Raw genomic sequence first — 72,089 nt, 5'->3', positions numbered from 1 at the left:
ATCCTCCCGTCATCCAGTGCGTACCACAGTTAGTAGTTCTGCAATTTGATATGAGTTCCTTCAGAACTCTTCGGAGAACACCATCTGGTCCTGATGACTTATTGCTGTTTATCAATTTGTTCCAAAACCTCCTCTAATGGCACCTCAATCTGGGCTGGTTCCTCAGATTTGTCACCTAAAAAGAATGGCTCAGTTTGGGGAAACTCCCTCACATCCTCAGCTCTAAAGACTGATGCAAAGAATTCCGTTAGTTTTTGCCACTCCCTGTAGGAGTGGCTTTCTCTTCTCCTCTCCACACTTTCTGGTTATCCCTCTGTACGTTTGCAACATTTTGGGGTAAATTCTGCTCTCAGAATGAATTTGGAGTAACTTCTGTAGAATGCATCCCTGATAGAGCATCCCTGCTCATCCCAGATCAGCTGGTAGCTTGAACGCTGTCCATGCAGTTCAGCAGTGATTGTTCGATGCTAGAGGATGCTCCAGTATCTTTAAGAAGGGGGTGGGAGAATGTCGCAGCAGGGAGTGGGGGTGGGATGAGATGAGGGGTGGGGCTGAAAGCCATGTTGGGAGGCGTCTCGCTGACCTCATAGTTAGAACTGCGAGATTTTGGCATTTTTTCACCATCCTGCTAGGCTGTGGGATCCTGAACTGGAATAAATCTGTGGAGCATTGCTGACTTTAATTGAGCTACATCATTTTCCCCCAGCTGAGGATCTGGCCCACACTGTTAGGACCTGTCAATGATTTGATATTTCCACTGGATGATACAAATGGGTATGGGTGAGATTTTAAATTGCTAAACTGATTGTTCTCCCCAGAGAGAAGTTGGACATGTCTTTTTTTTAATAATGGCTGCCTAGAGGAATAATCTCCAAATATAGCTTTAACTGATAAATTAATTCACTTGTGTAGACAAAACAGGGGAGGAAGAAAAGCACTATCAGGTACAATATATCCTAATTACATATCATAGTGCTGAAATCCTATTATTGATCCTACAAATGTGTCCTTGATGATCCCCATGTCCCACTTGTGTTTTCTTTGTTGTTTCTGTGAGCTCCCGTGCTCTCTGTATGTGTGGATCAAGCTTAGTTGAGGTTTTGGGGTTGCTTATTTCTCTGAAGTAAAGGTGTAACATCCATATTCTTATGTTCTATACATCATATTAACAAACATGCTTAGTCTATAGAGGACCATTGCACCCGCCAGAGTAACCATGGTTGATGATGTCAGACCAGGCATCAAATAATGAAGTTCCCAGATCTGTCTCAATCCTGTGAATCTATGAAACCCTGTGGTGGCCTCCAGGTGACCTCAGCTAGGGTTCGGGCATACTTCCCTTTGTGCATTGATGCCGAGGACAAGAGTATGGTGTGCTGGCGTGTTTTTGTCCATCCTGGTGACAAAGCCAAAGAGGACGCAGTGCTGCTTTTGAATATAATGAGTGATTGAAGGAAGGCCAGATCTCTGAGATTTAGACATTTTGCACAAAGTCAAACCACTTTATGCTCAAGATTTGGTACTTACTGTACATATGGAATACCTCATCCGCTCCGAGTCTGCCTATAGGAGGGTCTAAGTTTCTGACCTATATAGCAATAAAGAAAATACTCAGGTTTGATCCTGAATTTTGTCTCAGTGCAAAGATGGTTTTGTGTCTGTAAGCGAGACATGGACTCTTTGCAGGAGGCGGCAAGACCTGTTAGTCAAAGAATGTCTGGTTTGCTGCAATCATTTGTGCTCTGCTTACAACCTAAACCGATGAACTTGTCAATGCTTTCCATGGTAATCGACACCACCTGCACTGGGGCTTCTGGTGGCCCAGTGCCAAGGTTCTGGACCTTTGTCTTCTGCCATAAGTCATTCAACCGTATAGTGCAGGTGGCATCTTGGAGACTCTGGAAGGTGGTATAGAAATTCTCTAAATTCTCCACAAGCACGGCAGCAGCAGCAACAAGTCTGGACCAACATTGACTCCAATGTGACGATCTCACACCAGATTTAACAAAACATCTTAAATGCCAGCTCCTTTCAGTGAGAGCCAAAGTGCTGACCTATGCACCGAATCAAAAGCTGCTTTGATGTTGATATGTGCCAGGTCAAGTTAACACTTGGTGCAGCTCAGCAAGAAACTGGAGGGTAAGGGCAGTGTCTGCTGTTCACCAACAGCGAAACCTGATTGCTGTGGACAGCGATGTCTGTTACAGTGGCTGCTTCTTACCAGGCAGAATGTGAGCAAAGACCTTTGCAGAGACTAATAACAATGCGACTGGCCTGCAGTTGCCTCACACAGGGCTACACTCAGTATAGGAACACTATGGTGTCATCTTTCCATTCTGCTTTACTTGTCTGATGCCCACACTTTTAAGAACACTTGATGCAAGCTGATGCTCATTGGTTCCAAGGCAACTTTGAGTAGCTCGGGTGGAATACCAGCAGCACATCATTGCGTAGCTTTTGGATGGCCGTTCATACTTCCTCGAATGATGGCAGATCAGTGTTCGTCTCTGGGTCTGCAGCCATACAATATGACAAATCATGTAGTTCTGGGCAGCAGTTGGCAGGTGCATGGCTCAGCACTCTTTCACAATGTGTCTTCCATCTGTCCAGGACTTCATCCGTCCTTGAGCAGGGAGAGCTGTCTGATTTTGTGATGGTGATGTTAGAAGGCTGTTTATGGCTGCCAGCCTGGTGCATGTTGGCTGTATAGGCAGGATGCAAATTGTTGTGTTTTAGGTCATTCTTTCTCTGCTTTGTCAGCCAGGGAGCTGATGGAAATCTCATGATTACCTTTTGTTATGGCCTAGAAATTGCCTTTCATCAATTTACCTTCTTGGATTATTTTTTGCCTTTTTCTCTAATATCTCAAATGCCTCTTCAGAAAGCCAAGGTTACTTGCACTGCCATCTGAAGCCAATGGTTTCAGCTGTAGTGTGTGATATAGCATTATGAATACCACCCTCGGTGATCTCTACATGGTCAGAAAGGGTACTGAGGTTTTGTGTGTGATCCTTGATGGCTTGTGTGTATTTCACAGATCCCACAGGATCCTTGGAGAGATGCTGGGCTTTGTACTGTTGGTGAACATCTGGCTTTCAAGAAGATGGAAAATGCGGGGAGAACTGAGTGATAACTAGCGTATGGTCTGAATTTGCTGGTGTTCATGCGCCATGGAAGATCTGGTGAGATTTCACTGTGGAGTAATTTCTGAGGAAGAGGTGGTCCGTTTCCTTCATGTTTCATTGTTTCAAATCCAGGTCAAGTGACGATTGTTAAGGTGCCTAAATCAAGAGCCCACGACAGACAAGCCTTCAGTGGCACAGATTGTGAAAACCCAAGCGGTGGTGTCACTTGGAGAACCCAAGCCAAAGGGACGTATCATAAATCCATACGGAGTTTGATCAGAGCCACACGTGGCATTAAAATCTCAAGTACTAGCACCTTGTCATGGGGCACAGCTGACTGGCTGCTAGCTAGTGGTTAAATTCATCCTTTTCCACGGCTGGTGCAGCTCAGATCCCTCCTAAAGACGTGTCAGTACATTGACCATCACCATCCTAGACCAGATTTATTAAAGGTCAGATCCTGCTCCCATGACCATCTCTGGCCAGACCCTTGCTGGCTGCAGTGAGAGCAGCAGTGGTCCCTAATTGCAAACGGGGAAGTGACGGCACTGGGGTCAGACTTTCACCCTCCATGTTGACAAAAGACAGGGAATTCAGAGTTAACTTTGTCACAGTGACCCTAATTATCCTTCCTGGGGTTCGTGCATTTTAGCTAGGGTTTCCATTGTGAGCCAGATAGTGCTCCCTTAAAAACACAGAGCCACACGCTGAGAGATTTGTGACTTGCTCTTTGTGAATATCACCATTTTCTACAACATGAACCTGGCAGAAATAAGGAAATTTCACCTTGTGCTCTGAGCCTGGTCAACTCCCATTGGAAGCAATTAAAAGGCTCCTAGGATTTCAAGCATCTCATTGAAGAAACCCCTTTTATAAACTGCCTGAACCTCTTGAATTTGGCACGTGTGTCCTGCTGCTTTTGCTCAGCGGCTTTTAAGACAGACGGCATCTGCTTAGTAAAAATGCTGTCTCAGACAGTGGAGTATGTAGAAGATGGTTCATGAGCACAAATGTGCGACATTGTGGAAAAGCAGGCTTGTACGTGCTTCAGCCCTTACAAGTATTCCACAGCCATAGTTCAATTTAAAGGCCATCTTTACTCTTTAGGACACTTTTCTATTGGCTTTCCAGGCACGTGCCAAGTTTTCACTATCAACCTTTCAGGTGTTGACAATGTTTGCGGGTATGGTTCATGCTTTTGACAGGAGCATGGAAATGTGGTAACAACAGACATTTTAAAGTTATAGTGGGAAGCGCATTCCATGCCCTAGCACATGCCAAGAGAGGTACACTAGAACCTCAGAGTTACAAACCCCTCGGGAATGGAGGTTGTTCGTAACTCTGAACAAAACGTTCGGGTGGTTCTTTCAAAAGCTTACAACCGACCGTTGACTCAATACAGCTTTGAAACTTTACTGTGCAGGAGAAGAATGCTGCTTTCCCATTATGGTTTTAGCAGTTTACATTTAACACAGCACTGCACTGAATTTGCTTTGGGGTTTGTTTTTTTTTGTCTCGGCGGCTGCCTGATTGTGCACTTCCGGTTCCAAATGAGGTATTTGGTTGACAGATCAGTTTGTAACTCAGCTGTTCGTAACTCTGAGGTTCTACTGTAAGTGTTTAAAAGCAACTGGAAAAGAAAAGAATGGATCTCTGGTATCAGTGGTTTCTTTTGAAACATTTTTTTCAGACCAATAGTCAAGATTTGCTTGCTTGATACCTGAACTGAGTCTAAGGTCACACTGTTAGTTTTCCTGTGTTTAACAAAAGTTTATTTAACTAATAAATCCTGCATCTTTCTGAATGTCCCTTTTCATGATTTTAGGGTCATCGTTTCTGAGACATGTTGTGCTGTGGAGCCAATTTTAATGTTTTCTTGCCTTTTCTGGTTCCAGTCTTTGGAAATACTTTGTCTGTCTGCCTTAATACTCAATATGAAAAGAATAATTACAAAAGTGATGTTCTGCTGCTATAGCAACCAAAGTTCTTACACTTTCCAGATAGAATCCCAAAATGAAGCACAAAACTGAACATTTTATGTTTTACAAGAGATAATGTGTATCGTGTGAAGATTGTGCATTTGTGCACGGTGTAGAGCAGCTGATACTTCCATGCCTGGGATAAGGATAGAGCTTTACCAGGGTTTCCGGTGACAGTATAATCCACGGAAACATCAGTTGTCACAAGAGCCCCTTAATAAAAACACAGTAGTGCCACCATGCCAGTGAGAAGAAATAAGAACTTACTCTCTTGTATCTATCTTACATAATTACATGTGCCCCTTTACTGCAGTATCTGAGCATCTCACATTCCTGAATTCATTGACCCTCACACACACCTCTGTGAGGCAGGGCTGTTATTCCCATTCTACAGATGGAAACTTGAGGCACAGAGAGACTAAGGCCTGATCTACACAAATGCTTTGTAAGTCAATGTACGTTACAGAAGTTAAGCTACGTAAATATCATAACTTAACTCAACGTACTTAGATCGACTTACAGCGGTGTCCACACTACGCTGTGTCAATAGGAGACGTGCTCCTGGTGACACAGCCTCCGCCTCTCGCTGAGGTGGATGTCGATTGGAGAGTGCTCTGCCATCGACTTAGCCTGTCTTCACCAGACCCACTAAATTGACGCTGCTGCATTAATTGCACTGATGCCGACTTTGCCGTGTAGTGTAGGCAAGGATCTTGTTACTTGCCCAAGGTAGACAGGGAATATGCAGAGGAGGAGGGACTTGAAGCTGGGTGTTCTGAACCCTAGGCTGGCATGCCAACCATCGGACCACCCTTCCTCTCCTCCAGTGGTGCAAGGATTTTTTAAAATAAGTGAATAAAGTAACCTTTCTAGTGTTCCAGCCTGGGCTGGGGCATGGACTAGAGGTGTGCATAGACACCCTTATATTGAGTGGGGTTCAGCTAGGAGGATCATTATTTAATCATTTTGATAGTTTTGTAAATAGCACAAACTAAATTAAACTCTCTGTGGCACACAAAATGGACAGGTTGTAATCTGAGTACACTGGACAACCCACCTAAAAATCATCTACCTGAAACACAGTGCCAACAATAATTAAACCAATGTCCTATCCAAATAGTTGTTATCCAGAACACTCCGCATGGGCACAGAACACACAGATGTTGTCATCGGAGGACTCTGAAGGGTGGGCCTTGCACCATCTAGATATAATGGCATTGGCAGAATGGTGATTTTGCAGCCAAGTCTGGTTCAGCCATGTGAACAGCTGTGGGCATATTGAACGTAATCTCTTTGACACACTAGAGTTTCTGCCTAGATAGACACTGGACCCCTCAGATACAAACGAAACTGAGTTTTCTTGAAGATAAATGTCAGTGAATCCAGCATTCCACAAACGTGCAAGGAGTGCTGAGACAGCACCCTCAACTCTCTCTCCTCAAGTCCAACAATGTCAAGGAAAGTGAATCTAGGACTTTCACCTGCCACAGATGCTTTGAGATAAACAATCAAGGTAGCTGCTGAGAATACTGGATTCATCAACAGGTACAGCCAGCACTGATGAAGAAGATGTAAGACTCTTGAGCATGTTCTTCTGTATCTTCTTTGCAATGTTATTCGCAATACCTGTTCCCCTGTGTCATGAATGCACATTTCTTTCCATGCTTACTCCATTGAGTTCTTGTAAATCAGTCAGATTTTCATGGTCACTAAAAGGGCAATTTTTCTGGGCAAGGTAATATGCAGTTCTAACTACAACCTCACTTGCCTGATTTATAGCTACTGAAATTGCTTCAATAGTTTTTCCTAACACCTTTGCCTGCCTCTGAGCTTGGATTTTATGCACTATCTCAGGATATTCCACATGCCTCTTAATTTTAATTTTGAGGGATGCCAACTTAATGTTTCTACTTTCATTATCAGATGCTTCAGTACAGTCGTTGCACCACTCATTAACAACAGATATGCCTTGTCCTTTAAAAAACTCCAGTTGTCTTGGCAGCACTGCAGTCTAGCTGATCTGTAAGACAAATGAGATCATTTTAGAAAAGTTTTAAATAAAAAATCCCAGTACAGCAATAACACTCCAGCCATGTAGCTTATTGCTAACATTACAACAGCCAAATCGAAAAGACTCGAGCACACTGCAGGTCATCGGATGAACCATTATGCACCGCTTTTATAATATACTCCACACACAGAAAATCAAAACATTTTGCATTAGGAGTTAGAAAATGTTAAACCACTTTTTGTATTAATAATAATTAAAAATAAATAATATATGAAGACAAGCTCCAAAGTGCACAGAACACTCATTGTTTAGAGATTCGTAGATTGCCTGGCCAGATAAAGGGCTGGTACAGTGGAACACTTTGAAAGGAGCCAGGGACTGGGGTGCACCTATTGCTAACCTGCAAGGCAAAGTAGGGGCTGGAATAGCCCAGGGGAAAGTCGGGTGGTGTCAGAGAGCTAACACCCAGTGAAGCACAAGCAAGTTTCACTCACACTGGAGGCAGGAGGGGTAAAAAGCTTTTCAGAGATTCCAAGGCCAAAAGGGACCAGTGTGATCATCTAGTCTGACCTCCTGTATAACATGAGTCAGAGAACTGCCCCACAATAATTCCTAGAGCAGAGCTTTTAGAAAAACAGCCAATCTTGATTTTAAAATGGTCAGTGATGGAGAAACCACCAGAACCCTTGGTAAATTGTTCCAATGGTTAATTACTCTCACTGTCAAAAATGTATGCTTTAATTCCATTCGGAATTTATCTCGCTTCAACTTCCAGCCAGTGGATTGTGTTAGACCTTTCTCTGCTACACCGAAGAGTCCTTTAATAAATGTTTGTTCCCCATATAGGTACTTATAGACTGTCATCAAGTCGCTTAACTTTATTTTGATTGTCAAGGAGCTCAATCTATTTAGCTTATCACCAAGTCATGTTTTCTAATTCTTTAATCATTCCCATGGTTCTTTGCAGAACCCTCCCCAATGAATTAGCATCCTTCTTGAATTGTGGGCACCAGAACAGGACACAGGATTCCAGCAGCAGTCACACCAGTGCCACACACTGAGGCAAAATTACCTCTCTGCTCCTCCTCGAGATTCCCCTGTTTACGCATCCCAGGATCACATTAGCTCTTTTGGCCACTGCACCACACTGGGAGCTCACGTTCATCTCACTATCCACCATGACCCTGAAATCTTTTTCAGAGTTACTGCTTCCCCAGATAGGGTTCCCCAGACTGTAAGAATGGCCTGCACTGTTTGTTACCAGATGTCTACATTCCTATTTAGCCGTATCAAAACACATATCATTTGCTTGTGCCTTCCTTACCAAGCAGTTGAGATTGGTCTCTGAGTGACCGTTAATTACCACTCCCCCAATTTGTGTGTCACCCGCAAATTTTATGTTTTTGTCCAAATAATTAACAGAAATATTAAATAGTGTAGGGCCAAGAACCAGTCCCATCAGGACCACTCTACAAACATATGTTCTGTGATGATTCCCTGCTTACAGTTGCATTTTTGGACCTCTCAGTTAGCCAGCTTTTAAATCCATTTAATGTGTGCCATGGTAATTTTATATCTGTCTAGATTTTCAATCAGAACGTCTTACAGTACCAGCTGGAATGCCTTACAGAAGTCTAAGTCTATTACACCAGTATTATTACCTTTATCACCCAAATTTGTCATCTCATCCAAGAGTTAGTTTGACAGGATCTATTTCCATAAACCATGTGTGACACCCTGGGGTTCACCCAGACCAGTGAGGGGTTGTGTCACCACCTGCCCTGCAGCTCTGGGTGCCTTCAACCCTACGGTGCTGTGGCCCATAGCCTGGACATCAGCAGCCAGCCTACAGGCATGCAGGTCACACCCTGGCTGCCACCATGCACTTACCATTAGCAGAGTGACCCCAACACCCGCCCAGTCCTGATTTTTCTCTGAAACTGTCTGCCATCGTGGCAATCTGCTGAGGTTCCCAGAACTGTGATTTCCGGTGTTCCCCCTCTCAGCCTCAGCAAGTGAGAGGTTTGCTACTGCCAAGCTGTGTGACCATCCCTGACACAACAGCTTATCTGCTGGGACAGCAAACTCTTCAGGGCTCTGCTCGTCCACACCTTGCCTTCTGGGTAACAAACCGTGAACCCCAACTCCTGAGTTCCCCAGAGATGCTCCCAGTGCCCAGCCCTCTCCTGGAACACTCACAGAAGTTAGTGAGTTTGTTTCTCCTTTAAAGAGACAACACACTGCAGCTCATTAATTCACAGGGGTTTGACAAACACTCTTATTTCAATCACAGCACTGAAATGGATTATAGCTAAAGCAAAATGAGCTTATTAGACAAAGTCATGAAGTGACACCAACAATAAGGGATAAAGATAGACAATGTTACAAGCAAACAAGAGTGAAAATATCTTTCTAATACTAAAACTTAATTTTAGCAAGTTACAATCTCTACCTAAGCAGGTTTCTCGCCTAAACTCAGTTCCCAGAGTCTTCAACTCTGTAGACTGAAGAAGCTGATGTTTGGTGTTCCCCCAAGTGAACGACAACTCAAATGTCTTTTGGCCCCCTTATATCACCCCAGATGTCATTGCCTCTGTTTCAAGAGGCAGGAAGGTTTCCTGCTGTTCTTCCATGCCTGTGGACTTCCCATCCCACTGCTGTAAATGGGGCTTCCATTGTTTTGATTCCATAATGCTTAATTTACATTGGAGACAGGTGAATAGGAGGGAAGGAAGCTGTCTTGGAGAAAACCTGTTTCTCCCTGTGTTTGGTTACACGCTTTGAGGGATAATATCAGTTATTATCCATAATTCCTCAGCTAGTGTTAATATAGACATTTCACAATGAAATTAATCACCAATGTGTCACCTGCTTTCATAAAAAGTACTTAACCATTTATAATACAGTAATAATGTATAAAATCAGTTGACTCAATTTCTTATCATTTGAGGTTCCAACCTCTACATAAAAGGATAAATGGACACAAATCAGACATTAGGACTGGTAACAGAAAGTCCAGGGAGACTGCACTTCAGTCTCCCTGGATATTCAATAACAGATTTAAAAGTAGCCATCCTTCAACAACAGCAAAAACTTCAAAAACAAACTTCAAAGAGAAACTGCAGAGCTACAATTGATTTGCAAACTTAACACCATTAATTTGGGCTTTAATAGGGACTGGAAGTAGCTGGCTCACTACAAAAGCAATTTTCTCTCTCTTGTTATTGACATCTCCTCATCGATTATTGGGAGTGGACCATATCCACCCTGACTGAACTGGCCTTCAGCATTGGTTCTCCACTTGTAAGGTAACTCCCTTCTCTTCATGTGTCAGTATATTTATGCCTGTATCTGTAATTTTCATTCCACGCATCTGAAGAAGTGGGTTTTTTATCCATGAAAGCTTATGCCCAAATAAATCTGTTAGTCCTTAAGGTGCCATCAGACTCCTCATTATTCCTTGAAAAGGAAGCCCATTCCAAGCTTCTCTGTCTCTCTCTGAGGTGTAGAGGTCATGCTGTTTTTGTCCTGGCTTCTTAGCTTGATAGTTTTGTTTACCTTATATGTAAATATACTTTCATTGTCTCTGCCTGATGAGCAGGCTGCTCAGACAAGCAAATACACATTCCTTATCTAAGGCAGACTGTGCTTACACATTATTTGCCAAACACATTTTAAGAACAAAATTCTAGCATATATTTTTATCTCTTTGTTCACCCTCTGTAAATACACCACACAAGAACATTTGTGATCAGGGAGTTATGAGTTTTCCAATGATATATTACATGCTACCTTTTGGGTATGTATCATGACAACAATGTGTTATATTGTGGTGAATATGACAGGCTTGATGAGTTGCTGACACAGAGTAGTGAACCACCAGTGGGCTTCTGTCTCACACCATGTTGATTGGCATTAATTATTTATCCCTCCTTTAATTCTTTATTAATCAAGTCCCATATAAGCCATTCCATTATCTTGCCTGTGGTCAATGTCAGACTGACAGGCCTATAATTTCCTAGATATCCCATTTGCCCTTTTTAAATATTGGCACATAATTAGCTTGCTTCCATTATTTTGGAACTTCCTGAGTGTTCCAAATCTTATTAAAAAACAAAAATAATGATTTAGGAGCTCCTCAGCCAGCTCTTTAAAAACTCTTTAAAAGTACACATATATAATTTAGTATAACAAATACTTTAAGGTTAAGTTAGGGTTAATAAATGTACTCAACTCTGTCTCATGAGTTCACAATATTAATGCATACTCACTAAGCTTTCTGTCCTTGCAGCCGAGTCAGAGGTACTCCTTACATTGGTTGTAAATATCGGGCCAAAAGTTTAGATCTCAGGTCAATGTCCCAGGTATGTGAAATTCCTGGTAACTTCCAGTGGTACCAGTCGAGTAATGACTGCTTTCAGAATTTTCTATAGCTGGGAACTGCTGTGTTTCAGGAACCAAACTTGAATCTGTTGAGGAAACATTTTGTTTCTTTAAAAAAAAATTTCATGGCTGATTCTTCATTTTGTACAAAATAAAAGTAAATTTCAAAAAGTTGTAAAAAATACATGTTGTATACTTTTAATGATTGACAAATGTCTGACGTTGCACTGCATATGTTTATGGAAATATGTTTATAAGTGTGAATATGATGTAACTGGAATATGCTTCATGCAAAACGTCTCTTGTAAGGTATCATTACAAATCTTATAATCTCCTGAGTGTGGTCATCCCATTTGTTTGCATGTATTATTTCTATGTCTGGAGTCAGGAGAATAAGATATAAACTTGTATTACTGATGTAAACATTAAGTGGAAGCTATTAAGGGTGCTTCAGAATCAATGACCAGTGAATGGGTTTGTTTACCTGCAAGCATGCCTGTGTACATGTCTTCCAGCTACTAGGTAATGAAGAAGGTCTTATAGTGACATGTAATCAAGTCACCTGAACTGGAATCCATCTTAAACCTGGTGCTTTTCCATTTAGAAGGAGGGTGGGGAATCCAGAGAGACAAAAGATTCCCACCTTGTGCCAAAGCTATTAAAGGGGGTGGAACAGAACAAAGGAGGCTGACAGTCATGAGAAATCCCCTAGTTACCACCTGAGCTGGAACTGACAAGGACTGTACCAGGGGAAAGGATTGGGCCCAGACTAAGAAGAAGTCTAGTCTGTGAAAGAAGCTTATTGGAACATCTGAGGGTGAGATTTACCTGTATTCAGGTTCTCTAATGTATTAGGCTTTGACTTGTGTGTTTTAGAATCACTGAATCATTGTTTTATTTTGCTTGGTAACTTACTTTGTTCTGTCTGTTATTACTTGGAACCACTTATATCCTACTTTTTATTCTTTAATAAAATCACTTTTATTTATTATTGAACGCAGAGTAAGTGATTAATACCTGGGGGAGCAAACAGCTGTGCATATCTCTCTATCAGTGATAAAGAGGGCAGACAAGTCATTAGTTTACCCTGTATAAGCTTTATACAGAGTCAAACAGATTTATTTGCAGTTTGGATCCCATTGGGAACTGGGTGTCTGGGTCCTGGAGACAGGTAACCTGCTGAGTGATTTTCAGTTAAAGCCTGAAGCTTGTGGGGGTGTGATTCAGACTCTGGGTCTGTGTTGCCGCAGGCTGGCATGTCTGGCTCAACAAGGCAGGGTTCTGGAGTCCCAAGCCATCAGGGAAAATGGGCTCAGAGGTAATTTCAGCATAGCAGGTGACAGTTCCAAGGGGGTCTTTGTGACCGAACCCATCACAAAACGTATTCCGTCAATCCACACATGCAGTAGCACTTGATGGCTCATTGCAGATTTGTACAGGTCACAATTTCCACAGTTAATGTGCTGCTGAGTGTAACCAGCCAGTGGATCCCACGTAGATCAGTTGTGGAGGTCATGCAAAAGCAGAATTGTGGGTTAAAGGTTATAGGGTTTTCAAAAACGTAGTTCTACACGATGATCACTGTGAATTGGACCCCAAGTGCTCTCAAGTACCTGCTGGACACATTTCAAGGACTTGCAGCACTAAGACTTTGAAAGACAAATACGTGTCATATTAAACCCTCAAGAAATATACACGTTGCTGCAAGAGGTTTTTAAAGTTTTTTAAAATGAGTGACATTCCTCTTGTAACATTTGATCTTTTTGGAGCCATGACAATGGACAAGAGACAGAAGAACAAGCGGAAAAAACTGCTGTTGAAAAAAGTTAAAAAAGAAAAAAGACAGAGCTCTAACAAGTAAACAACTTAATAATAAAACAGAAGAAAATAGAAATGAAGCACACGCGCGCACACACACACACACACACACGAAAACAAGTGCGTGGGCAGCTGGTGTTTTTATTGATTAGGTGAAAGAAAAGGAAAAGATAATCAACTTAGAAACGGTTTCTCTTGAAAATGTAAACATTCTGTTCCCAGAATTCATGCCTCTGAAAAGATCAAATGTTACACAAGGAATGTCACTCATTTGAGAAACAAGTTGGAAACCTCTCACCTGTTTCACTAATTCATCACATTTCCCATTTTCAATGGAACATTTTACAATAGATAGAAATGTTGAACGTCTCCACTTTAATGTTAATAACAAAGAAAACCTTTTGAGTGCCTTTTTTTTCTCCAAAGCGGAAGATAACACCTCAGGGTGTTGTCATAAAATTTTTAGTTTGTTTGAAGAATAAATAACTTGTTTGTTTTTATAGTATCCATTTGATAAGCAGGATAACACACTCCAGGGCTTGTATGTTGTGTTGCAATAACAACATATGGCTTTTCTGGCAGAAGGCACTCGGGTTCGCTTCATACCTCCTATGTGATTACAACACAATACATGCCCTGTCCTGTGTTATCCCTTACCTATGCCTTGAATTTAACCCTCAGTGTAGCCAGGATTTGCTTATCACAGGAGAGTAGAAGTGCGTTAACACCATATTCCCCAAAGGAGACGTGAGTAAATGCCACATTCCCTGGATGGAAAGTGTGTAATTTCTCTTCACTCACGTTTACCAGTGACTACACTTCTGCTCTCTCCCTCTGACATTTATCATTTAGTTCCAATAGTGTCCTGCTTGTAGAAAGGAATTCTGCCTCTCATAACTTAGTGCAAGTTCCCATACTTCCCAGGAACTGCACTGCTAAATGAACCTGTTAGAACACTTAGAGCTGTTTGGTTACTGCATTATTACCTATTAAATCTACTGCTTTCCTCAGGAGACTTTTATGGAAGAGTGGCCTGACCTTGGCTTACTCAAGAAATGGAGTTATCTGGGTTGTTACACAGGCTAATAGCAGGAGGGGCATTACAAAGTCACTATTGAAGCCTCCATAAATGAAGGTTTGTATTAATAATCAAGATTCCACTGGTTCCTGTGTTTACTGACTAAAAATCTAAGCAGTATTCATTCACATTGCCCATTTATTCCAGCCTTTTTACTCTGATGTCCCTTAAACTTTACTGGTCCTTCCTAATAGGATGTGATTGGTTGAACAGGTGCTAAATAAATGGCATATGCCTTTGTTCAGTAAATTACTTCTGAATTCCCTTTTTCGAATCCTTATGCCACCCTGTCCAATCAAACACACACTCTACGATGATTTTAATGGAGGAAAGGGATCATAGAATCCTAGAATATCAGGGTGGGAAGGGACCTCAGGAGGTCATCTAGTCCAACCCCCGCTCAAAGCAGGACCAATCCCCAACTAAATCATCCCAGCCAGGGCTTTGTCAAGCCTGACCTTAAAAACTTCCAAGGAAGGAGATTCTACCACCTCCCTAGGTAACGCATTCCAGTGTTTCACCACCCTCCTAGTGAAATAGTGTTTCCTAATATCCAACCTAAACCTCCCCCACTGCAACTTGAGACCATTACTCCTCGTTCTGTCATCTGCTACCACTGAGAACAGTCTAGGTCCATCCTCTTTGGAACCCCCTTTCAGGTAGTTGAAAGCAGCTATCAAATCCCCCCTAATTCTTCTCTTCTGCAGACTAAACAATCCCAGTTCCCTCAGCCTCTCCTCATAAGTCATGTGTTCCAGACCCCTAATCATTTTTGTTGCCCTCCGCTGGACGTTTTCCAATTTTTCCACATCCTTCTTGTAGAGTGGGGCCCAAAACTGGAAACAGTACTCCAGATGAGGCCTCACCAATGTCGAATAGAGGGGAACGATCACGTCCCTCGATCTGCTGGCTATGCCCCTACTTATACACCCCAAAATGCCATTGGCCTTCTTGGCAACAAGGGCACACTGTTGACTCATATCCAGCTTCTCATCCACTGTAATCCCCAGGTCCTTTTCTGCAGAACTGCTGCCGAGCCATTCGGTCCCTAATCTGTAGCAGTGCATGGGATTCTTTGGTCCTAAGCGCAGGACTCTGCACTTGTCCTTGTTGAACCTCATCAGATTTCTTTTGGCCCAATCCTCCAATTTGTCTAGGTCCCTCTGTATCCTATCCCTACCCTCCAGAGTATCTACCACTCCTCCCAGCTTAGTGTCATCTGCAAACTTGCTGAGGGTGCAATCCACACCATCCTCAAGATCATTAATGAAGATAATGAACAAAACCAGCCCCAGGACTGACCTTTGCGTCACTCCACTTGATACTGGCTGACAGCTAGACATGGAGCCATTGATCACTACCCATTGAGCCCGACAATCTAGCCAGCTTTCTATCCACCTTATAGTCCATTCATCCAGCCCATACTTCTTTAACTTGCTGGCAAGAATACTGTGGGAGACCGTGTCAAAAGCTTTGCTAAAGTCAAGGAACAACACATACACTGCTTTCCCCTCATCCACAGAGCCAGTTATCTCATCATAGAAGGCAGTTAGGTTAGTCAGGCATGACTTGCCCTTGGTGAATCCATGCTGACTGTTCCTGATCACTTTCCTCTCCTCTAAGTGCTTCAGAATTGATTCCTTGAGGACCTGCTCCATGATTTTTCCAGGGACTGAGGTGAGGCTGACTGGCCTGTAGTTCCCCTGATACTCCTTCTTCCCTTTTTTAAAGATGGGCACTGCATTAGCCTTTTTCCAATTGTCCAGGACCTCCCCCAGTCGCCATGAGTTTTCAAAGATAATGGCCAATGGCTCTGCAATCACATCCGCCAACTCCTTTAGCACTCTCGGATGCAGCGCATCCGGCCCCATGGACTTGTGCTCGTCCAGCTTTTCTAAATAGTCCCGAACCACTTCTTTCTCCACAGAGGGCTGGTCACCTCCTCCCCATGCTGTGCTGCCCAGTGCAGTAGTCTGGGAGCTGACCTTGTTCGTGAAGACAGAGGCAAAAAAAGCATTGAGTATATTAGCTTATTCCACATCCTCTGTCACTAGGTTGCCTCCCTCATTCAGTAAGGGGCCCACACTTTTCTTGACTTTCTTCTTCTTGCTAACATACCTGAAGAAACCCTTCATGTTACTCTTAACATCTTGAGCTAGCTGCAACTCCAGGTGTCATTTGGCCCTCCTGATTTCACTCCTGCATGCCCGAGCAATATTTTTATACTCTTCCCTGGTCATTTGTCCATTCTAAGACAAGTGTCTGATCGTGACCTAAGTCTGTTGACTTGATGCTACATATCTTGGATAATTCCTTATCTGTGTGGCAGTGGCTCAGTAATTCAACAGTTATCACTGAAATTAATGGAACAAAGTAGATTTCAGTGCAAATGTTGCACACTCTTATGTGGTCCGGAACAGTGCAATTACTGACTGTAATAAATTCTGCCGAGTGTAACGCTGTGTTAGAGCCATACATGTATGACCATTGTGCACAATTGCCCTCAGCTTGTGAAATAAATATTCTCCTGTAATTCCATGCAACTTCCCTGAAGTTTGAATTCATACTCTCCTAATGGCACCTTAAAGACTAACAGATTTATCTGGGCATAAGCTTTTGTGGGTAAAAAAAATCCACTTCTTCAGATGCATGGAGTGAAAATTACAGATACAAGCATAAATACACTGACACATGAAGAGAAGGGAGTTACCTTACAAGTGGAGAATCAGTGATTACAAGACCAATTCAATCAGGGTGGATGTGGTTCACCCCCATTAATCGATGAGAAGGTGTCAATAACAAGAGAGGGAAAATTGCTTTTGTAGTGAGGCAGCCACTTCCAGTCCCTATTAAAGCCCAAATTAATGGTGTTAAGTTTGCAAATTAATTGTAGCTCTGCAGTTTCTCTTTGAAGTCTGTTTTTGAAGTTTTTGTTGTTGAAGGATGGCTACTTTTAAATCTGTTATTGAATGTCCAGGGAGATTGAAGTGTTCTCCTACTGGCTTTTGTATGTTACCATTCCTGATGTCTGATTTGTGTCTGTTTATTCTTTTACATAGAGACTCTCTGGTTTGGCCAATGGCATAGTTTTCTTCCCTGGGTTTTCTAAAGGCAGTGATTTGAGACATCTGAGTTTTTGTGACTCTGAAGCTCTTTATTCTAGTTAGTGACTTTGGTCCTCTTCCTGTTTGTATCCTTTTTTTCCCCCAGATGTCTTTTCCTGTACAATCCCCCAAAGGACAAGACTGGTGCATTTTTACAAAATTGATAAAACCATATAAAATATAAAACAAATATAATTACAGCTCCTTGTCGTCCCATTCAGAGGGGTAGGTCTGAAAGCCACCTGGCATGTTGGGCACGGGCTTCTCAGGGCTCAGAGTGAGCAATGTGAAACAGTGAAATAGGCAGGATGTGAGGTGTTATTTATAGTGAGACCCAGTGAAAAGAGGGAAGTGGAATTACAGAATTAAACCAAATGAAACCAGCATGCAGGAAACAGAGCAGTACTCTGATGTTATGTCCTCAGATAATTGTCCACAGGAATGCATGCACATTGCCAACCAAACCCACAACAAATTGAGTGGGGGAAAAACTTAAATGAAACAGTAGAAAAGCCCAACCCTAAGCAGTAAGGGGAATACTCTTTATCTGAGCGCTCTCACTGTTGTGCTCCTCCTTGCGATAGGAGCCATTGGCTGCAGGTCCAGACAGCTGCTGTCCCAAGCAGCAGCAAGCCCTGGAATTGCTCGGCTAAGCCGGAGAGGCTTCAGCATCGTCGGCCATTCTGCCCAATGTGTGCGCCACACACAGAAGTTGTGGTTACTAGTGGTTAATATTGCTAGGGCTGCTCGAGTATTTTCTGTTGTCATTTTCTGACAGAAAATTGGGTTTCCAACTAACTGTTTTTTTTTTGTGGTAAGCATGTGTCCACATTTCCTCACAATAATTTACAAACAAACCAAAAAAAAACCCAACAAAAAAAAATCCAAAACCTGTAAATTTTCGCATGAAAACTATTTTTTTTTTCAGTTTGCCGCAGTTTGCATCCAAAAGTCTTTGGTTTTTAGTTTTTAGGATTTTTTTGGGGGGAATAAAGAGACTTATTTGGGTGTTGATTCTCCTCTCCTACAATCAGCTCTAAATATTAGTATTGAGGTTGCACTTGGCAGCCCCGATCATGTGTCAAGCCCCCTTGTGCTAGGTGCTGTACAATCACAGACAAACAAATGGTCCCTGTGCCAAAGAGGTTACAATAGGTTTATGAGACAAGAGACAACAGACAGACTCAAACAGACTGCCAGGGCATTAAAGGAAATAGTGAGACTCTATTTGTCAAGATGACAGGTGTGGTCTCTGCTAAGGAGAGTTTTAAATATTTTTGGAATAACTGCATCTATTTCCTCCTCCCTCCCCCCAGCCCAGTGATCCATGCCAGAAATTCCCAGACAGGTGTCAGGTCTCCAACCAGCACCTATCTCTGGGGGCAGAGACCCTTGTCCCACTCTTTTCTGACCGGGGTGTTAAGGCTTCACAGCTCCCTGCCTCACACTGGGGTATCCCCCGCAAGGCAGTCGGCCTAAAGGTGAGTGCGTGTGCTTTACTTTCTCTCTGACAGTTACTACACAGATCCTGTGTAAAACACACTTATTCTTAAGGCAAACACATTCCAGAGAAAACATATACAAACAAGAGATGTTCCTATGCACATGCTAAACTCTTACCAAATGTCACCCATCGATCCTATGGGGTTGTACTGGGCCAATGTCTTTCCAAGCCTTCTGGAAGCACTGGGGCCCCCTTGGTCCTGTCCCTTTGCTGGATCAGAGGGAAGGCCCTGTGTCAGTGATGGGCGACCTGCACCCTACACCGCTTCCCCCAGTCCCCATTGGCCGGGAATGGTGAATCCCAGCCACTGGGAGCTGCGGGAGGCTGTGCCTGCGGACGGTCAATGTTAACAAACTGTCTCGCGACCGGCCAGTGAATTACCCTGATGGGCCGCAGGTTGCCCACCACTACCCTGTGTCAATGCAAGCGCAAACCTTTGTAGGCAAAGCCATTTCTTCATCTCCAGAAAACCCAGCTTGAACCAGTCTCTGAAAACCCCTCCAGAGGGTGATGCCAGGAGTTGTTTAGTCACCATGACTCGCCTTAATCAGCCCCACTACTTTTAATTCATGGAGGAGCTAAGCTAACCCTCCCCCATGGAGGAGAACACAGTCCTACATAAACCATTCATAAATTTAATCCAGTGGCCTCCAAACATACCATGTCCATCTGTCACATCTGCATCTTGTTTCCAGCCTGAGTTTGACCAGAAAATTGTGCTTCTTCTTAAATTCCAACAGCGCTCTGCCCAAGAGGGGCAGAGAGCGTCCAGGTCTTAGCAGTCATCTGGTGTCAGCCTTTACACCAAATTATGTTCTTGTTGCTTTGACAGTCGCAACCCTGACGTTCTCCCAAACAAGCAAGAACTGTCACCAGGGCCTGAGCTCAGTCTCTCCTTCTCTGCCACCATTTCATGAGCAGAGCGAATAATCTTCTCACTGCCACAGGGAGGTCGGCAGCAGACAATTTTTGGCTGTCACTGGTTTCTTACTCCGTTCCCTTTTCTCTTTCGCCGTGCTGCTGTTTCATCTCCGGCTGCTGCACCTGCAGAGCTGTCTTCTCCTTTCCCATGCCTCCGAGTTCTAGGGGGATTTTCACCTTAATTCTTAACCTCGGCCCAAACCATCCCGTCATGACAAGTGCTGTGGGGGGAGACGTGGGAGGAAAATTTCCCCCCAAATTATTTCTTTCTCAGCACAGAGGAATTAGACGTAGTTCCACCCACTGGAGCCCTGAGATCCCCAGAGACCCAAGTAAGTCGGTGAACCCTGCTCCATGGCAGGGCAGGTCCAGCCTATTATTGTTCACAGCTGCCTTCTCGTCCCCTCTAAACCATGTCATTCTTTAACCCAATTCAACCTCCTGCCTTTACTGTGGCTGTTGGGGTGTCCAGGGAATGTCCGGACAGGATTCCCAATCACCATTCACATTAGGCATAATCACATGTAGCTCAGCTCCCATGCACGTGTAGTTCTGTGATCTGTTCCTCTTTAGAAAATTGCCACCTACAATGTTTAGAAATTGCAAGGATGTTTTAGTACGAGCAGCATGAGACCTCCCGCATGTGTCACTCAGACTGAACTCCTGCATGATCACACCGTCTTTGTTCTGACACATTGTAGATAGGTGCATAAAGGGGCAGTCATCCTGTACCCTACTGTGACTTGGTGGTCCGTAGTAGACACCAAGTGAAACCCCATCTTGTGCTTTATCTGTTAGGCCATCGAGCAATAAGCATTCAGGATCAAGGTCAGCAGTCAATGACAGTGACTTCCTTTGTAAAGTGCTTTGAGCTCTACAAATGAAAATTGCTCTACAATGATCATTTATGGCCCTGAAGCCAGTTTATGCAGAGGGTGACTTGGGTGTAGTGGGATCCCATGGTAGCACAGATCCAGTATTGCAGATCCTAATCCAGCAGCCTCCCTGCTGCTGGCCTTGGGTCTGTGGTTTGGAAAAAGGGGGCATGGCAGGATTTCCCTAACCCCACTGATCCTTAGCTGCCCTGGGGGCTGTTAGGAGCTCAGCCAGACCCAGGCCTGGCCCAGCACACCCCAGACTCAGGATCCTGCTTTCCATCCCCTCCTCTCATGAGCTGTGCAGTGCAGTCCTCAGCTATAGCCAAACATCCAAACCACTTAGTACACGAGAGAGGTTTCAGCACAGCCAATTAGCCTACCGCCCTGTAATAGTCTAGATTGCCCGTTCGCCATTTACTTTGGGAGTCAGGTAGAGAGAAGACACTTAAGGGAATCCTTGACCTTCGGGGTGATTTTATAAATCATTAACCCAGCTGATGGATGTGAAGATGAGAGAGCCTGTAACAGGGCAGTGCAGTGGCTGTATAAAAGGCACTCCTGTCTGGATGCTGTATAATTACACACTCTAATAGATCTGGTGTTATACTTGATCCTTTCTACCATTAAAACATTGTTCCATTTGCCGGACAGATAGCAAAGGTCAGCCTTTCCCCTATAGCTCTAGCTTGACCACCCCCTTCCATTATGTTCTCACAAAATATACATAATATGTGCATCATTTAGGGCAAAATCCTGCCTTTATCTCCAGAAGCCCATGCAAGCAGATTTGTCATAGTGCTGGCTCATGTAAGGAAAATATCTTTGCAGTAATGCCTAAATAAAGGAAATCATCAAAGTCAGGGCAGAGCTTTACAGCCGTAATTAAATATGTGTTTTGAATAAGATGTAAAACCTTTCTGTAATGCCCAGGTCTGTAACCCTCATTAATCACCCTCCCTTGCATCTGTTCCTGTCTTCTCAGAGGGGCAAGCACAGTGACTCAGGGGAGATGACTCCAAGGTTTATAATTGCATCACGATGGGAACTGTCCTGATTGTTGAAAACATTTCTGTCATTTTTCTCCTGCAGAGAACAGTTTTCTTTCCTCATGAGCTCTCGGTGCAGAAAAGGGCTAATTACAGACACTGATTATGTGGTTTGTCTTCAGCTATTCTGCCAGAAGACAAGCATGAAGGACAGGAGGGATATCACCAAATATTGAATGAGTGGGCAAGGAACAACAGTATCAGTTTTGGAGATGTAGAGATTATTGGTGTTTTCGTTTTGCTCTCAAGGTCACCACTTCAGCCAAGTAGTTAAGCACTTTCTCAGTGGGACCGGCTTAAGTGCTTTGTTAACCAGGGATGGGTGGCTGAATGGTGGCCAGGCTCCAATAGACGGAAAGATAGGATTGGAGTCTGATAATTGTTAAGGGCTCAATCCAGCTTCCACTGAAGTCAGTCCCGATGGGAGCAACAGCCGGAACAGGGGCATGTCTCAACAGAGACCAATATCCCAAGCCAACCACTCAGAGGAGACATTGTCTTCTATTCAAACTGTGCTTCCAAAGTGCTGCTCCCAGGTAGCACACCATGAGCTGTCTGCTCTTGAAGTTCATCAGTGGTATCTCTGTAAGAAGAACTTTGCTCTGAGCACTGTCAGAAATGCATCATTCATACATACATATATACTGCAGCATTCTGTCCATAAAAAGAACAGGAGTACTTGTGGCACCTTAGAGACTAACCAATTTATTTGAGCATGAGCTTTCGTGAGCTACAGCTCACTTCATCAGATGCTTGCAGTGGAAAATACAGTGGGAAGATTTTATATACACAGAGAACAGGAAACAATGGGTGTCACCATACAGACTGTAACAATGGTAACACCCATTGTTTCCTGTTCTCTGTGTCTACAAAATCTCCCCACTGTATTTTCCACTGCATGCATCCGATGAAGTGAGCTGTAGCTCACGAAAGCTCATGCTCAAATAAATTTGTTCGTCTCTAAGGTGCCACAAGTACTCCTGTTCTTTTTACGGATACAGACTAACACGGCTGCTACTCTGAACTCCGTCCATAGCTCACAATGGCATAATCAGTGTTGTATGCTGACACTCGAGTGAGGCTGATAAGTGGAGTTGAAATGTTGCTGACATGTCTTCAGTAGGCTCACAGGCAGAGGAAACTGGATTCTCCTGGAATATTAATAAAGTTTTTTTTACGGTGCAGTCACTGTACAATGGAACCAATTTCATGGTTATGTTCTTGGACACAGTTTGTGAAAGCAAATCTCACGAAAGCACAAACTACTATACCTGTTGACAAACACAAGGCAAATGTGTGAAAAGGGATGCTCATTTTTCTTTGCAAATAGTTTATTTTCAAAGGTTCCCCACTTCACTTTCTTTTTCAACAGGCAAATTAAATGGCCCAGATTAATCCACATTACCTTCTCCCGTACAGAAATGAAATATTCAAGATAATCTCTGCTATAATGTAAACACATCTGATTACAGGTGTTTAATTGCCTCTTCATTCATTTCTTCTTTTGATTAGGTTTTTTTTAATGAAATATAGCTCTTCAATCAAGAGTACCCTTGGTGCTTTAGATGAAAAAGATATAGGTAACAAAACTAATCAGAACAAGAAATGAATGAAAAGGTTATAATTTGCTTAATGGAATATAGGGGACAGAAATACCTGTAATCAGATGCGTTTACATTACAGCAGAGTTTCTCTTGAATATTTTGTTTGTATATTGGACATGGAAATGTTGCTTAATTTGGGGCATGTAATTTGCCTTTTGAAGTAATGTATGTTAACATTTTACTGTAACTAACTTTGCCTTGATAAAAAGTTTCAAAATTCAAAAACAAAACAAACAAACAAACAAACAAAAAAGAGAAGAAGACAATGTGAAGAGTATGGGAAGTGTGTGGAATATGTATAGATCACCTAATTTCAAAGCAATAATGTAATAAATAAATAAATAAAATGACACCACCACCAAAATACGGTTACAAAAGGATTCCCAATGAGGCTGCACATTTACAAGTCTACGGAAGGAAGGACACAAGCTCTCAGTTTGAATATTGTGCCAGCTTACAGCCTGAGTGTGGCCACTGCTGAAATATTGTCTCCTCTCTGGTGTCCACACCTTAGAAGAGGTTGTTGAAAAGCTCCCGAGCAGAGCTACAAAAATGGTCCAGAGTCGGGAAATGAGAATCCTCACAGTGAGAGACTTAAGGAGCACAATCTATGTAGTTAGAAATGAGAAGAGTAAGAGGCATTTTTTCTCCTTTTAATAAGTATCTACGTGTGGAAAAGAAATGTGGCGGGGGGGAGGGGAGGGTAATTTAGCCAACCAAGGCAAAATAATTTCCAGTGGCTGGAGGATCAAGTTAGAAAAAATCAAAAGAGGAAATAAGGTGAAATATTTTAATGGTGCGGCTAATAGCCACTGGAACAGCTCCCCAAAAGAAGTAGAAAATTCACTGTCACGTGAAGTCTTACATTGAGCCTGGATGTCTTTCTAAAGGAAACACAATGTAACAAGTTGTTTTTCTCACATGTCTTCATTCCCTTATTCATTCCGATATGATTCCATCCACTGTAGGAAATACTAGGTGACACAATTTGTCCTGGGCTATGCAGGAAGTCAGACTAGATGATCAGAATGGTTCCTTCCAGCCTGAAAATCTATGAAAGCAAAATAAAAATGAATTACAATAGTATGGTGGTAACACCTTAGTCCCCAGCCAGGGAGTGGGGCATCACTGTGCTTGGTATTGTATGAGAATTTATTGAAAAGCCAATCCCAGCTCCAACGATCTTGCCATCTGGAACTTTGCCAACCAACAGGTGACCAACCTAAACCAAGGGGCAAGAGCCTGAGAGGTGGGCGTGAAAGTTGAGGTGATTATAAGTTAATCATATTTTAGCACAGTGACCATTTTTGACAGTTTGCCATCTGCCTAGTTATTGTCATACAATCATAGGGGTAGAAGGGACCGCAAGGGTCATCTAGTCTAACCCCCTGCCAACGTGCAGGATTTGTTGTGTCTAAACCATCCCAGACAGGTGGCCCCAGACCCCTTTTGAAAACCTCCGGTGAAGGAGCTTCCACGACCTCCCTAGGCGTCTGTTCCATTGTCCTACTGGAGTGGTCCCATGGAAGTCCATTACATTGTTTATATAGTTAGGTACCACTAAAGGTAAATATGGTGACACAATCTGAATTGTCCTTAGTATTCAGAGTCTTGATGAGGAAAAGCTAAATGGCATAGTATTTACCATGGCGCTAATGATTAGATACGCTGAACCCTTATCTCTCTGTGCTGTAGGCATAGCATCTCCGATATCAGACGAAATTACATTGTACAGATATACTCAGTGATTTCTGAGTGACAGTACTGCAGGATGTATGCTTAATTACAAATATGGTTAAGTAACATAAGAGTAGAGTAAACTAAAAGACTGGTCCAGAATGATACAAAATGCAAATTCTACTGTGGTAAAACTAAAACTAAACTGGAAAGGGAGAGCCAAAACAGGGGAAATCTTTAATGTAGTTTTAAAAATAATTCTGGGCTCTGTAAATTTGAACTCCAGACACTAGGAGGCATCTGACAGGCAGGCCAGGGTAAATACTATGCCATTTAGCTTCTTCTCATCAAGACTAAAAACAAACTACACAAATACAAAATACACTCCCCCACCTCAATTACAATGATACTCTTGTAATTCAGCAAACAGGCACTCTGATTATGCTTACCCTCAGATTTCTTTTCCCAATTTCCCATTCCCCTTCTAAGGGGGGATATGATGAAGGTCTATCCAAGCATGACTGGTGTGGAGAAAGCAAATAAGGAAGTACTATTTACTCCTTCTCATAACACAAGAACCAGGGGTTGCCCAATGAAATTAATAGGCAGTGGCTTTAAAACAAATAAAAGGAAGTATTTTTCCACACAATGCACAGTCAACCTGTGGGACTCCTTGACAGAGGATGTTGTGAAGGCCAGATGTATAACTGGGTTAAAAAAAGAATGAGATCAGGTCATGGAAGACAGGTCCATCAGTGGCTATTAGCCAAGATTTTCAAGTATGCACCATATGCTCTGGGTGTCCCTAAACCTCCGACTGCCAGAAGCTGGGACTGGATGACAGGGGATGGATCAATCAATAAACTTTGATGTTCTGTTGATTCCATCTGAAGCATCTGGAACTGGCCACCGGCACAAGACAGAGTACTGCAGGGCAAGATAGACCCATGGCCTGACCCAGTATGGCCATTCTTATGTTTTGTCACTCACTGTGTTTCTTCTGAACCTCAGGTGAAATTCTGGGTCCACTGCAGTCGGTGGCAAAAGTACTATTGACTCCACTAGAGCCAGGGTTTTACCCCTAGTTCAGGAGCTACTCAGCATAGGAACCACGTTTTATTTCCTGTTTGTAACCGATTATGCACATTTCTGGAGCTTAATGTCAAAAGCTGCTACTCATAAATTGAACACATCTGAGTAAATGACAGAAGATTTTCTTCAAACTAGGAGAGCTACAAGAATAGAAAGAGTGGGTGTAACAACAACACTTTTTATAGGGAAAAAATCAACCAAGCCCTATAATAACTATCTTCACTGTGGCTTGGTCTACTATTATGGCAAGTTAGCAGTCAATATGCTGTCAGAGACAATGGAAGCACATCCAGATTGAAATACTATGCTGCTATAATTGTTCTTATAGCCCTGTCTGGGGAGTTTTGCACAGTCTGGAGATTTTGGAAGCTAATTGAAAGGCCAGTCTGCAATGCGTCACAGTAGTGGAAGACGGAGGCATAATTGCATCCTTCTTAGCCAGGAGAGCTTGAATCCAAGAGAGTGATGCTGGAAAAAGGTAATTATGGCTGTGGACTCTGACATGTTTATGGAATGACAAATCTGATCCAGCTGCAGAGGTAGAAGACGCAGAATCTGAGCCAATGGTAAGGCATCACAAGTGGAGAAATAGAAAAAGCCCATATGGGTCATTAACAGTCAGCTCCATTTTTAAAAACATGCTTATCAAAGCCACAGCCATGCGCAGCTCCCGAAAGCACGGTCCTTCTGAGATGTGCAGGGCCATCCCAGAGCAAGGACTCGCCCAGTCTGTGGGCTGACAAGGCTTCCACTGAGTTTGCAGTGAGTGAGAAGTGAGGGCCTCATCTCCATCTCCCATGCTAAAACCTGTTGGAGTGGAAACCTCCCGGGGCCCCTCACTGACAGGGCTTCCTGCCAAACTGTGTGGCGTATCTCGTGGGGTCCCACTGGTGTCTGTCCTGGGTCCGCTACTCATCAATATTTTCATTAATGACTTGAATAATGGGGAGGAGAGTATGATTATAAAATTTGCAGATGACACAAGCTGGGAAGTGTAACTCTCTTTTTCTTTTCTTTTCTTTTCTTTTCTTTTCTTTTCTTTTCTTTTCTTTTCTTTTCTTGTGCTCAGCCCAATGCCTTACTGCTGTAATTACAGCTGCTGTTTCTACTTGCTCTGAGCTGATAGGGAACCATTCGCGGGCAAGGTGGCAGGGTAGAGGAGTGACTGCAAACAAGCAGTTGCTATTTCAGCACGCGGGAGGGAAGGCAGGGATCTGTTAACCAGGCTCAGCAGCTGTTCGAAGCTGGTGTGGAAGTTTCCATTAAGGGCAGACATCCCGGCATGTGCACACGTACCCCTTGGTGAGAAGCTGGAAGCTCCTGCCCAATCAGTAGGGAGGTCTATGAGGGGTCAGAGCCGTAACTAGGCAATTTAGTGCCCAGGGTGAGCAAGCGTATTTACACCCTGTAGAGGTGATGTGTGAGGGGACACACAGCCTCCCCGCCCCCCCGATTTCTGCCTTCCATTTAGCACAGAGGTGTTTAAGCTGCGGGGCATGCCCCCGAGTTTGAAAACCAGTGCCTCCTGCCAGCAGCCGGCAGATCAGAAGCTGGTGGGTGCCGTGCAGTCCACCTGGGCCCCTGGCTCTCTGCACTCTGAGAGCCGGGGGAAGTGGCTGGCTGCCCGGCAGCTCTCCCAGCCCTGCTCCCCTAGCTGCACTGCCTCTGCATGGCCGGGCGCTCCCCAGGCAGGGTGGGGGGCACAGCTCCACGCTGCGCCCTGACGCGCTCTTGCCTCGCCTCTGAAGGAGCCCGGCACTGGCCAGCAACGACCCTGGAGCCAGCCCTTGCCTGGGGAGCCTGATGCCATGAGATGCTCCCCGATGCAAGTTTAGTCTTGAGAAAAGAAGAATGAGGGGGGACCTGAGAACAATCTTCAAGTATCTGAAGGGCTGTTCTAAAGGGGGCTGTGATCAGTTGTTCTCCACGGCCACTGAAGGCCAGCCAAGAAGTAATGGGCTTAATCTGCAGCAAGGGCTATTTAGGTTAATTAGGAAACGCTTCCTAACTCTAAGGGTAGTTCTGCCCTGGAACAGGCTTCCAAGGAAGGTTGTTTAATCCCATCACCGGAGGTCAGGGATGACCCAGGTTTACTTGGTCCTGCCTCACCACAGGAGGCTGGACTTGATCCCATTTTGATTTGCATTTTTGTATTGTGTGAAAGGGTAAATAATGCTTCTCTGTTCACTTTTTCCACAGCATTCATGATGTTATGCACCCCTATCATCTCCCCCTTTAGTCGTCTCTCTGCTAAGACAAACAACATCTTTTTAGTCTCTCCTGATATGGAAGCAATTCCATATTCTTGTATACCTTTGTTACCCTTCTCTAAGCCTTTTCCAGTTCTACCATATCCTTTTTGAGATGAGGCAACCAGAATTGGACCCAGCATTCAAGGTGTGGGCAGACCATGGATTGACATAGTGGCTTTATGATATTTTCTGTCTTATTTTCTATCCCTTTCCTAATAGTTCATAAAATACTGTTAGCCTTTTTGGCATATGCTGTGCATTGAACACAGGTTTTCAGAGAACCACCCAGGGTGACTCCAAGATCTCTTTCTTGAGTGGTAATAGCTAATTTATCATATCATATTGCATATGTAGAGTTGGGACTATTTTTTCCAATATGCATTACTTTGCATTTATCAACACTGAATTTCATCCGCCATTGTGTTGCCCAGTCACCCAGTTTTGTGAGATCCCTTTGGAACTTTTCACAGTCTACTTTGGACTTAACTATGGTGAATAATTTTGTGTCACCTGCAGACTTTGCCAATTCATTGTTCACCCCCTTTTCCAGATCATTACTGAATATGCTGAACAGCACAGGCCCTTGTACAGATCCTTGGGGGACCCTGCTGTTTACCTCTCTCCATTGTGTTTTATTTGTGCAATCATCTGCTCATAAATCCAATTTATAAAAAAAGCTATCATGGGGGGCAGTAAATTCATTCTGAATCCCATAGTAATTAGTGTCTAATTCAGATGAAGACCTACTCAAGACAGCACTTTGGTTTCCTGTGCTGATGCTAGACACAACACTTGAGAGTTACCCCAGGGGAATAAAATCCCAGGGGAGCCAAAAAGAAAAAAATCCAACTTAAAAACAACAGCAATTGGGAAGCTAAAATGTAAAGTGAAAATACACATTAACTGTTGGCAACAACTCAGAGGAAACTAGGACCACGTCTAGGAATATTAATAGATAATTATTCAGGATTTCCTTAGCTCTGTGTTTGAAGTGTCATTATCTCTGCGTAGAACCCAGCGCTAGAAAGGGTAAAAAATGATGTAGGCTGGTAGTGTATTAGATTTATCGGTTTTCAGCCTGGCTCAGTCAGGTAGGTTGTGTTAGACGACGCACAGGCCAAGGTAAGAGGAGCTGCAATTATTATCGTGATAAACCAAGACGAACAGCTGCGCATAGCAGAAGTGCAAGAGACTGATGAGGTTGTTCATGGCTGGGAATGACAGACCCAAATTCCCCAGATGTTCTGAAGTTTTTTGCTTCTTGGAAAAGGTTCCAAATATGCATGTTTAGCCTGAGGAGGGAACTTTAGAATTGTTGCATCATTAAACTACCAGTGAGTTCTGGGAGACCTTGTCTCAGATTTTCAGTCTCCGAGGAGAGTTAGGAGACAGCAACCCCCAATAAAACTGGTAGGAATTGGACATCTGGTGCCCCCCAGTGCTTAGGGAAGCTCAGCCTTTGAGTTTTAATCCTGTGATTCCTGACGCTCCTCTGCCATGATTGCCCCAGGAAGGAGGCTGAGGGGAGGGTCAGAGCACCACCCTCAGTGTGGGACTGCGTATAACAGGTATCACAGTGTCCTAAATGGGAGGGGACTGTTTTCCAGCACAAGATCAAAAAACAAAGAAATCCAACACCATACACAGCAACAACAACACAACAAAAATGTGCAATGCCCTGGTTAAAATAAGTTGTGAGAGTTCATGCAATCATGGCAATGTTGTGACTGAATTATTCAATGCAAAGCTGAGGTGAGATTCTGTGAAACCACAGACCGTTCTTGTCATTTCTATTGCAAAGAGCCAAAACTCATGGGCAAGAAAAGCACACACCTGCCGGGCTTTTCATGCAGGACCCAATGACTCCACTGCCTTGGCATTGTGAAATAATGTTGTTTGCTCACCATGTAATTAACTGCAAGACGTGCTCCTGTCTTAAATCTCAGCCAGAGCCTACCGAGGAAATTTCAGAAGAATCCATGTTGATGTGCAGCCTTATGACCTGGGGAGAAAGATGTGGCCAGCATAGAGAAGGGTGGAGCCCCCAGCAGATGATTCTTTCCCAAAGTTAATTCTATAAGAAGTGCATAGGAGTAAGAAGCATTGTGGGGTTTGTTTGTACTAATCCACTTGTGTCTACTTGCTCACTGATGATGTGGTTATAAGTTCCCTTTACTAGCTCCACGAGCATGCCTGAAGCTGTTTTAACTCCCTCTCTTTGTGGAGCAGAAGTGCATGCGTGGAGCTGGTTGTAGAAAAAAAACAACAAATTGTTGAAAAATGTCATTTTTAATCAAAATGAGAAAAAAAATTACCATCTGTAATTGTGAGTGCTGATCCTCTTCTGCATATGCTCTGTGTAATTGGCTGCATTACCATCATTTCTGAGGCCAGAAAAGACCATTTTGTCACCTAGTGTGCTCTCCTGCATAACAAGGGCCAGAGAATAATCATCTCGTGTCTCGGTCATTTGTGATGAACCATTAAATAGCACAGACTGAGCGACTAGATAACACTGGCCTCAGATGAGGACCCATTCAGATACAGGTGTCCTTGTTGTTCTCTGCCATTTCAGTACAGATTCAGTTAGTTAGTGAACACGATCTCAGGGCAGGTTTTAACTATTCCATGCATATTCGGAGTCCCTTCTCAGGGCTGCTGTAATGGCGGCCTCTTTTAAAATTCTTCTCCTGACACGCTACCAGCTGTCTCTTGCGGCCTCTTCATCCTGGCAGTTGTCAAAATGTTTAAAATACCCAGGGTAACACAGAAAGTGTGCAGTGAATATTCCCTGTGTAGCTCTGGAAGGGAACTAAACAGTAGGTCCTGAATCTGAGAGGGGCTCAGCCCCTGCAGCTACTAATGAAGTTAATCAATCAGCTGATCAGCTCGTTTGAGAGTCCCTAGGCAGAACTGAACCATGGCTTTTCTTTTCGGCACTGGCTTCCCCAATAGCCCAGGCCTGTTAAGTTGTTAAAGGATTGGCTCCCCTAAGGCCTGATTCAATAGCTCCATCTCTTAGCCCCTTTTCCCACCTTCTTCAGGTGACCTTGCAAGAAGTGCAGTGTGGATGGCCCCGTGACAAGGAATCCAGGGGAAGGACCACTCCTGCCATCTCCCTATCTGCTTTGTTGCACATCCATGTAGAGGTCCCTAGAGGGTTAAAGGCAAGGTGATCTTTGTTACTTGACTCCCGTTACAAAATCCTAAGAGGAAAATGTTTGTCGGAATGAAGGGATCCTCCTTCAGCCAAAGCAACAACAATGCATAATCTCACGAATGCTCTGGTGTGATGCTTTGTGGTAGAGGCAATAAGTGTCATCAATATGTTTTAATGGAAGGTTTTGGGGGGAGATTTACAGCACTTAGATACAATTTAGATAAAATATACGTAAAGTATAAGTTTAGTTGATTTTAATATGTAGCCCATAACCCTTCCTGGGTTTGCTGATTTTGTTTAAAGTTTCACATTGTGAGCTCAGTTTAATGCCAGAAGGCACCAAAATTGGGTGGAATTTGCCCTTCTGTGGAAGGCCGACTGAGAGCTTAGGCAATATTTAAACCCACTTAAAGGGAGTCCTTTCCCCTGTCTTAACTCTGTATTTTAAGTTCAGTGACCATTGAATCAGGGCCTTGTAGACCAATAGCCCTTAATTTCTGCTGCTCCAAGCCCAAACTCAAGACCTGGACCACCAAACGCTGAGGACGTTCAGATTCATATAAAAACTTTGAGCTTGAGATTCATCTCCAGTGTCTGAGCCGGGCTGACAGGAAATGCAACATGGTATTGTTCTCAGAGATCAGAATGTGGTTGTCCATTTATTTTTCACCCAGGCTAGTAGACCCCAGAATTAGGTACATATCTTCTGAAATCTCCCCTTACTAATCCAGATCATTTGCTCTTTTCTCATGACACAACTGAATATTCAAATTGTAAATGAGCCAAAGAAATGCTTACACTGAATGCATAGTCATACTTTACACTGAAATATATTAGGAATAAGAAATATTAAGGATTAATTAATTAATTTAAAATATTAAGAAAATAATAAGTAATGAATTTGAATTGTTTAAGAAAAAAATTTTGCATAATTTTTCAAATTTGAGTATTCAAGGAAACAAAAGTTTTCAGGGAAAGTGTGTGCTTTGTACAGAAAATTTTGATTTAAATATAGATTTGTAAATGCCACCACAATGCCTCACGAGGATTGTGGTTTGAGTCCCCAATGCCTCTAGTCTCTTCCACGGGCCTGTCTCCTGGTCTGGACTACACCTTCCACAATCCAGGAGGGCTGTCTTTCTGAAAAGAGATCTTCTAGTCAAGCAGAGTGTGGAGCTTGATTGCAGGACTTTCTGGATGCCGATCTCTCGCCCACGTGACACAGGAGGTCAGACTACATGATCATAACAGTCCTTTCTGTGGTTAAAATCTAGGGATCTATAAAATCAGAACTACTACCAACCTAATCACATTGAGAGCTCAGTGTAACCCCCTGCCTCTCACCCCAGGGTAGCCACAACCGCACCCTCATTCTTATACTATCAACCCTTTAAAATAACAGAAGAGAACCCCAGAGCCTGCCTGTCGGTGTCCGGAAAGTTAGGAAGAAATCACTGTGTTTATAATGTCGGGAGGAACTCGGAGTCAGACACCATGGTGATGGCCCCCTGGACAAGAATCTAGCTAGTCAGATTATACTTTGGAGAGGGACTGTGCTCCCTGAGCTGATAGGCAGCCACACAACTTTCCACAGCCTCAGAAACAACTCTGACATCATAATCAAAAAGGCTGACAGAGGAGGTGCCGTTGTCATCATGAATAGGTCGGAATATGAACAAGAGGCTGCTAGGCAGCTCTCCAACACCACTTTCTACAAGCCATCACCCTCTGATCCCACTGAGAGTTACTAAAAGAAACTACAGCATTTGCTCAAAAAACTCCCTGAAAAAGCACAAGATCAAATCCGCACAGACACACCCCAGGAACCCCGACCTGGGATATTCTATCTACTACCCAAGATCCATAAACCTGGAAATCCTGGGCGCCCCATCATCTCAGGCATTGGCACCCTGACAGCAGGGTATGAGATTGTCTGGCTATGTAGACTCCCTCCTCAGGCCCTACGCTACCAGCACTCCCAGCTACCTTCGAGACACCACTGACTTCCTGAGGAAACCACAATCCATCGGTGATCTTCCTGATAACACCATCCTGGCCACTATGGATGTAGAAGCCCTCTACACCAACATTCCACACAAAGATGGACTACAAGCCGTCAAGAACACTATCCCCGATAATGTCACGGCTAACCTGGTGTCTGAACTTTGTGACTTTGTCCTTACCCATAACTATTTCACATTTGGGGACAATGTATACCTTCAGATCAGTGGCACTGCTATGGGTACCCGCATGGCCCCACAGTATGCCAACATTTTTATGGCTGACTTAGAACAATGCTTCCTCAGCTCTCGTCCCCTAACGCCTCTACTCTACTTGCGCTATATTGATGACATCTTCATCATCTGGACCCATGGAAAAGAAGCCCTTGAGGAATTCCACCATGATTTCAACAATTTCCATCCCACCATCAACCTCAGCCTAGTCCAGTCCACACAAGAGATCCACTTCCTGGACACTACAGTGCTAATAAACAATGGTCACATAAACACCACCCTATACCGGAAACCTACTGACCGCTATTCCTACCTACATGCCTCCAGCTTTCACCCTGACCACACTGCATGATCCATCGTCTACAGCCAAGCTGTGCGAAACAACCGCATTTGCTCCAACCCCTCAGACAGAGACAAACACCTACAAGATCTCTATCAAGCATTCTTACAACTACAATACCCACCTGCGGAAGTGAAGAAACAGATTGATAGAGCCAGAAGAGTTCCCAGAAGTCACCTACTACAGGACAGGCCTAACAAAGAAAATAACAGAACGCCACTAGCCGTCACCTTCAGCCCCCAACTAAAACCCCTCCAACGCATTATTAAGGATCTACAACCTATCCTGAAGGATGACCCATCACTCTCACAGATCTTGGGAGACAGGCCAGTCCTTGCCTACAGACAGCCCCCCAACCTGAAGCAAATACTCACCAGCAACCACATACCACACAACAGAACCACTAACCCAGGAACCTATCCTTGCAACAAAGCCCGTTGCCAACTGTGCCCATATATCTATTCAGGGGACACCATCACAGGGCCTAATAACATCAGCCACACTATCAGAGGCTCGTTCACCTGCACATCCACCAATGTGATATATGCCATCATGTGCCAGCAATGCCCCTCTGCCATGTACATTGGTCAAACTGGACAGTCTCTACGTAAAAGAATAAATGGACACAAATCAGATGTCAAGAATTATAACATTCATAAACCAGTAGGAGAACACTTCAATCTCTCTGGTCACGCGATTACAGACATGAAAGTTGCAATATTACAACAGAAAAACTTCAAAACCAGACTCCAGCGAGAGACTGTTGAATTGGAATTCATTTGCAAATTGGATACAATTAACTTAGGTTACCTTGCGTAATGACTTAGCCACTCCCAGTCTCTATTCAAGCCTATTTCCCCTTGTTTTTTCTACTCCCCCTCCCCCCAAGACGTTCTTGTTAAACCCTGGATTTGTGCTGGAAATGGCCCACCTTGATTATCATACACATTGTAAGGAGAGTGATCACTTTAGATAAGCTATTACCAGCAGGAGAGTGGGGTGGGGGGAGAGAAAACCTTTTGTAGTGGTAAACACCCATTTTTTCATGCTTTGTGTGTATAAAAAGATCTTCTATACTTTCCACAGTATGCATCCGATGAAGTGAGCTGTAGCTCACGAAAGCTCATGCTCAAATAAATTGGTTAGTCTCTAAGGTGCCACAAGTACTCTTTTTCTTTTTGCGAATACAGACTAACACGGCTGTTACTCTGAAACCTGTCAGGAACACCCAGCGAACAGTCCCAGAGCACTCCCTCCTGGAGCCATGCAAGGCTCTGTCACCGTATGGCCACAGATACATAAACGCAGCTTGCAAGGTCCCGTGCCACAGTGGGACTTGCTCAGCACAGTGCAGGCTGGGGCTGCTGAATTTAGATGTGAGGATACCATCCATAACAGAGACAAGAAATACTTTGTGCAGCTGTCTATGGCATTATTTAGGTCAGACTTCTCTGAACAGGAGCTGAAGCTTGACAAACTCAGGCAGGAAATAAGATATACATTTATAACAGTGAGAGTAATTAACTATTAGAACAACTTACCAAGGGTGGTGGTGGATTTTCCATCACTGGTAATTTTTAAATCAAGATGGGATGTTTTTCTAAAAGCTCTGCTCTAGGAATTATGTAGGGCAGGTCTCTGGCCTGTGTTATCCAGGGGCCAGACTAGATGATCACAGTGGTCCCTTCTGGACTTGGAACCTATTACTCTAGGATCTAACGCTCCCTGCCATGTCATTCCCTTTCGAATCTCACAGACTTTGACCCAATGCTTTCACTGATTATTGTAAGTGCCCAGCTGCTTCTTGCTATTGGATCCATCGTTGTTCCTGGTGTCACAAGATAACATTCATGGCTTCAAGTATCAGAGGGGTAGCCGTGTTTGGATCTGTAAAAGCGGCAAAGAGTCCCGTGGCACCTTATAGACTAACAGACGTATTGGAGCATAAGCTTTCGCGGGTGAATACTCACTTCGTCAGATGCATGTGGTGGAAATTTCCAGAGGCAGGTATAAATCTGCCAGCAGGCAGATTCATGGCTTGTGGCATCTTTTGCCATCTATGGTTTGCCTGAAGAGTACAGCCATTCCTCTCTAAGGCAGGTTTTGCAACCTCTGTGCCAGTTTAATATAATGCACTCTCCTGACCATTCCTCCTGCACTCCACCTGAAAGCTTCTGCTGATGCAGAGGACAATTTTAGACACAACAAATCCTGCATCTCGGCGGAGGGTTAGACTAGGTGACCTTTGCAGTCCCTTCTAGCCTTACGGTTCTATGATGTTAATGTCCCATCAGCCCGCCTGCCTCTGGAGCAGTGCACACCAGCCTGTGCTCCGTTTCCGTGCTGACTTGCAGTTTGCTTCTGGCTGCAATTAAAGGTGTCATTGATACTAGTTAAACCTGGAAAGGTTTGGGACCGGTGTGTGTGAGGAGTTTGCTTTTTGCCTCTCAGCAGTTCTGACAGAAAATCCTCCTCAGCTGGTGTTAAGTTAAAACTCTCCTGTTGAGATGCTGATCTCAGTCACACCAGAGTCAACCCCAGAGCAGCTCTTTGACTACAGTGAAGCTACGCTGGTATGCATCGGGCGTCACAGAGAGCAGAGTCTGGTCCTCCATCTCTGCTAGCAGCTCTTTCTCAGTTTTGAAATCGTCTCCTCCTTTTGGCAAGATGCATTTATTTTATTCAGCTTTTAATTAACCCAGTTGTTGTTTTCTCATGTTTCTGTTTTAATATTTGTTTTAAAGCATCAGGCAGCCTCAGCAAGATGCTCTGTACGATTTGCTGCCTAGAAATAATCAGTGGATGAAAACGTAGTTGTGGTGGATTTTTGGAACAGTGTATCATTTCATGGTGCACTTGTGGTTGCGTTATAGACATATGCACTCAAAGTATGTTCGTACTAGTCATTCCAAAGAGGGGAAGGAATTTGCTCACCCAGGTCAGTTTAAGGGAGGGGTGACCGTACTGGACAGCCAGCGGGGCGGAGCTATGCAAATACTCGGTATTGGTGCAAGAGAAGTTACAGTAAAGTTTACTGAGAATAAAACATTTCAGCACACCTGAGGTGGTGTGTAGAGATGGGTGGAGTAATAGAGTGTGGCTACGGTAAAATTCTGAGCAAGCCACATTTGCCATGGTCATATGGAGGTTATTAAAAATATCTCTACAATTGTTCTAAAAAGCCTCTGGTCTGACTGCCTCTTAACAGCCCTCAACCTGAGAGCAGGGATTTATGTCCTATTTGATTACTGAGAAATAGCAGGAGTTGTGTGTCTGTATCGCTGCAATACCTCTGTACTCCGACTAACTCCATTAATTCAGATTTAGTGTCAGAAGGTTTCCATAAAAGAATGCATAGGATTTTTATATTTTGATCTATCCAAGATAAAAGAACAGGGCATTTGGATCAATAGAAAATGTGAACATTATGGCATTTTATTTATTTTTTACTGAAGTTTCTAGCATATTTCAGTCTTTATTACATAGCTTTTTACAAATCTGCCCTTGGTGAAGAATATTTTCTTTCAAGCAGAGCATTCTGAATGCACTGTAATTCTCCATCACCCTCTCTATGAACGGCATCCTACTACAAGAGTGTCCGAACATATTGACAGACCTGAGAAGCAGCACATGCCCCCCATAACGGGGGTGTTCATGTCATACATTCTGGGAGATTTCACACAATTTGGTGCTGGGTTTATAACTTTGTTTTTCTTTTCAGTAACCATTTCTGTGATGTTTTTCATTGTAGTATTTGAGCATGCTCAAGCACTAGTGAATTAAGCCTCATCCCACCTGGGAGAGGTAAGAAAGCTCCATTTGAAGAGTTCTGCTGTTAAATCCTCATGAACATTAGAGGACGTTGGTGAAATGTTGGTCTCGAAAGACAGAAATCTATCTAAAACCTACAGTGTCGTACAGCCTAGAAAACAGAGAGCAGAATGTGTTGCTAGAGAAATTCTCCAGCCTCCATTTTTGTCTGCCTGATCTCTATCCTGAACAAGCCGGAGCTACTCCCCTCCAAGGCAGAAGCTGCCAATCTTAGCATGCTCAGTACTGAGATAGGGTGCAGAGTTCAGTCAACTGGCAGAAAGCCCAGAAAGGCGAGGATGGCGACTTGGCAGAAGGCCCCGTGTGTGCGGCGGGGTCGGGGGAATCGGAGCTCCGAGGCAAACAGCCGTGAGCACGTGCAACGGTAAGAGCCAGTGAGCATGTGCTGTACGGGGTGAGAGAGAGGTCAGCTGGCTGATTGGCTGGTGGGTCACCACCCGCTCAGACCGGTTACAACTTGTCCCAGAGGTCACAGCTGTCAGTCACAGCTCTAAGGGAATGGTACTGAGCACGTGCGAAAGAGGTAATCGCTTCTGAGACGAGGAAGGCATGTTAGCAGAGAGCCAGAGGGCAGCATAAAAGGCCAGCCGCCAGCAGGCAGATTGGGATTTGGAGAGCGCGAGAGAGCAATAGGGAAAGGACGGAGAAGGGGAACTGCTGCAGAGAGAAATAAAGAAGAAGCCTGGAGCGGAGGAATGGTGGCTGCTGAGAGAGACTGATCGGATGTGGGGAGCAGCAGCAGTCGGGAACGGCACTTTAAAGGGATGCCAATGGGTTTATAAAGTCAGCCTGCTATTTTTAATTACAATATAGCATCAGTATAGCGTAGGATCGTATACAGGGTTAGTGAGTGTGTGTGTGTGTGTGCGCGCACGCGCTTATACGAATGCATAAAATTCCGTTTTTAATTGCAATTTACCTATGTAAACTTCAAAGCAATTTAAGAGCTGTTGACGATTTGTTACAAACTGGTCATTTGTAACGAAACACTTCCCGCAGAATAATTTAAACTATATGCTAATGTAGCTTGAATGCTCCTTAAACTTGCAATAAGGGACTTGTGTAAGGGATTCTGTGCCTTGTTTAGGATTTTTAGAATATACTCTATTAGGGATTACTAACGACCTTAATGAAAAGAGACTCTGTTTTGGAAAATAATATTGTCTGAGTCAATTAATTTATCCAAAGGTTATAACCAGGTCCTGTAGTGTTTTCCTCAACATCTCTGAAAATTTATACCTCAGGAAGGACAGATTAAAGGGGCAATAGGCAGGTCATTCTAGGAATGCCCAAAATCCATGTTTCGGGATACCAAATGCAGTATACAGCAGTAAGATAAACATCCATTTCAGCCCAGTTTTGAATGAATTGATGTGGTCATGTTTGCAATTCTGGGTCAGCGTGTCTTTGCATTTTGTTTTTCAGTTAGTACGTCCTGTCCAGAGAATCAATGGAAATCATCAGTACTTTGTCAGAGATTGATCAATGACTTTATGCTGCGGAACTGCCACTAATCCTCATGCTGCCCTTGTATGTGGGGTCAGCGCAATTACTCTAACTTCTGATATCTCAGTGTCAGACTCTTCTACAGTAAATAATCTGTGTGCTTCTTAAAAAAATCCAGGTAACTAGGGCAGAACCGGTAAAAGACATTTGCAGTAAAAGATACATTACTCCAGTGTAATCATAGATTCAGGTTTTCTCATAAATCACAACAATGACAACATGTGAAATATGCAATACCAGCAGCACCATCCCATTTAACAAGCTTCCCTTCCTTTCCTAGGTTAGGCTGGTTTACTAAGTGCTAGATTGAACCCATACTTTATTCAGCTACACTGGGGACCATGGGGAAGTACCCTTCTCTCCCACAGGGCCAAGTAAGATCTGCCTGGCTCCTGGGTTCGTGTCTGGTGAGATGTAGAATCCCTGTGCTCCAAATACTCCAGCCCCTGTGGGTGAGTGAGAAAGGCTGTAGGAGAAATCATGGTGGTAAAGCCCACATGTTCCAGCAAGTACATGCCATCAGGTTTGAGAGGGGAGAGATCAGCACATCTAAAAGGAACATATAGTCTCCCCAGGAGTAGGAAGGGAGCAGCCACAGGGCTGAATCTTATAGCTCAATCTAGCCCTAAAATATCTGTGCTGTGGTTGTCCTAGATTCATAGAGTCCAAGGTCAGAAGGGACCATTGGGATCATCTGGTCTGATCATAGAACATCCCCAGAATAATTCCTAGAAAAGTAGCCATGTGACTAAATCCTCAGGGTTAACAAGATAGACAACCCTCTGATCACCTAGGCACCACTTAGTTCTCCTGGAGAAGTCTGATTGCCAAATACTCGGCTAATCAGCTGATCAGCTGAGGGCTATATAAGAAGACGTGGGAAGGAAGTGAAGGGCAGAGGACTGGGTTAGCTGAGCCCAGTATGTGCTGAGATCCCAAGGGAGGGAGAGATCTGGTTCTGTTGAAAAGGACAAGAAACCACTGCAAATATTTGGCTGCTCAAGACTGTATTGGTATTGGAAGTGGGACTATAAATAAATAATGTGCAGGTCCCACTCGCTGCAGAGTCTGAGCGGTTTCTGGACATCAGCGGATGGGGATGCAGAGTGGCCCATTACCATCCAAACTTGATATAAAAATTGTCAGTGATGGAGAATCCACCACAACCCTTGATAATTGCTAATTACTTGGTAGGGCTAATTACTCTCACCATTAACAAATTGTAGTTTATTTCCCATCTGAATTTGTCTAGCATCAACTTCCAGTTATTGAACCATATCATAATTTTCTCTGCTAGATTGTAGAGCCCATTATTAAATATTTAGTCGTCATGCAGACACTTACATATTGTAATAATGTCACCCCTGAACCTTCTCATGATTAAGTTAAATAGATTAAGTCTATCTAACTATAAAGTCTTGAGTCTATCACTATAAGGCATGTTTTCTAATCTTTTAATCATTTTTGTGGATCTTCTCCAAACCCTCTTCAGTGTATCAGCATCCTTCTTGAATTGTCAGCAGCAGAACTGGACGCAGAATTCCAACAGCTAAATACAGATGTAAAATAGCCTCTCTCCTCATAGCTGAGATTCGCCCATTTATGCATCCCAGGATCACATTAGCTCTTTTGGCCACAGCATCACACCGGGACCTCGTGTTCAGCTGATTATCCACCATAACTCCCAAGTCTTTTTTGGAGTCACTGCTTCCTAGAATCGTCCCCCATCCTATAAGTACGGCCAACATTCTTTATCCCTAGATGTACACATTTAGCTAGATTAAATTGCATATTGTTTCCTGGCTTCCACTTTGCCAAGAGATCCAGATTGCTCTGAATCAGTGACCTGTTCTCTTTGCTATTTATCATGCCTCCAATATTTGTGTTATCTGCAAATTTTATCAGTGTTAATAATATTAAATAGCCTACAGCCCAGAACTTACAATTACATTTTGAGATGTATCAGTTAGTCAGTTTTTAATCCATTTAATGTGTGCCCTGATAATTTTATGGGTTTCAGAATAGCAGCCGTGTTAGTCTGTATTCGCAAAAAGAAAAGGAGGACTAGTGGCACCTTAGAGACTAACCAATTTATTTGAGCATAAGCATCCGATGAAGTGAGCTGTAGCTCACGAAAGCTTATGCTCAAATAAATGTGTTAGTCTCTAAGGTGCCACTAGTACTCCTGTTTTTTTTTCTGATAATTTTATGTTTATGTTTATAAATTTATGCCTTATTGTTGTCGCTGTGTCGGTCCCAGGATATCAGAGAGACAAGATGGGTGAGGTAATATCTTTTATTGGACCAACTTCTGCTAGAGAGCTGGTCTCTCACCAACAGAATTTGGTCCAGTAACAGATATTTCCTCATGGTAATTTTATCATTCTAATTTTTACTGAAACTGTTGTCCAGTACCAAGTCAAATGCCTGACAGAAGTCTACATTTTCTTTATCAACTCTATTACCTTTATCAGCGAACTTGTAATCTCATCAAAAAGAGATCAGCTTCGTTTGACAGGATCTTTTCCCATAAACCCATGTTGATTGGCATTAATTACATTACCTTTGTTAATCAAATACCATGTCAGCCACTCCATTATCTTGCCTGGGATCAAGGTCAGGCTAACAGGCCTATAATTACCTGGGTCAACCTACTTAGCCTTTGTAAAAAAAAATGGCACATTCATTTCCTTCCAGTCTTCTGGAACTTCCCCAGAGCTCCAAGACTTATTGAAAAATGTTAAACTAAAAAGAGGGTCAACTGTCTGCAAACAAATCAAAACATTTCTATTGTCCTGCATCCTGCAGTCCTGCCTCCCACTCTACAAGCATTCTCAGTTTGGAACTTGGGGAATGGAAACTCATTCACCTGAGAAAACAAGTCCAAGCACAAATACTGCTCTGTTTGGTTTCCCCTTAACGAATCAGCCCCATAGCGCTAAGTCATTGTATGCCAGTTTTTTTTAATAGGGTTTAATAGGCAGTATCTAGGGCCTAAGTGAAATAAGTGACTATAAAGCTGTTAAACCTGAAAGAGTGAAGTGTGACAACATAATAAGACTTGTAAAAATGCAAAACTTAATGTGATTAAAATCATAATTCCCTTTCTGTGACCAAAGGAAAATGTATTGACTATAATGTGGCCTGCGCTATCCCACAGCAAAACAATCATTGCATTTTCCAGTACTGTAAACACTGAGACACCTCTTTTGTTCTGTTTTTCTTGCATAATTTTTAGTAATAATTGTCCACCCTCCAAAGAGATAGATGGATGGAAATGAAATAAAGATCAGAAAAGGCAGAAGAGGGAGGGTATAAAACACTGAGTACAGGAGTTAATGATTCTCCTGGCATTGACTGGGTAAGTGGGTGACCAAGACGTAAGTTTTTCTGCTAAATTCTATTCATTTTGATACCTCATCTTGTTTGTTTGTGTTTTCCATGTGTTGTGTCTTATCTGGCATCTGGGTTGTGAACTGTCTGGGGCAGGAACAGTTATCTTCCATACTTTGCACTTATTTTCTACTAGGATTTCTACACCCTACTGTAATACTGTCAAGGTTCCTCCCCCACCCTGAACTCTAGGGTACAGATGTGGGGACCTGCATGAAAACCTCCTAAGCTTACTTTCACCAGCTTAGGTTAAAACTTCGCCAAAGTACAAATTAATTTTATCCTTTGTCCCTGGATCTCCACTGCCACCACCAAACTCTAACTGGGTTTACTGGGAAACGTAGTTTGGACACATCTTTCCCCCCAAAATCCTCCCAACCCTTGCACACCACTTCCTGGGGAAGGTTTAGTAAAAATCCTCACCAATTTGCATAGGTGACCACAGATCCAAACCCTTGGATCTGAGAACAATGAAAAAGCATTCAGTTTTCTTACAAGAAGACTTTTAATAGAAGTAAAGAAATCACCTCTGTAAAATCAGGATGGTAGATACCTTACAGGGTAATTAGATTCAAAACATAGAGAATCCCTCTAGGCAAAACCTTAAGTTACAAAAAAGACACACAGACAGGAATAGTCATTCTATTCAGCACAGTTCTTTTCTCATCCATTTAAAGTAATCATATCTAGATTACTTACTAAAGTTCTAAGACTCCATTCCTGGTCTATCCCCGGCAAAAGCATCATACAGACAGACACAGACCCTTTGTTTCTCTCCCTCCTCCCAGCTTTTGAAAGTATCTTGTCTCCTCATTGGTCATTTTGGTCAGGTGCCAGCAAAGTTACCTTTAGCTTCTTAACCCTTTACAGGTGAGAGGATTTTTCCTCTGGCCAGGAGGGATTTTAAAGGGGTTTACCCTTCCCTTTATATTTATGACAAATACAAATGTAATAACAGGAGGAAAAATGGTTTAAATGGCTAGTGAATGAGTTTCCAAGGATTTCCCAATATATATAAATATTGAAAGGGCATTAGCAAAGTACTTTTGAGCTAGAGAGAGAGAGAAGTATTGGAGAGAAGTGCACATTTAGGGTCAGGGTATGTTTTGAATGGTCTGTAACTGAACAACTGTTTGTCACATTTTCTTCATTCTTTACACAAACTTTAGCTTGGAAACTTGGTTGGGCTATACGTGGACACCTTTATTCTGAAGGCCAAAGCAAACAAAGTTTTAAGAGGCTACAATGGCAGCTTGTTGCAAATTTAAGTATAAAATACAGAAGGAAGGCCCGTTTCCACCGGGGCTGTCCTAGAAAGGCCACCAACTATTGAACAGAAACTCTACTTGCCTACCCGGCCTCAGATGTCCAAAATGACCTGACTCTGCTATCAGTTACACCAGTATGGCTCCATTCACTTCAGTGGAGTTACCCCTCACTAGAGCTGGTTGAAAACTTACTAATGAAACATTTTTTTCTCCAAAAACGACGTTTTGTCAAAATTGAAACTTTTGGGGGAACATGTCGAGGTCAACTAAATTTTGTTCAGAAAAAATCTAAATAAAGCATTTAGATAACGTAAATCCATGCTAATATTTTCAGAACTGAACATATCAATTATTTTTCTTTTCTGAAAATGACTTTTTGTTTCTAAATTTATATTTTTAAAAAAGTTAAAATTGAAACTGAACCTGAATGTTTTGATTTTGTTGAAAGAAAATGTTTCAATTGACCCAAAACAACATTCTTTTTAAAAATTTCATTTCATTGACATTTTCCAAAATTCAATGTTGCACTCCAATTCAGAACAAAAAAGAAATGTGAAAGTCATGGAATTTCCCATGAAGTGTTTGGTTCCCACACCGCTCTACTGATTAATACCACTATAAGATCAGGATCAAGCCCCAAGTAAGTAAGACAGGATTGAGGGTGTGCAAGAAGGAGCAGGCTCGGTAAAGAGAGATTTATCTCTATTTTCTTTGGGACTAGGCTTGTTGCAGTATCTCTGCCAGGTGTGAAGATGAAATACAGTTTTCACCTGCAAACTCCTGCCTTTGCTTACAGTAGAAAATGCAGCATTTGCTTTCTTTTCTTTTCTTTTCTTTTCTTTTCTTTTTTTTGCTGTCTGTAAACCCCATGAAGACATGAGTTTTCAGACCTTCCGTTTCCTGGCTTTGTCAATGACATGAATGCTTGTTTCACACAGCCACGCTGTCTGGAATGTCAGCTTAGTTTGGCAACTTTGAATTGCTTGATCTTTGAAGTGATCATTTAGATTCCAGATCACATATACAATTAATCTAATACAAAGAATCAATTCATCTTTTTCAATTGTTTCTATATGTTAATTACTTTTGAAAACAAAGATAACAAGCTTTCTAGCAGGAGCAGTTTCTTCCTGAAGAAATGTTGTCATAAATCTTAATTTTTCCTGTCATTTTACCTGCTGTTTTATTAGATTTCATCAGGTGATTCAGAATGAAAGACATATCACCCTGCTTTCAAAGTCTGAAGTGTAAACTGAAAGATGTGTTAGGAATGACTATTTAAACATGACTTAAGAACTACAAAACAAAATATTATTTCCTCTCTAACATAGTGGTATTTTTACCCAGCATGTAGCTAATCTGAGTATTTCAAAGTTAATGCAAATGGTTGCAGAATTGACAGATGGAAGCATGCTGAAATGTAAAATAATGACAATGGAGACTAGTGAGGTTGAGATGCAAGCCTGAGAAATCCACGTACAACGAATCTCTGCTCGTTCCCTAGATCTAACGCTGTATAGGCATCTCAAAGAAGAGGCCTTGCATCATTCAAACCCAGCCAAAGTAAGTGGGCTGGATGAATGCACTATAAGGTGGGTAGAAAGCTGGCTAGATTGTCGGGCTCAACGGGTAGTGATCAATGGCTCCATGTCTAGTTGGCAGCCGGTGTCAAGTGGAGTGCCCCAGGGGTCGGTCCTGGGGCCGGTTTTGTTCAATATCTTCATAAATGATCTGGAGGATGGTGTGGATTGCACTCTCAGCAAATTTGCGGATGATACTAAACTGGGAGGCATGGTAGATACGCTGGAGGGGAGGGATAGGATACAGAAGGACCTAGACAGATTGGAGGATTGGGCCAAAAGAAATCTGATGAGGTTCAATAAGGATAAGTGCAGGGTCCTACACTTAGGACAGAAGAATCCAATGCACCGCTACAGACTAGGGACCGAATGGCTAGGCAGCAGTTCTGCGGAAAAAGACCTAGGGGTGACAGTGGACGAGAAGCTGGATATGAGTCAGCAGTGTGCCCTTGTTGCCAAGAAGGCCAATGGCATTTTGGGATGTATAAGTAGGGGCATAGCGAGCAGATCGAGGGATGTGATCGTTCCCCTCTATTCGACACTGGTGAGGCCTCATCTGGAGTACTGTGTCCAGTTTTGGGCCCCACACTACAAGAAGGATGTGGATAAATTGGAGAGAGTCCAGCGAAGGGCAACAAAAATGATTAGGGGTCTAGAGCACATGACTTATGAGGAGAGGCTGAGGGAGCTGGGATTGTTTAGTCTGCAGAAGAGAAGAATGAGGGGGGATTTGATAGCTGCTTTCAACTACCTGAAAGGGGGTTCCAAAGAGGATGGCTCTAGACTGTTCTCAATGGTAGCAGATGACAGAACGAGGAGTAATGGTCTCAAGTTGCAATGGGGGAGGTTTAGATTGGATATTAGGAAAAACTTTTTCACTAAGAGGGTGGTGAAACACTGGAATGCGTTACCTAGGGAGGTGGTAGAATCTCCTTCCTTAGAGGTTTTTAAGGTCAGGCTTGACAAAGCCCTGGCTGGGATGATTTAAGTGGGAATTGGTCCTGCTTCGAGCAGGGGGTTGGACTAGATGAACTTCTGGGGTCCCTTCCAACCCTGATATTCTATGATTCTATGATTCTATGATTCATGGAGAGGGAAGGGGACAAAGACATCTCAGCTCAGTGAACTGGGGCAGAAGATGAGCCAGGTCAGTCTGCCTGTGTGCCCACGTCTCCAAACTGTCTTTGCATTCTGTGTTCTTATCATGATCAATAGCCTCCAGCATGCCTCCTACTGCGGAGCAAGGCGTTCTGTGCAAGGATGGCTGCACTCACATTCCCTTACCCTTCCTATCAGCTTTCCTGAGCTAGCGGCCACATGGCTTTGGGAGGGGGCATCAGTGTGGCTGGGGAGGGAGGAGGGTGTCAATCGGTGACCTTTCTTCGACTAACCAGCCAATCTGGGGCTGTAGAAATGAGCCTTAGATGTGGTCCCAGGGGACTCTGCCTTGTTAGCTGGCAGCAGCAGAGTCATCGGCTTTGCACTGTGGCTCTAGCTAGACAAAGTGTTCTGTCCGCACGGGAGGAGACTCACCCAGACCTGTGTATCCCCATCCCCACGCCCAGCAATACAAGGCTGCTTTTGCGCTCCGAGCAGTGTTATCACAGGGTGATACAAAGAATGGGACTGAGATGGCTCCTGGTGTCTTCCCCGGCTGACTAAGTTCTCATGCTGAGTGCGTGTTGCCTGGGGCCTGGACTACATGAGAAAGTTGCACCGATTTCACTAAATCATTTTAGAATGTGAAAGTTTAACATATGATACATTTCTCGTGGACACAAGGCCTGAAATGAACCAGCTGGACAGGGAGAGCTGACATGCTGGAAGAATGAGAGAGCCTGGCATGCTGGCCTGCCACAGACATCATCCTTCCATTGCCACACCCTCAGATCAGTGCGGTTTGCTTCAACCTTGGCACACCACTGCTCATTACTGAGGGGTTTGCCGGTCATGCATTGTGGCCCGGCGTGGATTTTGGCAAACACTGGCTCTGTATCTTTTGAGGGCTTATCTGCAGAGAGGGAGGCAGACACAACTTATGACTTCCTCATATTCTTCCTATTTTTGTCATGCGACACAGGGAGGAGGGTCCCATTCCTCACCAGTACTCTCTGATTCTCGAATGTGCATAGTTTTACTTTCTCTAGTGTGCCTAAAATTGCTACAGATCAGCTAAGAATTGGGCATGCGCCTAGTTGCTGTTAAATCATCCTGTTAATTTTATTAACTATGTCCCCCCCTCCAGCCTCAACGCTTGTTTGTCTCATCCTCCCGCTATGTCTTGTCTGCTGGAACGTGAACTCACTGGGGCAAGGGCTGCCTTCACTGGATGCTCGTACAGCACCTAGCACAATAGGCTCCAAGCTGACTGAGGCCTTCAGGGACTACGGCAATATAATTCTTAAATAATAAACAGAACAGAAATTTCTGAAAATCCTTCGATCTCTTGAAATATTGGCTGGAATAAACTGGAACAGGAAAATGCCAGCCTCTGCCGTGTACTGGTTCCAGTCCAGAATCCAAAGCAATGGAGTGCATTGGGTCTGAATCCGTTAAACAGAACCGGGCAGAGGCAGCTGGTTCAAATCCCATCTCATGTCTATTATCCTATCACTGCTGGCTCATGGTGGAAATGGGAGGGAATAAAATGGACCCTCAGCTCGGCAGCTTTATTCTGAAAATTGCTACAGGTGGAGAATAGGGAAGCAGTGGGGTTCTTGCGTCATTTACCCAGTTTGTCCATCCCCTGTGGGGGGGTGGGGGGGGCTGTACATGTTTTCCTGCTCCTTGGGCATCAACAGTGTCCCTGAGTCTTTTGTCTTGAGACTTTTTTCAAGCAGACTCGAATGCTGAAAATGCCTGCTCCAGTCAGAAACAGCACAACAAATGGAAATTATGGGCAGCATTTCACTGAGGTCTGTACGCCAGAGAAGTGTACCCCTATTGTTTATTGTGTTACAAATCTTTCTGTGAGAGGCTATTGTGACAAAGTTCCTGCTCTACCTTGGTGGGTCTTGCGCTTATTGGCGGATTTGCTCGCCTTGGAGCTTCACGGCAGCCCTCAGCTTGGCCGTTTTTCTGAATTCACAGTCCAGGTCGACGACTCCTGTTTCTGACCAGGAGTTGGGAGGTTTGGGGGGAACCCGGGCCCGCCCTCTACTCCGGGTTCCAGCCCAGGGCCCTGTGGGATGCAGCTGTCTAGAGTGCCTCCTGGAACAGCTGTGCGACAGCTACAACTCCCTGGGCTACTTCCCCATGGTCTCCTCCCAACACCTTCTTTATCCTCACCATAGGACCTTCCTCCTGGTGTCCGATAATGCTTGTACTCCTCCGTCCTCCAACAGTCCGTGTTCTCACTCTTAGCTCCTAGTGCCTCTTGCTCCCAGCTCCTCACACGCGCACCACAAAATGAAGTGAGCTCCTTTTTAAAACCCAGGTGCCCTGATTAGCCTGCCTTAATTGATTCTAGCAGCTTCTTGATTGGCTTCAGGTGTTCTAAACATCCTGTCTTAATTGTCTCCAGAAGGTTCCTGATTGTTCTGGAACCTTCCCTGTTACCTTACCCAGGGGAAAGGGACCTACTTAGCCTGGGGCTAATATATCTGCCTTCTGTTACTCTCCTATAGCCATCTGGCCAGACCCTGTCACACTATGGATAAAGACGAAAGTAGTTCTAAAGGAAATATGACTCACAGAGATTAGATAAATAAGGCAACTGTAAAAAAGCATTTTAAAAGCACTTTTTCGGCATGCAGGGCTGATAAATTGTTTCGTGGTTTATAACTCCATAATGAAAATATGAAGCTATTTCAGAAACAAAGATTTTGGTAATAAGCATGTATTTGAATATTGGTTAAGAAAATAAAATGTCCTAAAGATGCTTATTCTTGAAGTACTTTGTGAGTGTGCACGTTTATTTTTAAACCTGCCATTAGTATTGTTTGACTACTAAATAAATGAGACCATATTATAAATGTATATATTCAAAGGACGATATCTTCCCGAAGACAGACTATAGAAGTGCAGAGAACAATTAAAGTGGGTGGTCCTGCCTTCCATGTGCATGGTTAAATGGTCCAATATGCAATTGATAAATAGAGCAATCAATTTTCCTCTATAAAATACATTTTACCAAACATGTGGCCTCAAAAACTACACTTTAGTAGACACAAATACATCAGCTCTTGGAATCAGACGCTGAAGATGACTGATCCTTTGGGAAATTACACAAACAATTTGTTCTATAGTTTTATTATTGAATCTTTGTCCAAAAACGTTGTTAGTTCTCTGATTAGGAAATGCTTGTGTTAGCCTACTAATTGTTTTGTCAGTAATTGAAAAGTTTTAATCCAAATTATAAGAATTAAAGGACATCTTGAGAGAGTATATGGTTATGACATCATAAATGGAAAGTACTCTCAAAGTGACTGTCTGTATTCAGAAAACTGTGGATCAGATTTATTTGATATGTAACGGTACATAAGAATTTTTTACCTTGTACCTGAAAGAAAATATTAAGGCCCCAATTCAGCAGAGTCCTTCCCTAGTCAGCAAAACAGTTAAGCGCTGACTTAAATAGTTCGAGCTTGGGCCCAAATGAGATTACCACTTTGCCATAGGGCCACAGCTAATTTCAAGATCCTGGACAGGTAGGAGGCACATCACTCACAGATAATGCTGTATTGCAGCTGGTGTCTAAATGAAGGGGTGGAGAGAGAGGGAAACAAAAACCACCCAGATCATGTCTACTAGGAGAGCAATTCCAGAAGGCATCAGAATTTTAAGCTGGCTATATAATTAACAGGACGACAAATGGTTAACGATTAGTGGCTATTACTCAGCTGCTATATAAACAGCTTACTTGTCCATGCAGCAGCTTGAGGTCTGATAGGCAGGTTACCAGCTTGTGCTTTTTCATAGGTGACCTCTCTTCCTGAGCCTTCTGAATTTAATTATTAGAAGACCAAAACCTGTGCTGGTTGGTGTAATTCACAGAGGAAGATCAGTTGAGTTGGAAAACAGCTGTGCCAGTTCAAGGTCTTTTATAGTTCCAGGAGCAGGGGGAACTTATGTCTGTGCTCTGTGTTTTCTGGGAGGTTGGGGAGGGCCTGGGGGGAAAGATATAACTGGAGTTTAGGAACCCCGAACAATTTATTCTGAATAAAATTAAAATATCTCATCTCTCCTCTTCCGCTTCTCCCTAGCTTTCTTTTCAATTAGCTCTGAAATATACTCACCCTAGTGGAACTGTTACATTCCTCTAAGCTGCCAAGAAAAAATATGAAAACTTGAAAGCACACAAAGGACAAATGTCAACTATTCACAGGCAGTAGGTTGTACATATAAGTTATTATATTGATTCAACCTTCTAAAGCTCTTGGATTTAAATACCAGGTGACAGATGATCTGCCTTGCAGGCCACCAACTTTATCGCCCCAGTGTCTGTTACCATGTACAGTGGAATGAGTGTCAGACTGCTCAGTGTGCAAAGGTACTAAGAAAATTTGTGACAGATTTGGGCCAGGATCCACAGTCCCCAAATGGAAATACAGTAAATCCTTAATGTTTTCCTCCTTCTAAACTAAACACATGACTCATGGCAGGTGGCTTTGCATAATTACCAGAACTTGTCTTAGCATTTTAAAAATATTTGCCCTTCTTATAGCTTAAACTGCATTAAAAAAATGGAGTTGTTTTTTCTTGTAGACTAAGGTACAATCTTTTTTTATCCTGAGTTATGAATTAAAAAGTACAAATTAATCCCTTGCGTGCCCTCTTGACGTTGAATGCATGATGCATGTCAGTTACCTGGAGCCCATACCCTGTGGTGGAAGGTCACGGAACAACTTAGAATCATAGAATCATAGAATATCAGGGTTGGAAGGGACCTCAGGAGGTCATCTAGTCCAACCCCCTGCTCAAAGCAAGACCAATCCCCAACTAAAACTTGTAAAATAAGGGAGGTGTTTTGAAACAAACAGTTTCACTGGTGAAGTTCTGCGTCATCGAGCACTTTCTGCCATTCTAGTGACATCTTGCTGCAGCCAGTCAGAAATCAGCTGGCATAAAAATTTGCTTAAGTGCGACAAAGGGGCAGTGATGGGATTTGGTCTTTTTAGCCCGTTTCCCTGATCATTGTAACTTGCTGGGGAAAACAAAATCCAATCAGGCAATAATGTGCAGCTACACTGGAGCCCTCTCCTTCTCCTTCCTCAATTACTTTGAGTTTAAAGTGGCTAAAATGGCCTCAGACTTTTCATTTATGAAACTCATTTAAAAGATGAATGTGGTCCTGTCAAGTTTCCTTGCCCTCTCTGAACTCTAGGGTACAGATGTGGGGACCTGCATGAAAAACCCCCTAAGCTTATTTTTACCAGCTTAGGTTAAAACTTCCCCAAGGTACAAACTATTTTACCTTTTGTCCCTGGACCTTATTGCTGCCACCACCAAGCGTCTAACAAAATATAACCGGGAAAGAGCCCACTTGGAAACGTCTTTTCCCCCCAAAATCCCCCCAAGCCCTACACCCCCTTTCCTGGGGAAGGCTTGATAAAAATCCTCACCAATTTGCATAGGCGAACACAGACCCAAACCCTTGGATCTCAAGAACAAGGAAAAAGCAATCAGGTTCTTAAAAGAAGAATTTTAATTAAAGAAAAAGTAAAAGAATCACCTCTGTAAAATCAGGATGGTAAATACCTTACAGGGTAATCAGATTCAAAACATAGAGAATCCCTCTAGGCAAAACCTTAAGTTACAAAAAGACACAAAAACAGGAATATACATTCCATTCACCACAGCTTATTTTATCAGCCATTTAAACAAAACAGAATCTAACGCATATCTAACTAGATTGCTTATTAACCCTTTACAGGAGTTCTGACCTGCATTCCTGCTCTGGTCCCGGCAAAAGAAAAAACACACAGACAGAGAGAACCCTTTGTTTCTCCTCGCCCCGCAGCTTTGAAAGTATCTTGTCTCCTCATTGGTCATTTTGGTCAGGTGTCAGCAAGGTTATCTTTAGCTTCTTAACCCTTTACAGGTGAAAGGGTTTTTTCCTCTGGCCAGAAGGGATTTAAAGGTGGTTAGCCTTCCCTTTATATTTATGACATGGCCCAATCTTGAGCCCATCCTGGCCTGGGGCAAGGGGGCTGGACTGACAAACAGATGGATCTCCTCAGCTGGAGATTCCCCCTTTGTACTCAGGTCCTGCGCTACCACCCCGCAGTCGCTGGCATCATGGGATTTGCAGAGGTATTTCACGAGGAGAAGCCAGAGTGCTGGTCAGTGGTCAAGCTAGTGGATGGATCCCTGGAGCGCTAACGGCCTCTGTTAGGCTCAGGAGCTACAAACAGCTCTTCTACCCTCTCAGCTATGACCAGCTGGGAACACTGGGCCCCTCTGTGGAATGAAGCCTGATTACCTGAGAGAGAAAATACAGGCATCGTTCGTAGTTAGTATAGCAGTTCTACTATGGTAGAATTAAGTCCCTTCCATAGTGTCTAAAAGGAAGAATTCTGATTGCAGAGCTAAGGGAGGAGGAAGAACAGGTTAATTCTCTCTGTACAAGAGGGAAATACCTGCATGTGTAACCCACACACCTTCTGGATGTGGTGTTCTGTCCCATCTAGTGGCACCTGTGACATTGAAAACTTGTGGCGAACGGGGGAAGTCCCAGATGACTGGAAAAAGGCTAATGTAGTGCCAATCTTTAAAAAAGGGAAGAAGGAGGATCCTGGGAACTACAGGCCAGTCAGCCTCACCTCAGTCCCTGGAAAAATCATGGAGCAGGTCCTCAAGGAATCAATCCTGAAGCACTTACACGAGAGGAAAGTGATCAGGAACAGTCAGCATGGATTCACCAAGGGAAGGTCATGCCTGACTAATCTAATCACCTTCTATGATGAGATTACTGGTTCTGTGGATGAAGGGAAAGCAGTGGATGTATTGTTTCTTGACTTTAGCAAAGCTTTTGACACGGTCTCCCACAGTATTCTTGTCAGCAAGTTAAAGAAGTATGGGCTGGATGAATGTACTATAAGGTGGGTAGAAAGTTGGCTAGATTGTCGGGCTCAAAGGGTAGTGATCAATGGCTCCATGTCTAGTTGGCAGCCGGTGTCAAGTGGAGTGCCCCAGGGGTCGGTCCTGGGGCCGGTTTTGTTCAATATCTTCATAAATGATCTGGAGGATGGTGTGGATTGCACTCTCAGCAAATTTGTGGATGATACTAAACTGGGAGGAGTGGTAGATACGCTGGAGGGCAGAGATAGGATACAGAGGGACCTAGACAAATTGGAGGATTGGGCCAAAAGAAACCTGATGAGGTTCAATAAGGATAAGTGCAGGGTCCTGCACTTAGGACGGAAGAACCCAATGCACAGCTACAGACTAGGGACCGAATGGCTAGGCAGCAGTTCTGCGGAAAAGGACCTAGGGGTTACAGTGGATGAGAAGCTGGATATGAGTCAGCAGTGTGCCCTTGTTGCCAAGAAGGCCTATGGCATTTTGGGATGTATAAGTAGGGGCATAGCGAGCAGATCGAGGGACGTGATCGTTCCCCTCTATTCGATATTGGTGAGGCCTCATCTGGAGTACTGTGTCCAGTTTTGGGCCCCATACTACAAGAAGGATGTGGATAAATTGGAGAGATTCCAGCGAAGGTCAACAAAAACGATTAGGGGTCTGGAACACATGACTTATGAGGAGAGGCTGAGGGAACTGGGATTGTTTAGTCTGCAGAAGAGAAGAATGAGGGGGGATTTGATAGCTGCTTTCAACTACCTGAGAGGTGGTTCCAGAGAGGATGGTTCTAGACTATTCTCAGTGGTAGAAGAGGACAGGACAAGGAGTAATGGTCTCAAGTTGCAGTGGGGGAGGTTTAGGTTGGATATTAGGAAAAACTTTTTCACTCAGAGGGTGGTGAAACACTGGAATGCATTACCTAGGGAGGTGGTAGAATCTCCTTCCTTGGAAGTTTTTAAGGTCAGGCTTGATGATTTGATTGGGGATTGGTCCTGCTTTGAGCAGGGGATTGGACTAGATGACTAGATGACCTCCTGAGGTCCCTTCCAACCCTGATATTCTATGATTCTATGATTGCTCCCCATAAGGCTTTATGGAAGTATGCTTATGAATGTATATATGACATAACTGGAATACGTTTTATGCTACATATGCCATGTAACATATCTCTGTAAAGGTTATGATCTTCTGAATATATTCATCCTATTTGTATGCATGTGTCATTTGTGTATTCGAAGTTAGGAATATTGGCTATGTACTTTTTAAATTTTAAGTAGTCTCAGTGAAGCAGTTGGTCAGCTTCCTGAGAAAATACTATTCTCAGTAAGTGCCCAATCAAGAAACACTTAAGATAGCAATGAACTTGGAGATGCCAATCCACATCTGAGCTTTCCTGGGAATGTGGCCTGGCTGGTAAGGAACTGAGTAATGCATGGACATGTGACTTGCCCAATACTTCATCTTGGAGCTGGATTCTAGATAGGAAAGAGGAGGGGGTCTCCACCCACAAGAGAAAGTCTATTTAAGCCCTTGGGAGACCCCTCCATTTTGTCTTCAGCTGGCTAAGGAGATAGCCTCTCCACCCCAAAGGATACCTGAAAGATACTGGAACAAAGGACAGTAACCACAGGGGTGTGAGTGATTGCTGGACCCAGACTAGAAGGAGGCTAATCTGTAAAAGAAATTTATTAGAACATCTCTGAGGGTGAGATTTTATCTGTAATCACTTTCTTACTGTATTAGGCATAGACTTGAGTGTTTTATTTTATTTTGTTTGGTAATTTACTTTGTTCTGTCTGTTATTACTTGGAACCACTTAAATCCTATTTTTTGTATTTAATAAAATTACTTTTTACTTATTAATTAACCCAGAGTACGTATTAATACCAGGGGAGGGAGGGGGCAAACAGCTGTGCATATCTCTCTGTCAGTGTTACGGAGGACAAACAATTTAAGAGTTTATCCTGTATAAGCTTTATACAGGGTAAACCAGATTTATTTGGGGTTTGGACCCCACTGGGAGTTCAGCATCTGAGTGTTGGAGACAGGAACACTTCTTAAACTTTTTCAGTTAAGTCTGCAGCTTGTAGGGAACGTAGTTCAGACCTGGGTCTGGGTTTGTAGCAGGTGAGCATGTCTGGCACAGCCAGGCAAGGTTCTGAAATCCCAAGCTGCCAGGGAAAACGTGCTCAGAGGTAGTCTCGACACATCAGGTGGCAAATCCCAATGGGGTTTCTGTGATCCAACCCGTCAAAGCACCAAGAGCACTTAGAGAGAGTTAAATGAGTCTGCTCTACAGCCTTATCTAACAGTGGGTTGGCTTTTAGCTCATGTGGAAGAGGCTCATGCTTTAAACTCCAGAGGTTCCCAGGTTCGATCCCGCCCACCGACGGACTGGGGTCTGTTGGTGTTACACACATTGCATGAAAACTGATTAAAAACACCATCATAGAGGTTTAAACAAAACGTATATCTCAAATTGTCATAAATATAAAGGGAAGGGTAAACCCCTTTAAAATCCCTCCTGGCCAGAGGAAAAATCCTCTCACCTGTAAAGGGTTAAGAAGCTAAAGGTAACCTCACTGGCACCTGACCAAAATGACCAATGAGGAGACAAGATACTTTCAAAAGCTGGGAGGAGGGAGAAAAACAAAGGGTCTGTGTCTGTCTGTATGATGCTTTTGCCGGGGACAGAACAGGAATGGAGTCTTAGAACTTAGTAAGTAATCTAGCTAGGTCTGTGTTAGATTATGATTTCTTTAAATGGCTGAGAAAATAGCTGTGCTGAATAGAATGAATATTCCTGTCTGTGTGTCTTTTTTGTAACTTAAGGTTTTACCTAGAGGGATTCTCTATGTTTTGAATATAACTACCCTGTAAGGTATTTACCATCCTGATTTTACAGAGATGATTTTTTTTTTACTTCTATTAAAAGTCTTCTTGTAAGGAAACTGAATGCTTTTTCATTGTTCTCAGATCCAAGGGTTTGGGTCTGTGATCACCTATGCAAATTGGTGAGGATTTTTACCAAACCTTCCCCAGGAAGTGGGGTGCAAGGGTTGGGAGGATTTTAGGGGGAAAGACGTGTCCAAACTCCATTTTTTTCAGGAACCCAGATAAAGTTTGGTGGTGGCAGCGGAAATCCAAGGGCAAAGGGTAAAATTAATTTGTACCTTGGGGAAGTTTTAACCTAAGCTGGTAAAAGTAAGCTTAGGAGGTTTTCATGCAGGTCCCCACATCTGTACCCTAGAGTTCAGAGTGGGGAAGGAACCTTGACACAAATAAAAAAACAAAAACAAACAAAATAAAACCCCAAAACAGTAAGACCACCAAAACAATGCCACTATAGCTAAAGAACAGAGTGAAGGAGGTAGTTAGCAGCAAGAAGACATCCTTTAAAAATTGGAGTCAAATCCTGCTGAGGAAAAGAAAAAGGCACCATAAACTCTGGAAAGTTAAGTGTAAAATTAGCCAGGCTAAAAAGAATTTGATGAGCTGTCATAAGTATAAAGGGAAGGGTAACCACCTTTCTGTATACAGTGCTATAAAATCCCTCCTGGCCAGAGGCAAAGTCCTTTCACCTGTAAAGGGTTAAGAAACTAAGGTAACCTGGCTGGCACCTGACCCAAAATGACCAATGAGGGGACAAGATACTTTCAAATCTGGAGGGGGGCGAAAGGCTTTTATCTGTCTGTGTGATACCTTTGCTGGGAACAGATCAAGGATGCAAGCCCTTCAACTCCTGTAAAGTTAGTAAGTAATCTAGCCAGAAAATGTGTTAGGTTTTCTTTGTTTTGGCTTGTGAAATTCGCTGTGCTGGAGGAAATGTGTATTCCTGGTTTTGTGTCTTTTTGTAACTTAAGGTTTTAGCTAGAGGGATTCTCTATGTTTTGAATCTGACTGCCTGTAAGATTATCTTCCATTCTCATCTTACAGAGTTGTTCTTTCTTTCTTTTTTTTTGTTCTTCTAATAAAGTTCTGTTTTTTAGGAATATGATTGAGGTTTTTTGGGTCTTAAAAATCCAAGGCTGGTTTGTGCTCATCTTTTTTATTCTCAAGCCTCTCCAGGAAAGGGGGTGTAAGGGCTTGGGGGAGATACTTTGGGGAAATAGGAACTCCAAGTGGTCCTTTCCCTGTTCTTTGTCTAAATCACTTGGTGGTGGCAGCATACTGTTCAAAGACAAGGCAAAATTTGTGCCCTGGGAAAGTTTTTAACCTAAGATGGTAAGAATAAGCTTAGGGAGTTTTTCATGCAAGTCCCCACATCTGTACCCTAGAGTTCAGACTAGGGAGGGAACCCTGACATGAGCAAATAGCAAAAGTAACTCTGATCCTTGGCTTCAGAAGCAATCCTGGCAATTACAAGCCAGTAAGCCTGACTTCAGTACCAGGCAATTTGATTGACACTATAGTAAAGAACAGAATTACCAGACACATAGATGAACATCATATGTTGGGGAAGAGTCAACATGGCTTTTGTAAAAGGTAATCATGCATCACCAATCTATTAGAATTCTTTGCAGGCGGTCAACAAATATGTGGACAAGCATGATCTAGTTGATACAGTGTACTTGGACTTTCAGAAAGCCTCTGACAAAGTCCCTCATCATACACTCTGAAATAAAGTAAGCAGTCTTGGCATAGGTGGGGAGGTTCTTTCTTGGATCAGTAACTGGTAGGAATAAATGTTCAGTGTTCATGGAGAGAGGTAAATAGCAGGGGTCCCCCAAGGGTCTGTACAGGGAGCAGAGCTGTTCAACATATTCATAAATGATTTAGAAAAGGGGGTAGAATGGGAGAAAAGTTTTCAGATGATACAAAATTACTCAAGATAGTCATGTCCAAAGCTTGCTATGAAGAATTACAAGGGGATATCACTAAACTGGAGGACTGGGCATGAAATGGTAAATGAAATTCAATGTTGATACCTGCAAAGTAATGCATATTTGAAAACATTATCCCAACTATACATACAAAATGATGGGGTCTAAATTAGCTGTTACCTCTCAAGAAAGGGATCTTGGAGCAGATGTTTTCAGAAAACTATCCACATTGACTCCATGTGCAGCGGAAGTCAAAAAAGCAAACAGAATGTTAGTAACCGTTAGGACAGGGATAGATAATAAGACAAAAATATCATCATGCCACTATATAAATCTATGGTACGCGATATCTTGAATACTGTGTGCAATCCTGGTCGCCCCATCTCAAAAACTATATGGGATATAGAAAGGAGGTAGAGAAACTGGAAAGGATCCAGAGGTGAGCAACAAAGATGATCCAAGAGATGGAATGCACGCTATCTGAGCAAAGACTGAAGGAACGAGATATGTTTAGTTTGGGAAAAAAGGAAGCTTGAGGTGGGACATGATAGCAGTCTTCAAATACTTGAAAGGTAATCTAAAAGAAGATGGGAAAAAATGTTCTCTCTTACCACAGTGGGCAGAACAAGAGGCAATGGGTTCAAACTACAGCAGAGCAGAATTAATTTAGATTAATTCTCAGGAAAAACTTCCTAACAGTCAGCACAGCAGGACAATGGAACAGACACCTAGGGTGGTCATGGAAGCTCCTTCACCGGAGGTTTTCAGAAAGAGGCTTGAGCCACCTGTCTGCGATGGTTTAGACTCAACAAATCCTGCATTTTAGCAGGGGGTTAGACTAGAACAGTGGTCCTCAACCAGGGGTGCATGTACCCCTGGGGGTATGCAGATGTCTCCCAAGGTGTACTCATCTAGATCAGTGTTTCTCAAACTCCCAGGGGGGGTCATGGGATGGGTTTATGGGGATTGCAAGTGTAGGGCTGGCATTAGGGGGTGGCAAGCAGGGAAATTTCTTGGGACCCCATGCCACAGGGGACCCCACAAATCTAAGTTACATGCTTCAGCCCCACCGTCTGGGGCTCGGGCTTCAGACAAGGGTCACAAGTGAAAAACAAACTCAAGTATCACACTGAAATGTAAGTACAATATTTATATTCCAATCAACTTATTTTATAATTATATGGTAAAAATTAGAAAGTAAGGACTTTTTCAGTAATAGTGTGCTGTGACACTTTTGTGTTTTTATGTCTCATTTTTTAAGCAAGTTGTTTTAAGTGAGGTGAAACTTGGGGTACACAAGGCAAATCAGACTCCTGAAAGTAGTCTGGAAAGGTTGAGAACCACTGGATTAGATGACCCTTTTGGTCCCTTTGATTCTATATTGTAGAATTGGAAAAAGTACAGAAAAGGACAATAAAAACGATGAGGGGTATGGAACAACTTCCATATGAGGAGAGGTTAAAAAGATTCGGACTTTCCAGCTGAGGAAAGAGACAACTAAGGGGGGATATCATAGAGGTGTATAAAATCATGAGTGGTGTGGAGAAAATGAGTAAGGAAGTGTTATTTGCCGCTTCATATAAGACAAGAACCTGGGGCCCCCAATGAAATTAATAGGCAGCAGGTTTAAAACAAACATAAGGAAGTACTTCTCACAACCCACAATTACCCTGTGGAACTTGTTGCAATGGGATGTTGTGAAAGCCAAAAGTGTAACTGGGTTCAAAAAGAACCTAGAGAACGTCCTGGAGGACGGGTCCATCAATGGCTACTAGCCAAGATGGTCAGGGACACAACCCATGCGCTTGGTGTCCCTCAACCTCTAACTGCCAGAAGCTTGGACTGGATGACAGGGGATGATTCACTCGATAATTGCTCTGTTCTGTTCATTCCCTCTGTAGCTTCTGGAATTGGCCACTGTCATAAGACAGGGCATTGGGCTAGCTGGACCATTGATCTGACCCAGTATGACCATTCTTATGTTCTTATGAATATGTTCTTATATATATATATTATATTATGTATGTAATTTATTGTATTATGGACTAATATTCTAGTTTTACAACACGGGGAATTACAGACCAGTCAGTTTAAGTTCAGTACTCAGAAAGATAATGGAGCAAATAATTAAGCAATCAATTTGTAAACATAAGAACATAAGAACGGCCATATTGGGTCAGATCAAAGGTCCATCCAGTCCAGTGTCCTGTCTACCGACAGTGGCCAATTCCAGGTGCCTCAGAGGGAGTGAACCTTACAGGTAATGATCAAGTGATCTCTCTCCTGCCATCCATCTCCACTCTCTGACAAACAGAGGCTAGGTACACCATTCTTTACCCATCCTGGCTAATAGCCATTAATGGACTTAACTTCCATTAATTTATCCAGTTCTCTTTTAAACCCTGTTATAGTCCTAGCCTTCACAACCTCCTCAGGCAAGGAGTTCCACAGGTTGACTGTGCGCTGTGTGAAGAAGAACTTCCTTTTAATTGTTTTAAACCTGCTGCCCATTAATTTCATTTGGTGGCCCCTAGTTCTTATATTATGGGAACATGTAAATAACTTTTCCTTTTTCGCTTTCTCCACACCACTCTAGAAGATAATAAGGTGATAAGTAACAGCATGGATTTGTCAAGAACTAACCATTCCACACCAACCTAATAGCTTTTCTTGAGAGGGTAATAAGCCTTATGGATGGGAGGAAGTGGTAGATGGGATAGATCTTGACTTTAGTAAGGCTTTTGATACTGTCTCACATGACCTTCTCAGAAACAAACTAGGGAAATACAACCTAGATGGAACTACTATGAGGTGGGTGCATACCTGGTTGGAAAACAGTAGCCAGAAAGTAGTTATCAGTGGTCCACACTCAAGCTGGAAGAGCATATCAAGTGGGGTCCTGCAGGGATCGATTCTGGTTCTGGTTGTGTTCAATATCTTAATCACTGATTTAGATAATGGCATGGAGAGTACACTTATAAAATTTGCAGATGATACCAAGCTGGGAGGGGTTGCAAGTGCTTTGGAGGATAGGATTAAAATTCAAAATGATCTGGACAAACTGGAGAAATGATCTGAAGTAACTAGGATGAAACTCAATATGGACAAATGCAAAGTACTCCACTCAGGAAGGAACAATCAGTTGCATACCTACAAAATGGGAAATGACTGCCTAGGAAGGAGTACTGGGGTAAGGGATCTGGTGATCATAATGGATCACAAGCTAAATATGAGTGGTCCATGTAACACTGTTGCAAACATCATTCTGGGATGTGTTAACAGGAGCATTGTAAGCAGAACACGAGAAGTAATTCTTCCGCTCTACTCTGCACTGATTAGGCCTCAGCTGGAGTATAGTGTCCAGTTCTGGGCACCACATTTCACAGAAGATGTGTCTAAATTGGAGAAAGTCCAGAGAAGAGCAACACAAATGATTAAAGGTCTAGAAAAGATGACCTGTGAGGGAAGAATGAAAAAATTGGTTTGTTTAGTCTGGAGAAGAGAAGACCGAGGGGGGGCATGATAACAGTTTTCAAGTCCATACAAGGTTGTTACAAGGAGGAGGGAGAAAAATTGTTCTTCTTAACCGCTGAGGATAGGACAAGACACAATAGGATCAAATTGCAGCAAGGTGGTCTAAGTTGGACATTAGGAAAAAGTTCCTAACTGTCAGGGTGGTTAAGCACTGGAATAAATTGCCTAAGAGGTTGTGGAATCTCCGTCTAGGGTTGCCAGGCATCTGGTTTTCGACTAAACACCCAGTCGAAAAGGGACCCTGGTGGCTCCAGTCAACACAGCTGATCAGAATGCTAAAGACATGTTCAGTATTTCTAGTAGAAGTCACAACAGTGTGGTCTTCAAAGGGATGCAGAACTGCAACATGGAGGCTCCTCCCACACCCCGAACCCATCATCCCCGGCTCCACCCCAGATCCCAACACTCTGCCCCAGTCCAGTGAAAATAAGGAAGTGAGTGAGGGTGGGGGAGAGCAAGTGACAGAGGGAGGAGGGATAGAGTGAATGGGGGAGGGGCCTATGAGAAGTGGTGGGGCAGGGCAGGGCCTTGGGGAAGGTGTGGGGCAAGGGTGTTCATTTTTCTGCAGTCAGAAAGTTGGCAACCCTATCTCCATCATTGTAGATTTTTAAGAGCAGGTTAGACAAACACCTGTCAGGGATGGCCTAGATAATACTTAGTCCTGTCTTGCGTGCAGGGGACTGGATTAAATGACTTCTTGAGGTCTCTTCCAGTCCTATGATTCTATTGGGAACCTTTGGTGCATGGAGATGCACAGTTGGCATTACTGGAAACCAGTGATGACGAGCTGGTACATTATTGAAAAACATGGCTTTTATTCTAAAAGCAAGTCTCCTTGGCAATGAATCCAATAGAATATCTATAGACTAAACCTGTTGATATTTAAAATATCCAAGTAGGGTACCTGAACTTCACATTAGAAATAGAGATGAATGATAGTGAGAGAAAAATTCGTTAAAAAAAGCTTTCAATTCCATACGCAAAGCAGCAGCCTTTGGAAAATGAGACCTCAAATTAAATGACAACAAGGAACCATTCAGAGCAATATGATCCCATTCATTGATATAAATCACTAACACATACAGCAATAGTGAAATTCAGAATATTAATTCTTAATAAAGTAATAACCTAGAAACCAGTTTCTGACATTAGCCATGAAATCAAGCTACTTTTGCAAACCAGTTTTCAGATCTGTACTGAAACCTTCATTTCTCTGTTTTTGTTACTTTTGTACTTGGACATCTTATAAAAAAAGGATTATATAGCACAGAGGTTCACCTGGCCTGCAGATTGTCCATGATGTTTAGCAACTCATTGACTCTGATGCCATAAATCTTTATTATTATGGCTCATATTAAACGCCCTTCCTCTCCCTTCTGCACCTGGCACAACTTGTCCCCTTACTAGGGCGATAGGAGTGGCTGTGTTGTATCATTATTTGCAAATATTTTTTTTAATTTTTATATAAAATGTTTAACTCTGATAGACTTGCTTGTGGCCCAGGAGACAGAATGGTCACAACATCTGGGCCTTGGCTACAGAACTCACTGGCCGAAGGAATAAGAGTGACCACTACCTTCCAGGCATTGAAAGCCAAGGACAAACTCTCCTCACCTAGGCCAACCAACACAGGCCAATAGCTCTGTGCCTGATTTCTGAAGGCAGAGAAGGAGAGAAAGCAAGTGAACATCGGCATCTTTGAACACATGGGAAGAGCAAAGACTCTGCTGTGATGAGAGCTAGATAAGGAAACTGGGTAGGCAGATAATGAATTAGCATATAGAATCCCAATCATGCTGGACACTTTGAGCTACAGTGTACCTGGAAGGCACTGGCCTCTGGTGGGAGTGCAGGGCAGAGGCCATGGCTGGCTGAGCTCACTGCATCAGAAACCTCATTGCCCCTGAGCAGGGCACAGCCGGTGCTCTCCTTGGACTCTGGCAGCTCGTGCAGAGGAGGGGCAGATCATGGAGCAGTATCTCAAGTGGCAGAGGGTGGCTGGAAGCAGCAAGAGGGGGCCAAGCTGCAGCTGTTATAAGCATCCAAGGATCACACCATGTGACTTTCCAAAATGAATCCACCCAAATTATTAGTGTGTGAGCTGCAACTCAGAGACACATCACATCCAGGTTCTCATTGCTGATGACACAAATCTTACACTCAGGCACACCCAACTAGTGAATGAAGCTGTCCCCTGGATATTTAAAAAAAAAACATAAACACCTTGTTTTCAGGGATGTGGGTTTAAAGGTGCTGAAAACAAGCAGGATGAAGAGAATGTGTGGCGTACAGATTGGATATGAAATTACATTTACTTGGAGAGACATCTGCTATGAGCACTCTACTAATATCCATCCAGCATCAGCAAATTCACTGTGTACGCACAGCTGGAGGAAGCTAGATCCATCATGTATACAGCCAGAGGAACCACTGTCATCATCTAGTCTGACCCCCTGTGTAGCAGAGACCAGAGAACTGCCCCAAATAATTCCTGTTTGAACTAGAGCATTTTTTAAAAATCCGCTTTTGATTTTAAAATTGCCACAGTTGTAGAATCCACCACAAACCCTTGATAGGTTGTTCCAATGGTTAATTATATTGGTCCAATGGTTAATTACACTCACTCTTAAATAGTTAACCAGCCCGCAAGGAAAGAAAAAAAATCTACCACTGACTAGCAATTCTGTCTTCCCACAGGCCCAATAGCCTTATATATTGATACAAAGAAAGAGGGACCTGTGCCATTGCTCCGTTGAAACGTAGACTGTAGAGCTATCTAGAGCATACGTACTAGTGGCAACATGCAGAATTTAAAGCAGTGCATCCAGGAGCAAGGATCTCAGCCAAATTTGTTTGAGTTCAGAGTCTTACTCTTACATGATCAGGCACTTTGATGATCTCCAGTGCTGCACGGTTTTCATGGCTTGCATTCCATCCCTTTGGTCATCATTTGTTGTTTGCTTCTGGATCCTCTCCACTTTCTCTACCTCCTTTCCATATCCCATATATTTTTGAGATAGGACAACCAGAACTGCACAGAGTATTCAAGATGTCATGTACCATGGATTTATATAGTGCATGATGATATTTTTGTCTTTTTATCTATCCCTTTCCTAATGATTCCTGACATTCTGTTAGGTTTTTTTGACTGCCACTGCACACTGAGCAGATGTTTTCAGAGAACTATCCACAATGACTCCAAGATAAGAACATAAGAACGGCCATACTGGATCAGAGCAATGGGCCATCTAGTCCAGTGTCCAGTCTTCTGACAGTGGCCAATGCCAGGTGTTTCAGAGAGAATTGGCAGAACAGGCAATCGTCAAGTGATCCATCTCCTGTCGTCCACTCCCAGATTCTGGCAAACAGAGGCTAGGGACACTAAGAGCATGGGATTGCATCCCTGATCACCGAGGCTAATAGCCATTGATGGACCTATTCTCCATGAATCTCTTTGTTGAGTGGTAACAGCTAATTTAGACCCCATCATTCATATGTATAGTTGGGATTATGTTTTCCAATGTGCATTACTCTGCATTTATCAATTTTGAATTTCAGTTGCCATTTCCTTGCCCACTCACCCAGTTTTGTGAGATCCCCTTGGAACTTTTCTCAGTCAGTTTTGGACTTAACTATTTTGACTAATTTTATATTGTCCGCAAATCCTGCCACTTCTCTGTTTACCTCTTTTTCCAGATCAGTTATGTATAAGTTGAACAGCACTGGTCCTACTTCAGATCCCCATTATTTACCTCTCTCCATTCGGAAAGCTGACCATTTATTCCTATCCTTTCCCCCTATCTTTTAACCAGTTACCAATCCTTGAAAGGACTTTCCCTCTTATTCCATGACAGCTGACTTTGCTTAAGAGCCTTTGTCAAAGTCCAAGTACAGTATATCCACTGGCTCATCCTTGTCTATGTTTGTTGACGTCCTCAAATAATTCTAATAGATTGGTGAGGCATGATTTCCCTTTAAAAAAAAACATATTAACTCTCCCCCCCAAAATCACGTTCATCGATGTGTCTGATAATTCTGTTCTTTACTATACTTCCAATCATTTTGCCGGGTACTGAAGTTAGGCTAACTGGCCTGTAATTGCCAGGATCACCCTGGAGACTTTTTTAAAAAAATCAACATTACATTAAGTATTCTCCAGTCATCTGGTATAGAGGTCATCCAGGTTGATTAACTGACAAGCATTATTACTCTGTGTTATTATTTGAGTCATTTTCTATATTTGGTGCACATGAGACTACCTGGGAAAGTATACAGCATCTGCTCTCTCTCCTTTCTCTTTCATTGGACATGTGCAATCTTGGACAAAGACACTGAATGTGTTAAACTACTCAAAGCCCATCACCTGGGACTGCTTAATTATTGATTCATATAGTGTAAAGCCAGATGGGACCATTATTCTGACCTCCTGCATAGCACAGACCATTACATTTCACCCAGTTGCCCCCCTATTAAGCCCAATATTTTGGTTTTGATTAACACACACCTTTCAGAAAGGCATCTGGTCTTAATCTGAAGACATCGGGAGATGGAGAATTCATGACTTGATTTAGTAGTTTGTTCCCATAGTTAATCTCCCTCATTATTATTTTTTTAAAATATTCCTTCTAATTTGAATGTATCTGGCTTCAGCTTCCAGCCATTGGTTCTTGCTCTGCCTTTCTCCCGTAAGGAGTGCTTTGATACCCATTGTTTTCTCCCCTGTCCGGCAAACTAAACAGATGGAGCTCTTTAAATCTCTCACTCTATGGAATTTTCTCGACTCCTCCAACCATTTTTATGGCTATTCTTTGAACCATATCCAGGTTTCAACGTCCTTTTTAAAATGTGGGCCCCAGAACTGACCACTGGGCTCCAGTGTCAGTCTGACCAATGCCGAATACAGAGATAAAATCAGCTCCCTACTTCTACTAGTTACCCCCCAGTTTATAAATCCAAGGTCACATTGTCCTTGCCACTTCAATGCACTAGTATCTTGTGTTGAGTTTTTTTGTCCACGCTGACCCCTGAAGCCTTTTCACTACACTGCATTCTGGGACAGAGTGCCCCATTCTATAGGTATGACCTGCATGCTTGGTTCCTAGGATTCTTAGATATCTAATTTTCCTTTTGTCTGTATTAAAACACATTTTGTTTCAATGGGCCCTGCTTACCAAAGCAATGCAAACCACTCTGTATAACTCCCATGTCCTCTTCACAATTTATCTCTCGGAGAGTTTTTTCTCTTCCGCAAATTTAATCAGCCACAATTTTATATTTTATGCCACATCATTGATAAAGATGTTGAATATTGGTGACCCTGGTACTGATCCCTGTGGAAACCCACTAGGGACATGCCCATTTGATGATGATTCCCTGTTGACAACTAGTTTTTTAAATATGTCGGTTACCCAGTCCCCCATTTAATGTGTGCTTTATATATTGTGGCAAATTGCCGGCACTACTATGACCGGTCTCACGCTTTCTCTTCTTGTGGGGGGTTCAGGGCACCGTTTCTTGCCCCTGAACTGGGGTATTAACTGCCTCACTAGTGTCCTAGAGCAGGGGAGTGGAGAGGGAGGGACCCGGGCCCTCCCTCTACTCTGGGTCCCAGCCCAGGGGCCCTAGGGGTAGCGTTAAACCACTTGAACTAGCGGTTCCTTCCCCTGGGCTACATCCCTCTCTGGCTCTTCAGCTTGTGGGGCTTCCTGCCCTCCCTCTGCACAAACCAGGTGTCCCTTTACCTAGGGTCTTGGTCTTCTTAGCCCACCACAGCACTTCTCCAAACTCTCCTCTGCTTCCCTCCAAACGGCTCTCTGCTCCAACGCCAATCCGCTCCGCTTCAACTCCTCCAAACTGCTCTCTGCTCCAACACCAATGCACTCTGCTTCAACTCCTCCAAACTGCTCTCTGCTCCAATGCCAATCCGCTCTGCTTCAACTCCTCCATACTGCCCTCTGCTCCAACACCAATCCGCTCTGCTTCAACTCCTCCATACTGCCCTCTGCTCCAACACCAATGCACTCTGCTTCAATTCCTCCAAACTGCTCTCTGCTCCAATGCCAATCCGCTCTGCTTCAACTCCTCCAAACTGCCCTCTGCTCCAACACCAATGCACTCTGCTTCAACTCCTCCAAACGGCCCTCTGCTCCAACACCAATGCACTCTGCTTCAACTCCTCCATACTGCCCTCTGCTCCAACGCCAATCCGCTCTGCTTCAACTCCTCCAAACTGCTCTCTGCTCCAACGCCAATCCGCTCTGCTTCAACTCCTCCAAACGGCTCTCTGCTCCAATGCCAATCCTTTTTGCTTCAACTCCTCCAAACTGCTCTCTGCTCCAACACCAATCCGCTCTGCTTCAACTCCTCCAAACTGCTCTCTGCTCCAACACCAATCGACTCTGCTTCAACTCCTCCAAACGGCTCTCTGCTCCAACGCCAATCCTTTTTGCTTCAACTCCTCCAAACTGCTCTCTGCTCCAACACCAATCCACTCTGCTTCAACTCCTCCAAACGGCCCTCTGCTCCAACACCAATGCACTCTGCTTCAATTCCTCCAAACTGCTCTCTGCTCCAACGCCAATCCTCTCTGCTTCAACTCCTCCAAACTGCTCTCTGCTCCAAAACCAATCCGCTCTGCTTCAAGTCCTTCTCTTGTCTGATTGAAGCAGGGGGGGTTTATCAAGTGACTGGCTTCAGGTGCTCTAATTGGCTTCAGGTGCTTTAATTAATCTATAGCAAACTTCCTTCCCTCTAAGGGAATAAGGCTCCCTTCTTACACTCTCCTGCTACCCTCTGGCCTGGGCTTTCCTTGCTTTTTGCCCCTGCTTTAGTTCCTCCCCCCCCCCCCGACCGGGCCAGACGCTTTTTCTTTGGTTTTTTTGTTGTTGTTGTTGTTGTTTTTCTTTGCTGCCGTTCGAGTGCTGGTCGGCTGCCAGCTTGCCTGCCCGCCCCCCCACGCCTGCCCTCGGACGCTGCTACTGCTTCAGCTGCAATCCCCGGAGGAGGGGAGTGGACGCCCCCAGACCCAACCGTTTTGCTGTTCGTTTGTGGACCCGCAATTAATCATCTTCTTATCTTTGCTTGGCATTTTTGGAATGCTCCACAAAGACCGGGAGAGAAGACAGCTGACAGAGACATCGCCCAGGGAAGCTACAAATCCTCGTGGAGGGGGCCGTAAGACTGAGTAACTTTTGAACTGTACTCTCGTGTGGGGGGAGTTTGACTGTGTCTTAACTGCGTTTGTGGGGCACAGGGGGTGTGGCACGGAGCTGCCCCCCGATACATCGGTGCCCCCCCCACACTACTACAACCATCATGGCCCCCCCGCCCGCCGTCCGTCCCTGCTGGCAACCTGCCGTCTGCCTCTGGCCTCAACTGCTTGCTTTGAATTCCATCATCCGGATCAGACACAACAGCCGACCAAACGAGACTCTTTGGACAAACGCGCGTGGGTCCGCGTTCCCCCCCCACCCCCGGACTGCCCACCCCACAGTTTGCCCCTATTACCTGGCCCCAACTCCTGTTTCCCTCCCCTGTCCAGTCCGACCCATTTGCCCTCCCCGCCTGCAGCCCAGCAGGGAGGAGTGGTTAATCTGTTTCCCCCTCCTCCCTCCTCCTTCTGGTGTCTCCCCGTCTCCCTGCTCACGATGGCGGGGAATGAGAGGGGTGAGGCCCCTCTAACAACCTCAGTTGCCCCTCCCCCACCTAGCCCCCTGCCCAACCCCCAAGCCTCCCCCCCCCCCACTGCTGCCAAAACATCTGCCATCGCCCCCGCTGGGGCATCCGCAGCCGGAGGCACCGGGGCGACTATTGCCGCTGCTACGCCCACCGCCCCCCCGATTCTAGGAAAGCCCCCCCGGTTAGCCGGAAAGGCCAGGGTGCGAAGAAGGGGAAGGGCCCCACCACAACCACCAAGCCTTCCATGGCAGAGGCTGCCCCCACCGCTGTGGCCTCGTCATCGACCATGGTGTCCCTCCCCGCTGTTCCCTCCACCAGCTCTGCGAGCGTCCCTCCCCCGGCCCACAGGGCGTATGCCTGGGCGGTGGCAGCCCCCCCCCCCCAGCCTGCCGCCTCATCATCTCGCCCACCCATCAATAGCAGCCGAGGCCCCTTTCCCACCATGACCAGGAAGCACGGTGTCCGTTGCCTCCTGGTGCCCGCCTCGCCCCACGTGGAGACCTACGTGCAGGCGTTGGGGAGGGTGGTAGGACCCACGGCTATTGTGGCGGCCTCCAAAATGTACGGGAAGGTCATCTTTTTCTTAGCATCAGAGGCAGCCGCCCAGGAGGCGGTAGAGAAGGGCCTGGTGGTGGTGGGGGGTGTGTTTGTCCCCCTGGAGCCGCTAGAAGACCTGGGCATCCACCTAGTCCTGACCTCCGTCCCTCCTTTTCTACCCAATGCTGCCCTGTTACCCGCTCTCTCCACCATGGGGAAACCTGTTTCTGTCATCAGCCCTCTCCTGTTGGGCTGCAAGGACCCCACCCTCCATCACGTCCTTTCGTTCCGCCGGCAAGTGCAGCTTCTACTGCCGCCGGTAGTGATGGAGAGGCACTCGAGGGGTCCTTCCTAGTCCCCTACCAGGGAGCCCGCTATCGGGTCTACTATTCCACAGGAGAGGCCTGGTGCTACCTCTGCCGATCAGTGGGGCATGTCCGAAGAGACTGCCCCTTGGCCCGGCGGGGAGGGGCACCCGAGACCCCCGAGACCCGGCAGGACATCGGCTCTGTCGTTGCCGACGCCCCTGGCCGCCCGACATCTGAAACCAACCCTCCTCCTGCTCTATCCACCGCTGCTCCTGCCCGGGCCAAAGAGACACCTCCCCTACAACGCCCAGACGAGCGAGGGAGCCCCGCCCTTGCTGTTAACAATCCAGCAGAGCCTATGGAGGAGGGTGCAGCAAAGATATTACCACGCATAGAAGAGGGCCCGCCCCAAGGAGAACCACCCCCCCATGCTGCCTCACCATTACCCCCCGAGCCCCTGAACCATCGCCTCTGCCCCCCGACACGACCCCTGCTAACCAGCCCCCAGACGATGCTATGGAGGGCTGGACCCTAGTCCAGGGAAAGCGAGGCAAGCGGAAGGCTCGAGCTCCGCTGCACCCATCCAATGCGGACGCCCCCCGGAAGACCAGGAAGGGAGGCACTGATACTGAGCCTTCCGCTATGCCCACGAGTGAGATCCATCCGCCGGTGTTGGGAGGGGAAGACAAAATAGCACTGGAAGGTAGACTCTCCCCTCCACGGGAGACCTTCCCCTCCGAGACCCCTGAGGAAGCCCTTTCTGCCCGAATATCACCCGAACCCCCTGTGAACCCCGAAGCGACCGTCGAGGCGGACCCCAGAGGGGAGACCCCCAGGGTGGCAGAAGACAACCTCTCCTCCATGTATGAGGAGATCTAGGCCCTAGGTTTGACCCCGGTCACCCAGGGAGAGAATGACCTACTGCCGGCTGGCCTCGATCTGGGCAACCTTACCCCAGTCCCCCTTTCCCCATGCTCCCTCCCCCAACCGCCTTCCCGGGCGAGCACCCTGCAGAAGGTGGTCCACCATCTGATGCTATGGCTGCCAAATCCACCACAGAGCCTGCGCCTAGCATCACTGGGAGCCCCCTCCCCACCTCCTTAAACCTCGAATCTGTTCGGGAGGCACCACCTCTCAGCTGCTTGCCTCCCGAAGCCCAGAGCCTCGCCTCTGCCCCCACCCCCAACCCCTGCCCCTGCCCAATCCACCTCCTCCTGCAATGCTATTGCCACCCCTGGGGTTATTTCTTTCCCATTTTTTGCGGATCCCCCCCAAGGGGCAGCCTTTGCATTTTCCTGCCGCGACCCATTAGGAGCTGCAATTTTCCCTCCACCATCCTCTTCTACCCCAAGGCTTGAGACGGACCTAATAACTTTAGCCTGTCAGATGCCCTGTCGGTGGTCT

Source organism: Natator depressus, chromosome 6 (assembly GCF_965152275.1).
Source record: "Natator depressus isolate rNatDep1 chromosome 6, rNatDep2.hap1, whole genome shotgun sequence".
Taxonomy (NCBI): Eukaryota; Metazoa; Chordata; order Testudines; family Cheloniidae; genus Natator; species Natator depressus.
Note: the sequence above shows the minus strand (reverse complement) of the source record.